This window comes from Schistocerca nitens, chromosome 7 (assembly GCF_023898315.1).
Source record: "Schistocerca nitens isolate TAMUIC-IGC-003100 chromosome 7, iqSchNite1.1, whole genome shotgun sequence".
Classification (NCBI taxonomy): Eukaryota; Metazoa; Arthropoda; class Insecta; order Orthoptera; family Acrididae; genus Schistocerca; species Schistocerca nitens.
This window is the reverse complement of record NC_064620.1, coordinates 43,236,836-43,308,924: the sequence shown is the minus strand read 5'-3', so window position 1 is coordinate 43,308,924 and position 72,089 is coordinate 43,236,836.

Here is a 72,089-nt window from a genome sequence, read left to right as displayed (position 1 = left end):
GTCGTATGAACTGCAATGTCTCACACATTTCGGGGGAGATTGTTTGCTCTAAATGAATATGATTTTTAAACGCAGTCCAGGAATCAAGCAAAATCAAGTTATGCTATTGGCCAAAAGCAGTGCTCACACCATAGTCGTAGTTCTCTTAGGCTCATTTTCCCACTCTTGCTTGCTGTGACGTAAATATTCCCTGCTGTTCTTGCAAGGTTTCGTACATGAGAAAGAATCGTAGGGGGCAGAGAACCTCCAACTTCTCGTAGCACAATAAATAACTTTGCAGCCAATTTACCATCCAGATTAACAGTCGGCATAGTTGTATACGAATGCGTTAAGGCATTGATGTAAGTTGATCTTCATACAACTCCCTTCGTATCTCTGATTTCCAGGGTTACTTTGATATGCTTTTCCTTTTCAAATACGGACTGGTTGGAATTGAAAACAGATTCCTTACTGAACGATGGGATGTGTTTGTTTATCTAATCTACTAAAAATTTTCAGGCCGATTCCGCAGTTTTCTGTGCATTCCCAAGTCCGCTTGTCTGAAATTTCGTTATCTTTCGTCTTCCAAGTCTGTAGCGCTCGTTGAAGTTATACAACCATCCACTGTTTCCCTTAAAATCACTGTAATCTACGTCGGGCGTAATTTTATGTGCATAACGTAGTAGGTCATTGTCATGCACATACTGTCAATTGTATCGAGCATCCTAGAAACGCGCAAACACCAGATTTTGTACTAAGTGTGCCTTTTCCGCCCTTGAATTTCTGTAGTTTTTCTTATGCACTACACGGTCATATTGCCGGCCGCGGTGGCGGAGCGGTTCTAGGCGCTTCAGCCCGGAACCGCGCGGCTGCTACGGTCGCAGGTTCGAATCCTGCCTCGGGCATGGATGTGTGTGATGTCCTTAGGTTAGTTAGGTTTAAGTAGTTCTAAGTTCTAGGGGACTGATGACCTCAGAAGTTAAGTCCCGCAGTGCTCAGAGCCATTTGAACCATACACAGTCATACTGCTGCGGACTTATTCGAAATCTGTCCATAAACAATTTTTTTTACTATGCTGCGGATGATCTTACGTGTACGTAATCATGTTTAGTACCCTCTCGTTGAACAACGATTGTCCTTTTCTACGTTTCCCTGGAGGCGGGACTTGTGTCTCCCTGTACGTTCACGTATGAGTGTTTGAGTTCAGCTACTTATGCAATAAGGGTCATTGCAAATTTTGGTGATAAACATCTTAGTAAATTAGCTTACTACGCCTATTTTCACTCATTGCTTTCATATGACACCATATTTTGGGGTAATTCATCACTGAGGAATAAAGTATTTATTGCACAAAAGCGTGTAATCAGAATAATAGCTGGAGTCCACCCAAGATCATCTTGCAGACATTTATTTAAGGATCTAGGGATATTCACAGCAGCTTCTCAGTATATATACTCTCTTATGAAATTTGTTATTAACAACCAAACCCAATTCAAAAGTAATAGCAGTGTGCATAACTACAATACTAGGAGAAAGGATGATCTCCACTATTCAAGATTAAATCTAACTTTGGCACAGAAAGGGGTGAATTATACTGGCACTAAAGTCTTTGGTCACTTACCAAATAGAATCAAAAGTCTGACAGATAACCAACAAGTAGTCTTTGGTCACTTACCAAATAGAATCAAAAGTCTGACAGATAACCAACAAGTATTTACGAAGAAATTAAAAGAATTTCTGAATGACAACTCCTTCTACTCCATAGAGGAATTTTTAGATATAAATTAAGAAAAAAAGAAAAAAATATTTAAAAAATAAAAAAATAAAAAAAAACACAAAAATAAAAAAGTTGCTATATTAACTTAAGTATGTTGTTAAATTAACTTAATTATGTCATGTATTGGAAAATTTGACTCGTTCCACATCATTACGAAATATCGTATTCATGATCCATGGAACTAGTATTAATCTAATCTAATGTAATCTAATCTGCAGTTGTAATGCACACTGATGCTTGTGTTCGAGCCCTACGTCGCCGTACCCGTGTCGGCGCCAAATTGCGAGTCATGACGCTAACACTACCGACAACACAAATCCAGCAGCGCACTGTGTGAACTTCATTCCACTGAAGTTGCGCATCCGTTCGGCAAATAGTTTTCTGTCTACACTGGCTCCAGTAGCGAAAGTTTAATTACAAACAACCTGTATATGTCAAATTGTGTTTGTTGGTAATTCGCATTTCATGCCAATGCTTGGATAATTAGATTGCAGAATCACAGGTAAACTACAATATCGCAGTGAAATGTACTGCTGAGCATGAAAGTGGACGTGTACGGCTCGACCCTACGACTGCAAATGCGCCACATTTTATTGCAAATTACTTGCATGAGATATTAAGAGTGAGTAGTCAGAGTTGTAATGTTGCTGTATTTGTGTGTGTGTGTGTAGACGGGTAACCTTAAGTCGGCAGGGACGCTAGGAAGCAGGAGAGATTTTGTTTTTGTGGTCACGGGAATGTGGACTACGGACCAGTTGGAGAGGAGTTTCTGAAAGGAACAGAGGTGAGGAGGACAACGCGCCATCACGTGGGAGACGCCTCACGCGAGCCTTTATAAGCGGTGCTGCTGGCGATTCCGTACTGGCTGAGTCTGTCTCAGTTGCTGCCCCGACATGGTATTATAACTCCCCTGCACGTTGTGTGGTTCTTTAGTAGATACAGGAGCCAGGACCAGAAGCTGTTCATGAACAGAGAATTCAGATATTAATTTATTCTATATCTACTATCAAATAATAAAAACAAAACATAACACTATCGCCGTAGTTGCAGCGTCAGTTGCTAACAGTAGCTTTGAATGTTGAAAGATAAGCAGATACAGCAGATCTATAAATAACTGTCTTCAATATAATATACTACTGCCCATTAAAATTGCTACACCAAGAAGAAATGCAGATGATAAACGGGTATTCATTGGAAAAATATATTATACTAGAACTGATATGTCGTTACATTTTCACGCAATTTGGGTGCATAGATCCTGAGAAATCAGTACCCAAAACAACCACCTCTCACCGTAATAACGGCCTTTATACGCCTGGGAATTGAGTCAAACAGAGCTTGGATGGCGTGTACAGGTACAGCTGCCCATGCAACTTCAACAGGATACCACAGTTCATCAAGAGTAGTGACTGGCTTATTGTGACGAGCGAGTTGCTCGGTCACCATTGAACAGACGACGGCAGCAGTCGAACATTTTCTGTATCCAGAAAGGCCCGTACAGGACCTGCAACATGCGGTCGAGCATTATCCTGCTGAAATGTAGGGTTTCGCAGGGATCGAATGAAGGGTAGAGCCACGGGTCGTAACACATCTGAAATGTAACGACCACTGTTCCCAGTGCCGTCAACGCGAACAAGAGGTGACCGAGACGGGTAACCAAATGGAACCCCATACCATCACGCCAGGTGATACGCCAGTATGGCGATGACGAATACACGCTTCCAACGTGCGTTCACCACGATGTCGAAAGACACGGATGCGACCATCATGATGCTGTAAACAGAACCTGGATTCATCCGAAAAAATGACGTCTTCCCATTCGTGCACCCAGGTTCATCGTTGAGTACACCATCGCAGGCGCTCCTGTCAGTGATGCAGCGTCAAGGGTAACCGCAGCCATGGTCTCCGACCTGATAGTCCATGCTGCTGCAAACGTCGTCGAACTGTTCGTGCAAATGGTCGTTGTCTTGCCCATCTGTTGACTCAGGGATTGAGACATGGCTGCACGATCCGTTACAGCCGTGCAGATAAGATGCCTGTCATCTCGACTGCTAGTGATACGAGGCCGTTGGGATCCAGCACGGCGTTCCGAATTACCCTCCAGAACCCACCGATTCCATATTCTGCTAACAGTCATTGGATCTCGACCAACGCGAGCAGGAATTTCGCGATCGGCTACAATCCGACCTTTATCAAAGGCGGAAACTTGATGGTACACATTTCTCCTCCTTACACAAGGCATCACAACAACGTTTCACCAGGAAACGCCGGTCAACTGCTGTTTGTGTATGAGAAATCGGTTGGAAACTTTCCTCATGTCAGGACGTTGTAGGTGTCGCCACCGGCGCCAACGTTGTGTGAATGCTTTGAAAAGCTAATCATTTGCATATCGCAGCATCTTCTTGCTTTCGGTTAAATATCGCGTCTGTAGCTCGTCATCTTCGTGGTGCAGCAATTTTAATGGTCAGTAGTGTAACTATTCCGTAGATCAAAATCAGTGGCCACTATGATAGCTGTAACTGTTCTTCAACTGGCAAACACACAAAATGGGGTCAGTGCATGTATGTTTAGACTTAAGTATACCCGCCGCTGAAGCTCCGGCGAGGGGGTGCTTTCTTCTCATTGCCAGTGGTGTGATCGTTCGTGGCAGCGCCCTCGTGCCGCGGTGGCGGCTGTGGGAAACCGGTAGTGCAACTAGCGGGGTGAGTACTTGCAAGTGCAGCCGACTGGGTAGCGGCCGATACCGAAACCTTCCACGCCCAACTTGGAAGGCATGGGGAGGCCTGTGCCGTGGATAGTGGTGAGGCTGCTTGCTTGCCTGGGGGCAGAGCAGACCAATCCATGTCCCGACATTGTGTATTGCGAGCGCCAGGTAAACTACCCAGGAAAATCGGGCGCAGGACGCATCTGACTTAACAGGTGGGAGCAGTGAGGGCGCTGCAGAGGGTGCAGGCGAGTAGTAGATGGTGACGGCGTCGATATCCATGGAGGAGGCGACCTTTGGTATTGGGGCAAAGCCGTCGCAGGTGGGCAGGCAGAGACTTCCACCGCTGAGACGGCCGCGGGCTGAGGCAGCTGCTTGGTACGCTGCGTAGAAGGTTGTGCAGAGGCGGGCGGATGTGGCAGCTTCATGGCGGCCGGACGTTGTGCAGTGAAGAAATTTGAAACAGTTTTATTTACAGCAGGATCACTGGACTCATGGAGCCGTAGCTGATTATGGTGCCGCTGATGATGCCTCTGTTTCCGCGAGTAGTATACTGTGCTTTGTGAGCACATCGGGAAACAACGCCACATACCCATTGTAAGACGTGTATATTTCTATTGTCTACTGTCAAACCACAATTTATGAAACATATTTATATTTTATTAATAGGATTAAGTAGGAATAATTAATATTTGCCATTTTGGAAATAATTGTGGTAGCAGGGAATTTCTGCACCAAAGTATTGTTGGCGGGAGAGACCGCACATTGACATAATTTTAAAAAGGGCAGGAGAGACAGTGTATGGATACATTTTAAGAAAAGAGCGCGAAAGACCGAGCATTGATACATTTTGTAATGGTAGCAGGGATTATCTGCACCGGAAAGCATTGTTGGCGGGAGAGACCGCACTTTAGCGTTCGTAGGAAGTCAGTAGTAAGTGAGACGTGAAACGAGTTGGTAGCAGGTCTGAAGCGAGAGCTTGAGAGGAGCGGTGTGCCTGCCAGCCACTAGCTATGATTTACAAGAGATTATAAACAGATGTACAGAGACATCAGCTAACTATTATCAAAGGAGGAACTAATATTATTGAATTTTTGTTTTGTTTTGAGAAAGTCAAGACTACTGAAGGTATGTTTGCGCAATGCTAGTTGTAAGATTATTGTAAAAAATAAGTCCCATTTGAATGTTTGTAAAATCATTTCATTACCAACAGTAAATATTTGAAGAATCATTTTCACAATATAATTAATTTTTGCCAGTAGTATTGCATTACTGATTAAAATCCATCCAAAAAACCATCACAGTAAAACTTTGCAAAATTTTATTGTTATCAAGAAAAAGTTTAACTATGAATTACGTAACTTCAGACAAATTAATTAAAGATTAACGTCAGCTTTGCTATTAAAGAATAATGTCAGCTTGGTAATAAATACAGCCACTTATTATGACAGCCCACCAGCAGCTAATAGAGTATAGTAAACCAGAGTAAGTATAATCAAGTTGCAGTTGGATGTAGCAGTCAGATGGCGTTCCAGTAACAGTAAAAAAGGTAAGGAACAGTTATGGGTTATTGCAGGTAACGACTGAGGGCCACGACGTCAACACATTCTATGTTTCGTCGAAATAATCAGCAAACCACTTTTAATAAGCAGCATTTAAATTTGTATGCGAAAATTGCACGTATTATTATTGAGAAAGAGAATTAATTTCACAGGGTAGATTTCATTTGTTATTATTAAGCAAGAGATAGAAATACTAAGGGAAGGTTTCATAGGTTATTGTAGAAGTGAATGTTGGGTAACAAAAGAGATATAGACGAGATGGGAAGGTTTCACCATAAATGTGACTTCTTGTACATTCGATATCTAACTCTGACGTTCGGTGGAAACTTTGTGGTGAAGTCTCAAGGAGGAGCAGAGCGGTAAGGTTGAAGCAAATGTTGCAAGATTCGATGCCATCTCCCATGGAAACGTTCTGCCACTGGAATGTCAGCAGCAGGTAAAGTACGACATGAACTCAGAAACATCATCAATAAGACATCTTCATGTGAATGTGCAGCGCGAAGTTTTGACATTTGCACCTTGAATGCTCGAACGAAACGTTCGGCTTCGCCAGTACACTGTGGCGAGAATCACGCTGTCCTGACATGCTTTATTCCATGGTGTTTGAAAAATTGTGCAAATTCTTTGGAAGAAAAAGGAGGTCTATTGTCAGAAACAATTGTTTGTGGCAAGCATTCGAGAGAAAATACAGAAGAAAGAGCCTTCATAGTGCTGGAGGCATTTGTCGAATGCATTGGGATAACAAAAGAGTGTTTGTTGTAGCCATCGACGATAATCAACCAACGAGTTTGTCAAAAGGAGGCAACAAAGTCCATACGGAGGTGTTGCCATGGAGTATCAGAATGTGGCCAGGAGAAAAATTCCTGGCATGGAGTGGCCTGATTGTCTGCGTAAGCACGACATTGTGCCATCACACTTTCTGTCTGCTTAGCTCAATCAAACCACATACAATGTTGGCGCACCAAATGCTTCGTACGAACTGTTCCCCAATGACCTCTATGTAGAAGACTTAATACCTGCTGTTGCAATGAGGCAAGAATTAACAGTGTTGTCTGTTCGTTAGGCGTGTGGGGCAGAGTCCCATCATTCAGAAGAAATTAACTGTTTAAATGCGCAATGTATCTTCGTGTTAAGGGATCCGAAATACATTTCTGAGAGCACTGCCATCCTTTGCGAATGTAGCTTTTTAGCAAACGTAGTGATTGCTCATGCTCCATGTTTTGTGCGATCTGCCGAAGATCAGTAGGAAAAGAATCCAGTCCTTGCGAACCAGGAGAATCAATATGTAAACAAGAAGCTTCCAATGCTTCTAATGCTGCATCTGTGCCGACAGATAAACGAGACAATGTATCGGCGTTTTCGTTCTGCGTTACAGAACTTCATACTGGTAATTCGACAATAATAATGACCAATGAAGAAGCTTTTGGTCCGTGCGCTCGAGAATTTGGTTCGACGGGTGAAGCAGTGCAGTCAAAGGCTTAGTGTCCGTGACCAGGAAAGATTTTCTGACGTACAGGTAATGAAGAAATTTTATGACCATACGCTATAGGCAGGGTGTCATTTTCATGCTGACCATTATTAACCTGAGCACTGTTCAAAGTTTGGGAAGCAGATGCGAAATTTGCGGGAGAAAACTGCCCTGTCGCCATGAGACGAGGCATGTACAGCAAGCACAAGTGGTTTGAGCGAATCATAGTGCATAAGGCAAGGTTGACGAAGCAATGCATTTTTCAGCCTTTGAAAAGCTTGGTCACAGTCTTTTGTCCAATAGAATCGAACATTTTTACGTCTGAGGTGGTTCAGAGGTCCGGCAATTTTGCCGCATTAAGAATGAACTTTATGAAATAAGTCAATCTTCCGGGAACAGCTTGCAGTTCATGTAAATTCTTAGATAATGGCAAGTTCTGAATTGCCTTCCTTAGTCATGTTTTCGTGTTTTGCAGGTAAGAGGGGCCGCTGAAACGCTGTCGCCGTTATAAACAGTGCAATACAGGCTTGGTGTCTGCAAAGGTTGCTGGCTGATTTTTTCATATGTAGCTAGGTTAAGCAACGTGATAGAAGCTCCGTTATCCAGCTGAAAAGGCACTGACTGGTTAAATTTGCAATGTAATCCACAATGCGGTGATTCTCTGAATACAACTGTCTATTACGTGTTGCGAAAAATTTTTCTCTGTTTCCAACTGCTTACTAGAGTGTTTTCGTGAATTTCGAGATTGGGAGAGTCTGTTTGAAGTGTGTGGTACTCGCATTAAAACGCATGCATTGCGTTTTCTGCAGCTTTGTTTGTCTGACTTTTGAGCAGGAAGAGGAGCAGAATCTGCACGTGAAATGACATTGATTTCCACCCGTTTCTGCTTTGCTTTATTCCCACGTGAGACAGGGGAGAGCTTTCTAGTCTTTTGCAGGCAGACCGGTTTTGTACGTCCCTTGCGATGACAAAAACTGTATTCCGCTTGTCTGAAGAAGCAGTTCGTCCGATCGTGGGTGACATAGCATTGCACATGCGATTTCGCATTGTGCGCAGCGGGGGCAGTGTAATTAGCGTTGCGCGGGCGCTGCATCTGCCTGTAGGTGGATCAAAACAGAATGTCCAGACACTCTGTGACCAAAATGGTACTGAAACAGAGGATGACAGACTAAAGGCCGAAATACTAAATGTCTTTTTCCAAAGCTGTTTCACAGAGGAAGACTGCACTGTAGTTCCTGCTCTAGATTGTCTACAGATGACAAAATCGTAGATATCGAAATAGACGACAGACGGATAGAGAAACAATTAAAATCGCTCAAAAGAGGAAAGGCCGCTGGACCTGATGGGATACCAGTTCGATTTTACACAGAGTACGCGAAGGAACTTGCCCCCCCTTCTTGCAGCGGTGTACCGTAGGTCTCTAGAAGAGCATAGCGTTCCAAATGATTGGAAAAGGGCACAGGTCATCCCCGTTTTCAAGAAAAGACGTCGAACAGATGTGCAGAACTATAGACCTATATCTCTAACGTCGATCAGTTGTAGAATTTTGGAACAAGTATTACGTACGAGTATAATGACTTTTCTGGAGACTAGAAATCTACTCTGTAGGAATCAGCATGGGTTTCGAAAAAGACGGTCGTGTGAAACCCAGCTCGCGCTATTCGTTCAAGAGACTCAGAGGGCCATAGACACGGGTTCCCAGGTAGATGCCGTGTTTCTTGACTTCCGCAAGGCCTTCGATACAGTTCCCCACAGTCGTTTAATGAACAAAGTAAGAGCATATGGACTATCAGTCCAATTGTCTGATTGGATTGAAGAGTTCCTAGATAACAGAACGCAGCATGTCATTCTCAATGGAGAGAAGTCTTCCGAAGTAAGAGTAATTTCAGACGTGCCGCAGGGGAGTGTCGTAGGACCGTTGCTATTCACAATACACATAAATGACCTCGTGGATGACATCGGAAGTTCACTGAGGCTTTTTGCGGATGATGCTGTCGTGTATCGAGAGGTTGTAACAATGGGAAATTGTACTGAAATGCAGGAGGATCTGCAGCGAATTGACGCATGGTGCAGGAAATGGCAATTGAATCGCAATGTAGACAAGTGTAATGTGCTGCGAATACATAGAAAGAAAGATCCCTTATCATTTAGCTACAATATAGCAGGTCAGCAACTGGATGCAGTTAATTCCATAAATTATCTGGGAGTACGCATTAGGAGTGATTTAAAATGGAATGATCATATGAAGTTGATCGTCGGTAAAGCAGATGCCAGACTGAGATTCATTGGAAGAATCCTAAGGAAATGCAATCAGAAAACAAAAGAAGTAGGTTACAGTACGCTTGTTCGCCCACTGCTTGAATAGTGCTCAGTAGTGTGGGATCCGTACCAGATAAGGTTGATAGAAGAGATAGAGAAGATCCAACGGAGAGCAGCGCTCTTCGTTACAGGAACATTTAGTAATTGCGAAAGCGTTACGGAGATGATAGATAGACTCCAGTGGAAGACTTTGCAGGAGAGACGCTCAGTAGCTCGGTACGGGCTTTTGTTGAAGTTTCGAGAACATACCTTCACCGAGGAGTCAAGTAGTATATTGCTCCCTCCCACGTATATCTCGCAAAGAGACCATGAGGAATAAAATCAGAGAGATTAGAGCCCACACAGAGGCATACCGACAATCCTTCCTTCCACGAACAATACGAGACTGGCATAGAAGGGAGAACCCATAGAGGTACTCAAGGTACCCTCCGCCACACACCGTCAGGTGGCTTGCGGAGTGTGGATGTAGATGTAGATGTAGGCAGTGTGTTCGGCCTTGTTTACACGTTGCTGACTTGCGAGTGCTGGGAGGCAGGGCTGTAGCTGGGGCACGGGTAGTTTGTCTCAGGTGAAACGATAACTGTCTGACACAAATCTTGCTCGGCTATATCTTGAAATTCCCGTGCATTGATAACTTTAAATACTTCACTGAGGCTAGGGTGGCAGTGCTTCAGAATTTCTGCCCTCAATCTCTGGTCTCATTGTTTCTGAATAATAGTATCACAAAGCATTTCATACTGATAAACTGCGCCACAGAAAAGAATTGAATTTTGCAGTCTATAGTCATGCCCTGCAATTCCGCAGTCTATTCTTTATAGATCACTACGACATTGCATGTGGAAAAATTTATACGGTGCAACAGCAACGTGTATTTGACTCTCAAAAAATGTGTCTAATCTTGCAATTATGACATCATAGGACTGGGTTTTGGGGCTGACTGACGGGCACCAATTTCACTAGGGGGCGGTGGAATTACACTTCTACACATAGAAAGACAAGAGAACGACGTAATTCACCTGTGATGTTACAAGCGTCGAAATGTTGGTGCAGCTGTGCTATGTATTCTTTCCATGTTTTCTTCATCTGATCGAACTGTCAGAATGGCGAAGACAGCAGCTGAATTCCTTCTTCAGCTTCTGGCGCCTCTTGCTGCCGGGCAGGTTACGCTTGTACGAGATAAGAAAATGTTGACAGCAGTTCTGTTATTTGTTGACTCTGAAACTGAACAAGAGATGTCTAGACGCTGCTCAGCACTTAGATTTTGCTCCCCTCGTTTGCGATGACTCCTTAAACATCTCAAATATTTCAGCTTATATATTTTTACTTAATATACGCAAACACAAAAAAGGATTCAATAGAAGAAAAAAAATTGTCCTGCTCTGGTGTCCAAAGCTTCTTGTTTCACATCCCATCCTCATCGCCAGTCTATTATAACTTCCTTGCATGCTGTGTGGTTCTTTAGTGGTTACAGGAGCGAGGAGCAGATACTATTCATGAACAGAGAATTTATATAACTTTATTGCTGTCGTTGAAGCGTCAGTTGCTAGCAGTAGACTTGAATATATAAATATATACAGATACAAAAGATTTATAAATGTGTCACTCTTCAATACAATGTCTGTTCAGATGTCAAGCCCGGGCCACTATGAAAGTCTGTAAATGATATTCAGCTGACAAACTCACAAAATGGGGGCAGTGCATGAAAGTTCGAACTTAAGTTCACTCACCTCTGTAGCTCTGGGGAGAGGATGCTTGCATCTCATTGGCAGCGGCGTAGTCATTCGTGTCAGCGCCCTCGTGCCGTGTTGGCGGCCGTAGGCAACGTGGCGGCGTAAATGGCGGAGCGCGTATTTGAAACAGCAGCCTACCGGATAGCGGCCGATACCACAAGTGGGACATAATTTCCCGTGGCACTTAGCTGCACAGGATACATGCAGAATTGCTCAATATACAGTTAGTGTGTTAGTGCCCCTTAGTATTCAAGAGCAATTTTCTTTTCTACATCGTTTCCAGTCTCTGTTACCTATCAGAGCTCCTCGTCCTTTCCCTACCGACTTCCTTACCCTGCAAATATGTCCAAGGGGTATTCTAAGGCTTCAAGAGTACAAATTAGACGAGACATTTCACAATTGGAAATAGCATCAGCTCTCAACCTGATCTGCTCGTAGAGCACTAATCACATATACACTTATTTTGGTGCCAGGTTTGGGATCGAATAAAAGGAGGCGCACCTGTTCTCTGGGGTTGGCACAAATTAGGCACCCCTACTGTCAGGGTTCGGCAAGACACAGCCTTACTGTGTCTGTGCACAGTACTGGGTCATGGATTTGAAAAACAAGTGTAGACTATTATAAACGTCTTGTGGTACTTAGTCCAAAGGCAAGGAAACTGAGGTAAGTCGAAAACGTGGAACGACAGCATGCCGATCCAGAGAGAAGGTAGCTCTAGATCTTCTGTTGGGATGGGAACATCGGCTACTGCGCAGGTTTGGCTTCACGGAGGAGAGTTAGCAGCGAGGCACGGTTACGCTGTTCCAGGTGCAGGAGGCGACGTTACTAAACGGGCGGGCGACAGAGAGCCACCAGCTCCGAGCAAGCACGGAACGTAATCGAAGCCACGTGGCTGCAGAGCTGCGATGGCAGTGCAGGCCGTGTGGGTGGAAGGTGACGTTGAAACGTCCCCTTAGAAAAATTATAAATGATTGTGCTGGTAAACCTCTTACATTATTTGATTTTCAAACAGCTGAGCAGAACTGAACGTACTCACACATTTCGCTCTTTACCTATTCTGATCAACACTAAACTGACACACAATATTTTTAGCGCAACGCAATCTGACTTTTAATAATCCCTACAAAAGAATGACCCTGACTAACAATAACCTATACCTTTCATGAATTCTTACCTCACAAAAATCTTCGTTACTTAAACTACTGCAATACAGCGAGCGCCACTACAGCCAGCTAAATAAAAGATTCAAACTACTGAAGGCACTAACTACTGATAGGCATAGTTAGCAAATGAAAGATTTTAATAGAGAACAAACAATGTATTTGCCTTAATAGTGTTCAAAGGTCATTATATATATAGCAGTTCATGACATCAAGTCTTACAAATTTACTGTCTCTGTCCAGATCATCCACTCTCAAAACACCGCCATCTCACTCCCCACATCCACCACTGCTGGCGGCTCACCTCCAACTGCGCAACGCTACGCGCTGTTAACATCCAACTGCCCAACACTACAATAGCGAATATTACAACAATGCCACCCAGGCACAGACTGCACACAGCACAGCCAGTGATTTTCATACAGAGCACTCCGTGGCGTTACCAACATAAAAACCTAAACAGCCTACTTACATAGCCCCAATGCTCCCCACAAAAATTTTACAAATTGTTTTGGGCAGTGGCCAATACAGATTTGAAAAAAATTTTCATAATTACAATAACAAAGAAATCAAATGCACATACTTATTGATACAATGTTGGTCAAAAGCTAAAATTTTCTCTGAGTCCATAAAGACAGTCCTAATCATTCATCACAGTAAAATTGCAGTCTTTTTTTTTTTATCAAAGTCTGAGCAGTAAAAGAGAATGCACACGGAAGTAGTGGATTTCCATGCAGTCTTGAAGAAGTAGTGTTGTCCTTCCAACGGAAAGGAAGTGTTGACTCTTGACATGCAGACAGGTAATGGGCCACAACAGAGCAAACCCACAGCAGAGTCAGTCGAAGTTTTGAAGAATATTGGTAGGTAGGTCATCACAGAGCAGACCCACTGGTAGAGATTATGGTATTGGTGGGCCACCGGAGGTGCAGACCCACTGCAGTCCTAGTAGAGACGGCCAGCAGCCATCTGTTGCGACTGTGCAGGTGCACAATCACCATCGAAGACTCTTGCGGACAATATAACAAGTCTATGAACCACCACTTGTGCACCCACAAAAATTTTTTTTGAAATGTGCTTAGAACCAGCAATGCTGTTAACCAGTCCCTTGCTGAATTATCAACACACGTGCAAATGCTACCAGCCCCCTTTTTTCTCGCTTATACTGCGTGTACTATGACCAACAAAAACGTGTGCAGTGAAATGTAACTTACAAGTTACTTAATTTGATGAACTGGTGTCAATTACAATTTTATAACGTAAGAATACAATAACAAAGGTACAAAATACATCATCAAAGAACATAACAATACACATAACATTTGTAGTAAAACAGGCTTTACAAAAGAATAGAAATAAACATGTACATCAATGTTGCAAGAATTATGACATAAGTAAATATATAAAGTAATGAGAATAGTTTTCGAAACATTAATTTCACACATGATCATTGAAACAGAACAGTATTAATAGCGTCTATACATCTTTATAAAGTAAATAACATATTAATGATGCAAATTATATTTGAGGATAACAGTATTCCTCATCATAGTGAATGTAGCTTAGTATTAAAAAAATTCTACAACATATATCGTATCAGATAAACACATAAAGACAGGAAGAACACAAATACACAAGGGTACACAAACATATAGCGGAATAATACAAAAGGAAAGGACAGGGTTTGTTTTACTGCAGTATTTTGCAAACAAAACTTTCTTTACTTCTTGGAGATCTCCCTTCATTCATCATTATTTCCAAAAAGTCCTATCTATACCTCCTTTCTGTATTCTTTTCGTATAACTTCTCAATCCATTTCTTCCAATTCATCGCAACTCATTCTCTTATAGCCTACCCCCTCTTAAGCTAACTTAAATCTACTGAGCTCAGATGCTAAACTAAGGGACGAAGAAATGCAGCAGCACAAAACAATTAACACAAACCGCAATGACAAAAAAATGCAAATTGGCAAAGCAAGCAGCAATATATATAAATTAGCAAAGAAAATGCGACATTATCACTAATATGAGCCAATGTGTAGTAAAAAGAAAAATAACTCAGTAGTAAAACTGGCTTAATACAATGTAAAATTCAGTAGAACTATGCCTGGCAAACAGCAGCACCCATATATTGCCAAATGGCTGTGTTACAATGTAAGTTTGACCACTAGGAGTGCTGTATAAAAATTTCATCTCTCTAACTTGAGTGGATTTTGAGAAAATGTTCCTTATATTAGAAAAATTCTAATTTACGGGAAATGGCTATCAGAGTTTCTCAATACATTCCTGCACTATAGGATGGATTATCAGGGTCTTCTTCTTCATACTCCAAAAGCTTCCTCTTCTGTCTTCTTTTCTGGCCTGTTGTTCCATCATACTTCATATGCCTTTCTCTTCTTTCTGCTCCTCTTATCCTTTCTCTGTCAATATTTCTTAGTGCTTGCACAGTGTTCACCCCAGCTGTAAATCCTAATGCCTTCAGAACTTCACACTTCACACTGTTCCCTTGGTTGTAGGTTGCTATTGCATCATAAATGCCAAAGTGCAGTGTTTTTATGCTTACAAACACCCTTTTAGGAATCACTTTCCAAATCAAATTGTTTACGCTCTCATTAGGATTCTGCGTCTTTCCGTGTAGACATTTGTGTAACAATTCTGGCTGTGCTAAGTCATGAAAAATTGGTTTTATTGTATTTATCACAGCTGCTGGCAAAGCATGTTTGTGATCATAGTCCTTTTTTGCATTATATTTGCACCAGGAATCTCTTGGGCACAGGCTGTGTTGAGGGTATTCATTGGAAGAGGCAGTATGAAGGAACAATGCCTACACTGCTTTTCGCATGTCACTAACATTACTAGTATTTTGCCTTATAGCATACCCATAGTATCCCTGTAGACGTTCAATCACCTCATCAGTAAGCCTGCCTCTCCCTCCTATTGTATTTCCATCACTGAGCTTACTTGAACCACAAGTTTGTTTGAGCCTTCGAAGTCGTGCACCCATACGCTTTTGCACATGCCCAATGCATTCCAACTTTTCAACTACAAATTCATTTCCATATGGTTTCAGTTCCTCTATAGTCATGAAACCTTTGGAGTCACCATCCCCAAGGTAGTATTTGTACCTAACGTTGTATCTGGGAACTGAACGTTCAAACATTTGTTTCACTCCATCCACTTCCATTGCTCCAGTTGATCCACTCACAGGTTCCACTGTGCTCTCCTTTGATTTTATTTTTGCACCTACAATGTTTTGATAATATTGCAACATCTATCACTTTTGCACTATCACCACAAGTAGCAGTTACAACCCCATTCAGGGATTTATGACCCCTCTTTTGCCAGGAACCATCGAATGCCACTACCAAATCCCTAGAACCACCGTTCATTTCTACAGATTCCTCCACTGCTTCCGTCATGGTTTTCAAAGCCACATCTTCAACAGAGGATCCTACCAGTTCACAGTAGTACCAAATTTGCTTGGAGGTGATGGCAAGTTCATAATACCACAAAACAGTTTACCAGTAGCAGACCCTTTTCCAATGGATCGAAGACCATACACAAGTCGAACATTCACATCAAACACTCTAGATCGTCCATTTTCACCAAAGAGACTAGCATGTGAATTGTAGAAAGTCACTTGATACTTGCAACATGCACAGATTATCTTCATCTCACAAGCTAAACCAAAGTGCTTTGTTATCTCTAGTCCCACTCCTACACTTGCACACATTTTGCACAGAACACTTTCTTTCAGCACAGAAGATAATAATCAAATATTCAGTACTTCGTTAATATCATCACTGTCACTAACATATTCACGAAATCTGTCACTTCCACCAGTTAGCTTCTTGCTAGAAGATGTCACAGGGCTATGGCCGGCCATGTGTTGCTTAGCAGAAGAACGCACTGTTTCAGTAATTGTGGTATCGCAACTTGGTATTAGTGTTAATTTTCTTTTCCCTACGTTCTTCCTCTTCTTATATACACGGTTACTAAAACGTGGCATCGTAACCAGAACAACGCTTTACACAAGAAGTATAATACTACCAACAACAGGCGCAACACTGAACTAATTCGAAATGGTAAACAGCAAAGAGACGATGTTCCGCGTTCTTAGCGCTTCATTTGTCACAGAAAACAATGTAGCCAGCCCTTGCACACTCGCTGTATGCGTGACATAAGGCGCTGTATGCGTAACAGGCCGAGAAAATCCTTAAGCAGTTCGCCAGGAAGTCACGAGAGGGTGTTAGATACATTCAGCGGCCACCCATTTCCTCTGCAGGCGTGGGGGAAAATGGTAATAACTCCACTTCTAGGGCGAGTAGAACAATAATTCAAAGTTTACATTAAAAAGGAATGGTCCAATTAATTTTCGGTATAAAAAACGTAATTTTTTGGATTTGACCACCTCCAGCTCCCCTTAAAGTACGATTCTTGGTTTCCAACATCCTTTTCATAAATCAGAGTCCCTAACCACTACTCCTTATTCCTTACCTTATTACACATATACATATTGATCAACACATCTTCAATATTTCATCATAATAGCTACGTAGCATAATCAGATTCCTCATATAGCATCATCTCATTGATCATGAACATACCTCAACAGCATAATACACATCGTCGTCGTAATAATAACATCGTAACACCTCAGTCAAATCTCAAAAACGTCGTAGCTTTCTGCAAAAATTTCAAAACCTAAATAAATTCTCTGCTCATTTCAATAATGTCACCTACCTCAGATGTACTTTAAGAATCATGATCTCATACCAAATACATCATTCAAAGCTCTCATAGTATCACAATGGTTCCAAAAAAATTATGAACAGTTCACAAAGTACATACAAAATACAATTTCATAAGGGTGAAGTTATCCAACTGTGTAATTACGTAAACATCGGTCACTGATGTAGTAAAATCAATGTTTGTCTCTCTCAGTTAAATGATCAGATAGCTGTGTAATTTATGTGTTAGAGAAATATGGTACCGATGTGTAAAGTTGTATAAGCAAATACCATATTAGCTAGGGCTCCTTGTGCTTGCCAGACACATGGTACATAAAGTAGTCGTGTACCCCCTGATGATTAATGTAATTATACCCTCAAGTGTTACAGATTACAGCAATGGAATGAAATATATCACGGAAAACTTTCTTTGTAATTCAAAAATCCTTAAAAATAAATGTTTAAGTACAAAATTAATCACTCAAATACGTGTACTGCCGCGCTAAATTGTGCGTCTTGTTGTAACATAATCTCTGTCATTACTTAAGGGTAAAAAATGTGCCAAGTGTCGTAATTATCGTCGTTCGTAAGCAAAGTTCTGTGGAAGTCAATGTACTTACCTCGTAATAAACAAAAGCGAAATGCTATGCGTATAGATATCGTAGTTATTACGTACATTACCGTGATCAAGAAAGTACTACACTATAATGTATTATTGTGCTACAAAAAAAAGCTGTCTCATTGTAGCTATACCACAAAAGTTACTATTAAGATATGTTTTACTTTCCAGAAGAATTCAAAAAAACTGTGCAGATATAAAGCAGATACAGCATAAAAGCAACAATGTAAATTGGTCACACATTAGTAGCGTCATGATATAATCGTGTAGCTGTCAAAGAAACCAAATACTAAGCCATCTTTAATCCCACAGAAAGTACTTCAAATAAAGAATGTCTTTTCAAGTAAACCAAAATGTTGCATGAAAATCTCATTAGCAGTGCCGGTATATGTTCTAAGTATGTGAGCCTTATAGTCGTTACGTGATCGTGCAACTAACAAGCAAGAATATACACACACAGTAACACTGTGTCCACTGTTCACTATCACAATGCAGTGGTAATTACTGTCTAAATATGTTCCCTAGGTTCTAGACTGGATAGTTAACTTCAAAAATTGTTGCATGATAACAGTTTCTAAGTGTGACAACGCATACTAGTAGCGTGAAGCGAAAACTTGTATGGCAAAGACTAAGTTAAAAAGCAGATTATCTTTCAATAAACCGTTTTACATGTGAAATGTGGTGTAAACCTTTACTCTTCCTAGTACGCAGAGTTTCAACTTCAACGGAATTATCATGTGGTATATGGTACATCGGTAAAGAATGCTCAAATTTTTCTCAAGGTTAGCGTCTATGTTATTTTTCACTGAGCCAGCCGGCGCACGTGGCTGCCTGCAGTGCAAGTCATTGTCTGTATCTTTGTTGGCGCGCGCCGTTATTGGGATTTGGAGACCTAACTTCTACAAATTCACCTTGTTGAGAGAGCCCTGCCCTATTTGAATCCCGCCAGTTCTGATGAAATTCAGGTCTCTCGTTTTGTCGGTAGTTTACATAGTTTCTTTTTTGTCGGTCAAGTGGTGGAGAATTTCTCTCGGAATCGTAACTGCACGTTGGACCGTTGCATCTGACGTTATTCTGTCTCCCGTGATAATAATTATTTTGGTTCCCATATTGTCTGTTTCTCTCATTGTCTCTGTGATAGTCATTACTGAGGAGAGGTGATCTTTCCATGTAATTATTACTACTCTGCCAACGGTTGTCATACGGGTGGTGTCTGTTTTGGTCACGATTTACGTTGTAAGAATAGCCTTGTTGCGTCTATTTATTATTTCTGTCATCGCGGAATTGTGACGGATGTGACCTGTAATTGTTGTGCTCCTGTTTTCGCGTTCCACGATTGTCAGTGTCAATTTCCAATTCTTGTAACAGTCCCTGTAAAGCTTCAATGTCGTCTTTGCAACGTCCTGCTAAAATAATATGTCGTAAATGTTCAGGCAATTTGATTAAGCAGATGCGGATGAGTTCTGAGGGGCTGCATGGGTTTGACAGGTACTGATTCTTGTGCAACATGTCTTCAAAATATTTCATAAGACTGGAAAATTCAGATTGTTCGAAATGTTTCATCATTATGATGCTATGTTTTACTCGGTCTTGTGTGGCTTGAGACCAATTTGCTGAGAGGAAGGCATGGTAAAATTCTCCTTCACTGTGGCAATCGTGAATGACCGATCGCATTCTTACAGCTGGTTCATTCTCTAAGTAGCCTCACATAAATTCTAATCTGTGCTCTAATGACCGGTTGGGAGGAAAACAATGAGAGAATTGATGGAGCCACGCTTGTGGATGAATGTCGTCGCCAGAATTCTTAAATGTTTTGAATTTACGTGTAGTAATGAACAGCTTATAGTCAAAATCATCGACGAGTCGCATATCGGTCATTGTTACGTCGTGTCGGCGGTTCCATCTCAAAATTCGGTGCAACTTGCCAATTTCTTTCATAATTTCCGAAATGCCCTGTGTTATTATTTTGCGGCTTTTCCGTATTTCTAAGTCCCTCTTCCCGTGTTGGAGCGCGAGTGTCCTCTGAAATATGTAATTCTTGTATTATTTGTGCCAACTGATCTTGTACTTCCCGGATTTCTCTTTTGTACTGTGTATTGATTTGATTTTGTTTGAATTTTATAATTTGTTCATACTCTTCTGTGTCAGTGAAGGCTACAGGTCTTGTGTCATTCAGATCATCATCTACCTTTTTAGACAAGTTAGTGAACTGATCCGACAGTTCGGCTACTTTATCCGATAATGAACTTATTTCCTCAGTGTGTTTTTCTGAAGCAAGTTTGAGAGTGTCCATTTGTGTTTAAATCGTATCTCCTGTGTCCTTTAAGTTTTCCTGGTTTTTGCAAGTTGCATAACCTAATCGGTAGATGCATCTGTGTCAATTTTAGCTTGCAAGGTGTCGTGATTTTCATGAACAATGGTTTGCAGTTCTTTTATGGCTGCTTCGTGATTCCGTAATGCATTTTCATGAGGCGAAAAAATAGCTAGAAAATGCTCACAAATTTGTGTTTTTACGTCATTACAGACTTTTTGACATTTCGATTCGATTTTAAGTAACTCAGCAGTTAAATCTTCACGTGTTTGTTTAAGCGTGGTGTCTAACTTTTGAAGATTTTGTTCCATTGTGTCTAACTTTTGAGGATTTTGTCCCATTTGTTTCTGATTTTGTTCAAGCGTTGTGTCTAACTTTTGTAGTCTTGATCCCATTTGTTGCATTAACTGTAATAACAATGCACTGGTGTCTGAAACATGTTCCTCAGTGCTATTCGGCAGTGCATTTGAACCGGCAATATTCGCATTTTGTATAGCAGAAATTGTGTCTTGACTTATTTGAGAAAACGGTGAGGACGCAAAACCTGAATCTACAGTATTTGCAAGATTGTGTCCTGTCATTTCGGATTCCTGAGGCTAGCTGTTGCCGACCGATCGATCGATTCCCTGGTCACTAATTGTTTCACTGTCTACACCATTATTTGCAGCCCGCTCCATTTCCCTATGCACAATTACCAAATTACTACTTTGAACATTAGTTAATTCATTACTCGGTGGCGCTAACACACTGCTTTCGTCTTCACTGTCATTTCTCAGTTTACTTTGAAGCCTAGTATTACGTTTTTCACACGCCATTATTGTCACAATATTTCACACGACAACACAGAAAAGCACAATTTGAAGAGCAAAATAAGAAAACACATTAACATAGCACTGAAAATAATATCTAATTAATTGCAAGCGCAGCTGCGACATACTTGGTGCAAATCTACATGCATGCCACAACTGTTTTACTGTACAACAATGAAAAACTACAACTACAAAGGAAATTCTCTCTATAAATATGCGCTAGCAATAAACAATAGCTACACTAATTACACAAACTACAAGAAAAAATCTGAAGATTCCAGTGAGGTATCCTCGGCTAAGGGTCGCCGTATGAAACGTCCCCTTAGAAAAATTATAAATGACTGTGCTGGTGAACCTCTTGCATTATTTGATTTTCAAACAGCTGAGCAGAACTGAACGTACTCAGACATTTCGTTCTTTACCTATTCTGATCAACACTAAACTGACACACAATATTTTTAGCGCAACGCTATCTGACCTTCAATAATCCCTACAAAAGAATGACCCTGACTAACAATAACCTATACCTTTCATGAATTCTTACCTCACAAAAATCTTCGTTACTTAAACTACTGCAATACAGCGAGCGCCACTACAGCCAGCTAAATAAAAGATTCAAACTACTGAAGGCACTAACTACTGATAGGCATAGTTAGCAAATGAAAGATTTTAATAGAGAACAAACAATGTATTTGCCTTAATAGTGTTCAAAGGTCATTATATATATATATAGCAGTTCATGACATCAAGTCTTACAAATTTACTGTCTCTGTCCAGATCATCCGCTCTCAAAACTCCGTCATCTCGCTCCCCACATCCACCACTGCTGGTGGCTCACCTCCAACTGCGCAACGCTACGCGCTGTTAACAGCCAACTACCCAACACTACAATAGCGAATATTACAACAATGCCACCCAGCCACAGACTGCACACAGCACAGCCAGTGATTTTCATACAGAGCACTCCGTGGCGTTACCAACATAAAAACCTAAACAGCCTACTTACAACGTCAACTGTGAGGGTGGCACAAGAGCCTCCGCAGACTGCAGGGACACTCCAATAAGATGAGAAGCCTTGTAGTACAGCGTGCTGAGAAACGAGCAGGTAGAACTACAGTAAGTGAAAGTAATGTTGCGCGCTCGTCACCAAGAAGGAAGTATATCAGTTTAAGTGATGTGTTATTGCCACAACTTTTTGTAGCAGCAAAACGAAGTTAAATGGATTTCTGGATAATTGTGACAGTGAATTCGAGTTAGCGGCCTCGATGAGCATAATGTTTTACTTAGGTTTGTTAAGGCATGAATAGTTGGAACTGTGAGGATTAAACTGTCAGAGATTTGACAACTATCTTGTCTGCTGTACATGATATTTTAGTGGAAAGTTATACTTGTAAACGGACGTTGGACTATGCCACTTGCAAAATGTTTTTCGGTAGACTTATGATTTACTGTGGGCTTTAAAAACAGGAAACATTCCCAAAAGATTTCGAGGGAGACATTCTCTTTGAAATGGACTAAAGTAACACTTGTTTGTAAATTGGTCATATTTCTGGGTCATCAGTCGTCTGACTGGTGTTATGTAGCCCGCACGTGTTCCAGTTACAGGCCACGCATCCTGTGGATGCACATTTTGTGGTTTCTGTCGTTTTCTATACCCTCATACCACTGATAACTGCTAATTCTGTAACCTTTTAGGGCAGTTGCCCCCCCTCCCCCCCCCCAGAGGAAGAGGGAGCTCTCAACCTCTATCTGCTCCTCCGCCATTTTCTAGCAGGTAGTTGGCAGAAGGAGAGTCATTCCTAATACTGGACTTCAGCCGCCATTGAAAATAGGTCATACACAATGTTGGACTCAGATTTGTAGTCTCAGTTTATGGTGGAAATAGGCATGTTTCAGGAGCGCAGGGCCTCATGGACTTTTGCTCCTGTTCCCATGTGTAACAATTATTCTTCTTGACAGTAGCGAGTCTTGAACCACCTGCTGTGGATTCCAACCAACTGCATTGCTTAAAGGCCCACCTACAAAAGCCGACTAGTAGGCCAAGCCCCCCCCCCCCCCTGCTGAGTGTGTCTGCCGCGAGCCATTCACATACAGGTGGACGATTTTATAGTAGTAAGGTTCGGGGTGCAGGTGCATTGGTATGCTGGAAGACCTCTACCTGCTTGCCCAGACTCAGTTAAGCAGGCAGACAGGGTCCACCACGCAGTTACAGCGTGCGACTCTCACAGTGTGTGTGTGTGTGTAGGGGGGGGGGGGGGGGGGTTAGGGGTGTTCAGTTGACCAGTTGGTTTGTGAATGGATGGCTACAGAGGTCGAGCAACCACAGTACCTGACACAGAAAATCATCTGTGTAAATCTGCACCACAAAACCTTTTCAGACATAATCTTCACATACGAGGCTCTACCTACCAGACCTGCCTACAGCTCACTTACTTCACAATTAAAATAATCCCTAATAACGACTTGGCTTATGTACACGAAAAACCAAGACACAAACTACACACAGAGTGATCCAGTAAAGCACTAAATTCATTGTTCCATGCCAATAAATAATTTTATTGCAAAAATAATGATTTTAATGTAACACCTTTGAAATGTATAAAATTCAATAAATATATTCTGCTCTATTTCGGAGTTTAAACTGTAATCAGCATATATCTGCAGCTGTATTCTTGCCTGCCTGACCTTGTATATATTTTAATTCACTTCACAGTTTAACTGAGGAGTGTCGCTCACGTAAGTTAATCTATGTATAATTTCTACTTCAAAACTTTCGACTGTCAGGAAAAGAAAAAAATTATCTCTATAGTAATTATCCAATACATCAGTTAAAATAGGCAAAACGTTTGTAAGCAGATTATTTGGAACTGAAAAGCGCAATGAATCACAAAATGCGTGGAAACAGAAAAGAATGAAGGATGTCACAAATTGGAAATGACAATAGCTATGGTTAAACGCAATGGAGAAAAGATTATCAGAATAAAAGGGACGTAGATGTATGTATCAAAACTGACAGAAACTAAACACTAAATTAATACCAGGGATGTTCGATCTCTGGAAGAGTCTTTAGGAGTGCCAGCGTTTTATTCTTAATGATGTCCGCCCCGATAGCTGAGTGGCTGCCGGCACGGTAGCTCAGCATGTTAGCTAAGAGGGTTCGCTGCTCTCTGTAATAAAAAAAAAACTGAGTTAATGATTCACTCATGAACTTGAACTATCGTCATGGGGCGTCCGCCCCGAACAAACAGAACGAATAGTACCGAACAAAATGAGATAAAAAAAAATGTGGTCAGCGTGAGGGATTGCCGTCCTACGGGCCCGGGTGCGATTCCCTGCTCGCTCGGGCATTTTCTCCGCTCAAGGACTGGGTGTTGTGCTATCTTCATCATCATTCCATCCCCATCCGGCGCGCAGGTCGCCCAATGTGGCGTCGAATGTAATAAGGCCTGCACCTAGCTGGTCGGACCTGCCCCGTAAGGAGCCTCCCGGCCAATGACGCCAAACGCTCATTTCATTCTTAATGATGACGATGTTGACAACAGAATTAGTGCGATCTTACGATCGGATGTTGATGATGAGCATTATTTCTGAGGATGTCCGATACCGCGATCAGTTTACAAACATGCACAAGCGGGCATGCGCGTAAATACATTAAACTGCGGAATTTTCGTTTTTTAAAGAAGAGTATGTCGAGGAAAGTATATAGGAATAGAAAAGCAGCTGCCAACATGCACCATATTAAAACTACCAAACTAAAACCCTTACGTTATAGAACTGCAGCCAGACAAAAATACTAAGCGCCTACTTTATCCCTTTTGTCGTCATCCAAACTAGAGGCCATGTTCGTACTGAAATTTATATCTTTAAAGTACCCATTGTGAAAGATTTACGCCCACTTAAACTTAAAGCTATAAAAGACGCTACGTCTAAGATTTACGCCGCAGCTATCACCAACAGGTAGGTAATTCTCTACGAGAATGGTCCAGACGTTTTTCATCCCCTCTGAATGAATAGAATGGGTTTCATTCGCCGACTAGTCTTTGTTGTTGCTCAGTTACTGGTGCTCTCTTTCGCGAATACAACAACAATACCTCAGCTCGCAGCGCTTTGGTTTTCCCGGCGGCTTCCATGATAGTGGCATCAGAATTTTGTGCCCAGAGAGGGGAGTCTTCACACGCTTGTTAGACTGTGCTGTGGCACTCGGCGCCAATGAGAAACTTCTCCCTTAGGTTTCGCCTTATGTGCTCCAAAGTCTTGGGGATATCACATTTGACCAGGGCAAATTTCATCAGTAGCACGGAAACTGCCAGTTGTTGAGACAACTTTTTGACGCTAAGGAAAGGAACAAATTTGGTAGGCTAATGGATGGACTCGGAAAAAAAAATTGTTAAATTCTAGTTTTGTGTAGTGTCAGTGTAGCGCAACTGGTTATGGCGGAGTGGGTGGGGTGGGGGAGGGGGATGAAGCATATAAACGTATCATAGTCACGACATTACGGCTACGGCTGGTCTAGTCCGTTGGTAGACTCTTCGAGGCCTCCTTGGTGCTCTGTGGTAAGTGACGGGCTCTTGCTAGCGTCACCATTGTCTCTGACTACTCCTGTACAGTTTACAACGACGAAAGTTCTGGTGACGGTTCTATTTTGCCGCAGATGATCAGAGTCTGCTTTGCGATGCGAGGTGGTGACTACACCCGTTAGGGTGACTGTTGCCATAAATTATATTCGTACACAAGTAATACACTCTAAGGAAAACAAAGAAAAAGCAAAAAAACAACAACGACGCACCACGAAGTAATTATCCGAGTGGCACAGAAATTGGTCGATGTGATGTACATGTACAGGTAAACAAATGACTGAAACTTCAGAAAAAAATTGAATGACTTATTCAAGAGAAAGAGCTTTACAAATTGAGCAAAACAATAATGCGATGTCCACCTCTGACCTTTATGTAAGACTTCACTGTAGTACCTCCACTAGAATGTTCCACAGATGACAAAATGGTAGGTATCGAAATAGACGACAGAGGGATAGAAAAACAATTAAAATCGCTCAAAAGGGGAAGGGCCTCTGGACCTGATGGAATCCCAGTTCGATTTTACACAGAGTACGCGAAGGAACGTGCCCCCCTTCTTGTAGCGGTGTACCGTAGGTCTCTAGAAGAGCGCAGCGTTCCAAAAGATTGGAAAAGGGCACAGGTCATCCCCGTTTTCAAGAAGGAACGTCGAACAGATGTGCAGAACTATAGACCTATATCTCTAACGTCGATCAGTTGTAGAATTTTGGAACACGTATTATGTTCGAGTATAATGACTTTTCTAGAGATTAGAAATCTACTCTGTAGGAATCAGCATGGATTTCGAAAAAGACGATCGTGTGAAACCCAGCTCGCGCTATTCGTTCACGAGACTCAGAGGGCCATAGACACTGGTTCCCAGGTAGATGCCGTGTTTCTTGACTTCCGCAAGGCGTATGATACAATTCCCCACAGTCGTTTAATGAACAAAGTAAGAGCATATGGACTATCAGACCAATTGTCTGATTGGATTGAAGAGTTCCTAGATAACAGACCGCAGCATGTCATTCTCAATGGAGAGAAGTCTTCCGAAGTAAGAGTGATTTCAGGTGTGCCGCAGGGGAGTGTCGTAGGACCGTTGCTATTCACAATATATATAAATGACCTTGTGGATGACATCGGAAGTTCACTGAGGCTTTTTGCGGATGATGCTGTAGTATATCGAGAGGTTGTAACAATGGAAAATTGTACTGAAATGCAGGAGGATCTGCAACGAATTGACGCATGGTGCAGGGAATGGCAATTGAATCTCAATGTAGACAAGTGTAATGTGCTGCGAATATATAGAAAGAAAGATCCTTTATCATTTAGCTACAATATAGCAGGTCAGCAACTGGAGGCAGTTAATTCCATAAATTATCTGGCAGTAGGCATTAGGAGTGATCTAAGATGGAATGACCATATAAAATTAATTGTCGGTAAAGCAGATGCCAGACTGAGATTCATCGGAAGAATCCTAAGGAAATGCAGTCCGAAAACAAAGGAAGTAGGTTACAGTACACTTGTCGTCCACTGCTTGAATACTGCTCACCGGTGTGGGACCCGTACCAGATAGGGTTGATAGAAGAGAAAGAGAAGATCCAGCGGAGAGCAGCGCACTTCGTTACAGGATCATCTAGTAATCGCGAAAGCGTTACGGAGATGATAGATAAACTCCAGTGGGAGACTCTGCAAGAGAGACGCTCAGTAGCTCGGTACGGGTTTTTGTTGAAGTTTAGAGAACACCTTCACCGAGGAGTCAAGCAGTATATTGCTCCCTCCTACGTATATCTCGTGAAAAGACCATGAGGATAAAATCAGAGAGATTAGAGCCCACACAGAGGCATACCGACAATCTTTCTTTTCACGAACAATACGAGACTGGAATAGAAGGGAGAACCCATAGAGGTACTCAAGATACCCTCCTCCACACACCGTCAGGTGGCTTGCGGAGTATGGATGTAGGTGTAGATGTAGATACGGCTTGATTGACAGAGTTGTTGGATGTCCTCCAGAGGAATATCGCACCAAATTCTGCCCAGGTGGCGTGTTAGATCGTCAAAATTCCAAGCTTGCTCGAGGGCCATGGCCACAACGCTACAAACATTCTCAATTGAGGAGAGACTTGGCGACCTAGCAGGCCAAGGTGAGGTTTTGTTAGCCCGAAAACAAGCAGTAGAAACTCTCGTCCTGTGTGGGCGGGCATTATTCTGCTGTAATATAGATACAGGATAACTTGCCATGAAAGACAATTGAATGGGCGATAGAATATCGACGACGTACGACTGTGCTGTAAAGGTGCAGCCGATGGTAACCAGAGCATTCGTGCTATGAAAAGAAGCGGCACCCCAGACCATCCCTCCTCGCTGTCAGACCGTTTGGTGGGCGACAGTCAGGTTCGGGGCGTCTCCAGACACATCTTCGCTGCTAGTCGAGGTTCAGTTCGAGTTGGCATTCATCACTGAAGACAATTCTACTGCAGTCAATCAGATTCCCGGCCAAAGACGCGTCTGGAGACGCCCCTTTCAGCTACCTGTTGGTTAATAAATTCTTCCATAACCAGATTCAAATACGTAGGCATGCGACACGCCAGTTGTCCATTGTGTTATATGAATCCGTGTGTAACCTCCCCCTCACTTATCGACCTTAATGACAGTGAAAAATTAAACCGCGTGTACCTAATGGAAATTTGGGAAAAGTAATCGTCACCGAGGTTAATTTGTCGGTAAAGAGGGAGGAAAGGGTTACATCTAAATGAAAGGAAAAATGCTAATGAAACTGGTTGAAATTAATTTTGAAATAGGGGTAAAGGTAATAAAGAAAGTAAATGTGCGGCCGTTACGTTAACAATCAACTAGCGGTAATTAGATATTTGAGATTTGGGGGAAATTACGGTCGCCAGTCCTAAGGACAATTACTATAGTAACTGAAAAAGAAAGATTATTACACATATAATTAGCACTAGAAGCGTGGCAACTGAAGGTTGACAAGTGTAGTGTGAAAACTGAAAGTTTGTCAGAAGTAATAAATTTCGCTACACTTAATTTAGCAAAAGAATTAATAAAACCGGAAAATCGAAAGTTAATTTAGTGACTGAAGTTAATAGTGAGCTTTCTTTCTGAAGCACATCGAAATTCAATAAAATACGGTTAGTCTTGGACTACCTCAACAATCATTTCAAAAGCTACTTGAATCTACGGAATTTAGAAATAAGAGATTTAACTTTGAACTTGAATTGAATGATTCTGAAGAATTAACAATAGTAAAATTTAGTGCGTACCAAGCTGAGCTGCAGTCACAGGTAAGCTAAAATATGGTAACAAAACAAGTACTCTTAATTTGTGCTTGTGTAATCTAAGTATTGTAGCCAGCTATGAATACTTTAACTGAACTTTGCAATTAAAGCAGTGAAATGGAATTATGCTGGCGTTTGAATTTCAATGACACTCGGGTTCATTTCGGAAAAGGAAGGGCCCCTGCTTGGTAATGCAATTGGGACAATGAGCAACAAAGGTTCATGCTAAGTAGCTGTAATTTTGTGATGCAACAATTTTAAAAGTTTGAAAAGCTGAGGTCTGCCATACAGTTCTAAAACTTTACGTGCTTCCAGTCTTCCTTGTTGGTTGATTGAAGGTTTGAAGCCGTCGATCGAGGATGTGGCGACAGTCACTCATTGTCGGCCGTCGCTGTTGCAGAAGCTGGATGTTGGCGCGCCTTCTTCTCGACACGGTCACCAGACGAAACGGGCTCTTGATGTGCGCCAGCTAATGCTTTCCGTCCGCGACACCATGTCAGAAACTATCATCGCAAGTCGAGCGCAATTACATGCTGCCAAACCCCGAAAGCGCGGCAACTTGCGGGAGCTTCACACCACACACCTGCTCCACTCGCTACTCCAGCCAGACTCCCCCATGCCCTGCCCCCGCTCCACGCGGCAGGTTTAACACTACCAAAGATCCTAAACACTTTCGTTCTCCACGCGACCTATCGATGTATTCGTTCGATAGTATAGTTTTCCCTAGGCCAGACCCAGCGTATAAATACAAATAATCTTTACACAACAAATCAATTATACATCGACATAAATACAAATAGTAAAACAATTACATCATATAAAGGCACAGAAATGTCATATATTCAGGTAACAAAATAAGGAAAAAATTTACAGTACAATAGATGGAAATAGGAGGATATGCATTTCCGGCGTTACACGTGGTGTCTGTTCTTTCAGACATGTCCGAAAGAAACCACGCATTCATATAACTGACACGCCTAGCTGATCAACGGATCCACCTTCTTCAGCGCGGATGCACAAATATGTCTGACATCCTGCGGGAATCCCAAGAGTAGCGAATGAGAGTAAAGCGGACAGTAACTGCGGGTAGGTGGCGTTCGGTGGGAACGTGCGTCGGCCGTGAGGCATGCCGAGATAATCCGCGCAGTTGTGATGACGCTGTGCTGTGGATGGTGCAGTGATTAACGCACCTGCCTGCTAAGCAGGAGATCCCGGGTTCGAACCCAGGTCTGGTACATATTTTCAATCGTCGCCATTGATTCTGCGTCATGTTCCGCTGTACCTCATAGCAGTGATCCCCTTCAAATTACGTATAGCTCTTCGTTCTGCACTGGCATTAGCTGCTATGTCACGGACGTTACTGGCAGTGGACCCTGTGGAAAAAATAAATCCTCAAATTCGAACAACTGTTCTTCCATCCGATCTCTCTCTTCCAGCTGCTTGTGGATCACACTCCTCATGCACTACTTGTCTTCATCTGGAATGTAATTCTGGTAGGTCTCACACAGTTGTGGATCCGTTCCGTACTATCGCTTGTAGCTGTGGCGCCCTTCTCCTGTGGTTTCAGACCGTGTACTACTCTGGTAACTGCTCTCCATTTTTATGTTGTCTCTTGTTAAAGCCGCCCTGCTTGCCATTAAATGCAATTAGCAAGCACACTTCTTGTATCTCGCATATGGAAACCGGTGCTGTGCCCACCGATGCTGTGCGCTCATTCTGCATCTCTTCCTGAACGATCTTCCTATTTTCTGTAAGCAAATCATCGGTGGCCTCGCACAACTGTTGCTCTACATGTTCTTTAACTTGGTCTACTCGGTCTTCTAACGTTTTTATGTGTCCTTCCACCTCTTTCGTATTCTTGTCCTCTTCCTACTGCTCAATCTCTACTGTATTAGCTTTTTAATAGATTGTGGTAAGTTGCGTAATAGTTGCCTGATCTGTTCGTCAGGTTTCTTCGCCCTCATCTCCTGTTTTTCTCTTATCTTCTCCCACTTGACTGTTTCAACTTCTCTTTTTTTGTCCCCCTCGTTTATATCGTTTCTCAATTTATCTTGGGGTTTTTTACTCACATGTTCTATTTTTGTTGCAATAAAACGCGTGAATTCATGCATCGACGGTTCATTACCCTCATTTGTCTTGTCGGTTCACGTATGTGTAACACTCAATTGAGTCTCTGTTCTTTTGTCTGTCCTCTCCTCCACGTATCAGTTCTTTCTTGCATTTGTAAACACTCGCTGCTACAAAATTACTCTCTTCTTCACTCACATCAACCTCTGGTTAAACAAACCGATTCGCTGCTTCCGTTAGTGCCTCTGTATCCTCTATACTTACTACGTTCGCTGTTTTCCCTGCCACCTGAGACATCCCATTATATATCCCCTTCTCTGCGCCCAACTCTCCCGCTGCATCCATTTTCTCTAATGCATCACCGATATCTGTCCTTTTGAACACACGCTTCAGACTTCTTGTACACATTAGTTGTGTAATTTGCCAGAATCCTTTTATGTTCTTTCAAGGCCGCAGACTAACTACTATGATATTCCCTTCCAATTTTCTTATTTATAACACACATATACACACACCAAAAAAAGTTTTGCATCATCTCGGTTCCGAGAGTTCCGGTTAGAGGGACCCCCCCTTGGGCGAAACGATAAAATACCTGACGGCTTACCAGAGAGAACATCAGCATCGTTGATAAAGAACGTCCGTCCTCAGAGACCAAAAACAGGAAAAGTTAACGTAATATTGGTAAACTGCAGGAGTATCCAGGGCAAGGTTCCTGAATTAGTATCGCTTATTGAAGGAAATAGTGCGCATATAGTATTAGGAACGGAAAGTTGGTTAAAACCGGAAGTGAACAGTAACGAAATCCTAGACACAGAATGGAATATATACCGCAAGGATAGGATAAACGCCAATGGTGGAGGAGTATTTATAGCAGTAAAGAATTCAATAATATCCAGTGAAGTTATTAGCGAATGCGAATGTGAAATAATCTGGGTTAAGTTAAGTATCAAAGGTGGGTCAGATATGATAGTCGGATGCTTCTATAGACCACCTGCATCAGCAACCGTAGTAGTTGAGCGCCTCAGAGAGAACCTGCAGAACGTCGTGAAGAAGTTTCGTGATCATACTATTGTAATAGGGGGAGACTTCAATCTACCAGGTATAGAATGGGATAGTCACACAATCAGAACTGGAGCCAGGGACAGAGACTCTTGTGACATTATCCTGACTGCCTTGTCCGAGAATTACTTCGAGCAGATAGTTAGAGAACCAACTCGTGAAGCTAACGTTTTAGACCTCATAGCAACAAATAGACCGGAACTTTTCGACTCCGTGAATGTAGAAGAGGGTATCAGTGATCATAAGTAAGTGGTTGCATCAATGACTACAAGTGTAATAAGAAATGCCAAGAAAGAAAGGAAAATATATTTGCTTAACAAGAGTGATAGGGCACAAATCGCAGAATATCTGAGTGACCACCATCAAACGTTCATTTCTGAGGAAGAGGATGTGGAACAAAAATGGAAAAAATTCAGAAACATCGTCCAGTACGCCTTAGATAAGTTCGTACCGACTAAGGTCCAAAGCGAGGGGAAAGATCCACCGTGGTATAACAATCATGTACGAAAGGTACTACGGAAACAAAGAAAGCATCATAGGTTTAAGAGTAGTCGAATCATAGCTGATAAGGAAAAGCTGAACGAAGCGAAAAAGAGCGTAAAGAGAGCAATGAGAGAAGCATTCAACGAATTCGAACATAAAACATTGGCAAACAATCTAAACAAGAACCCTAAAAAGTTTTGGTCATATGTAAAATCGGTAAGCGGATCTAAATCCCCTATTCAGTCACTCGTTGACCACGATGGCACCGAAACAGAGGACGACCGAAGAAAGGCAGAAATACTGAATTCAGTGTTCCGAAACTGTTTCACTGCGGAAAATCGTAACACGGTCCCTGACTTCAGTCGTCGCACGGACGCCAAAATGGAAAATATTGAAATAAACGATATCGGAATTGAAAAACAACTGCTATCACTTAGTAGCGGAAAAGCATCCGGACCAGACGAGATACCCGTAAGATTCTACAGTGATTATGCTAAAGAACTTGCCCCCTTTCTATCAGCAATTTATCGTAGATCTCTGGAAGAACGTAAAGTACCTTGCGACTGGAAGAAAGCGCAGGTCGTTCCCATTTTCAAGAAGGGTCATAAATCAGATGCGAATAATTATAGGCCTATTTCGCTTACGTCAATCTGTTGTAGAATAATGGAACATGTTTTATGTTCTCGTATTATGACGTTCTTAGATAATACAAATCTCCTTCATCATAACCAACATGGATTCCGCAAACAGAGATCATGTGAAACTCAGCTCGCCCTATTTGTCCAAGAAATTCACAGTGCCGTAGACACTGGCGAGCAGATTGATGCCGTATTCCTGGACTTCAGGAAGGCATTTGATACGGTTCCGCACTTACGTTTAGTGAAAAAAATACGAGCTTACGGAATATCGGACCAGGTTTGTGATTGGATTCAGGATTTCCTAGAAGGAAGAACACAACATGTCATTCTTAACGGTTCAAAATCTGCAGATGTAGAGGTAATTTCGGGAGTACCGCAAGGAAGCGTGATAGGACCTTTATTGTTTACAATATACATAAATGACTTAGGTGACAACATCGGTAGCTCCGTGAGGCTATTTGCAGATGACACGGTTGTCTACAAGAAAGTAGCAACATCAGAAGACTCGTACGTACTCCAGGATGACCTGCAGAGGATTAATGAATGGTGCGACAGCTGGCAGCTTTCCCTAAACGTAGATAAATGTAATATAATGCGCATACATAGGGGCAGAAATCCATTCCAGTACGATTATGCCATAGGTGGTAAATCATTGGAAGCGGTAACGACCGTAAAATACTTAGGAGTTACTATCCGGAGCGATCTGAAGTGGAATGATCACATAAAACAAATAGTGGGAAAAGCAGGCGCCAGGTTGAGATTCATAGGAAGAATTCTAAGAAAATGTGACTCCTCGACGAAAGAAGTAGCTTACAAAACGCTTGTTCGTCCGATTCTTGAGTATTGCTCATCAGTATGGGACCCTTACCAGGTTGGATTAATAGAAGAGATAGACATGATCCAGCGAAAAGCAGCGCGATTCGTCATGGGGACATTTAGTCAGCGCGAGAGCGTTACGGAGATGCTGAACAAGCTCCAGTGGCGGACACTTCAAGAAAGGCGTTACGCAATACGGAGAGGTTTATTATCGAAATTACGAGAGAGCACATTCCGGGAAGAGATGGGCAACATATTACTACCGCCCACATATATCTCGCGTAATGATCACAACGAAAAGATCCGAGAAATTAGAGCAAATACGGAGACTTACAAGCAGTCGTTCTTCCCACGCACAATTCGTGAATGGAACAGGGAAGGGGGGATCAGATAGTGGTACAATAAGTACCCTCCGCCACACACCGTAAGGTGGCTCGCGGAGTATAGATGTAGATGTAGATGTACAGAAAATTGGAATAGAGAGCAACATAAAAATCATTTCCGCCCTTAAAAAAAAATCAAATGGTTCAAATGGCTCTAAGCACTATGGGACTTAACATCTGAGGTCATCAGTCCCCTAGACTTAGAACCTACTTACACCTAACTAACCTAAGGACATCACACATCCATACCCGAGGCAGGATTCGAACCTGCGACCCTAGCAGCAGCGCGGGTCCGGACTGAAGCGCCTAGAACCGCTCGGCCACATCGGCCGGCCTTTCCACCCTTTTCATTGCTCATGAAAACCACACATTGCATGTTGTACTACCATAAAGCGAGACCTTCAGAGGTGGTGGGTAGATTGCTGTACACACCGGTACCTATAACACCCAGTAGCACGTCCTCTTGCATTGATGCATGCCTGTTTGCCTGTATTCGTTGTGGCATACTGTCCAGAAGTTCATCAAGGCACTGTTGGTCCAGACTGTCCCACTCCTGAACGGCCATTCGGCGTAAATCGCTCAAAGTAGTTGGTGGGTCACGTCGTCCATAAACAGCTCTTTTCAATCTATCCCAGGCATGATTGGTAGGGTTCATGTTTGGAGAATATGCTGACCACTCTAGTCGAGCGATGTCGTTACCCTGAAGGAAGTCATGCACAAGAAGTGCACGATGGGGCCGCGAATTGCCTTCCGTGAAGACGAATGCCTCGCCAATATGTGCCGATATGGTTGCACTGTCGGTCGGAGGATGGCAATCACGTATCGTACAGCCTTTACGGCGCTTTCCATGACCAATAGCGGCGTATGTCGGCCCCACATAATACCACTCCAAAATAGCAGGGAACCTTCACCTTGCTGCACTCGCTGGGCCGTGTGTCTAAGGCGTTCAGCCTGACCGGGTTGCCTCCAAACACGTCTTCGACGACTGTCTGGTTAAAGACATATGCGACACTCATCGTTGAATAGAATGTGATGCCATTCCTGAGCGGTCTATTCCACATGTTGTTGGGTCCATCTGTACCGAGCTGCATGGTGTCGTGGTTGCAACGATGGACGTCGCCATGGACGTCGGGAGTGAAATTGCACATCATGCAGCCTATTGCACACAGTTTGAGTCGTAAGACGACGTCCTGTGGCTGCACGAAAAGCATTATTCAACATGGTGGCGTTGCTGACAGGGTTCCTGCGAGCCATAATCCGTAGGTAGCGGTCATCCACTGCAGTAGTAGGCCTTGGGTGGCCTGAGCGAGGCATGTCATCGACAGTTCATGTCTCTCTGTATCTCCTCCATGTCCGAACAACATCGCTTTGGTTCACTCTAAGGTGCGTGGACCCTTCCGTTGGTGAGAGCCCTTCCTAGCACAAAGTAACAATGCGGACGCGATCAACCCGCGGTATTGACAGTCTAGACATAGCTGAACTACAGACAACACAAGCCGTGTACCTCCTTCCTGGTGGAATGACTGGAACTGATCGGCTGTCGGACGCCCTGCGTGTAATAGGAGCTGCTCATGCATGGTTGTTTACGTCTTTGGGCCGGTGTAGTGCCATCTCTGAACAGTCAAAGGGACTGTGTCTGTGATACAATATACACATTCAGCGCCTATCGTCAGGACTTCTGGGAAACGGGGTAATGCAAAACTTTTTAATGTGTATATTAAAATTCCCTTCCAAAATATAACTATACTTGTCAAAGCTGAAATGAAAATTACTTACTTTTATCTACTTTTTAGGTCTTCTCCATCCTTCAGCTCTCCGTGTTGATCTCGGCCGTCCACACTTCCTCCTACCTGGCGGCGACCACTCCAGGATAGCTTTTGGGCATTGTTCTTGCTCCATTTGCCGTATATGACCATACCATTGAAAGACTCTATTCTCAAGTTTTTGCATGACTTATTGTTCCATGCCCATTATCTCCCTGTATTTTGCCATAACTTATTCAGACAAGTGCCATTTCGTCACACAAACAACCGATGTAGCCTAGTTGGCACGGATTCTATCAATGGCAAAGCACACAGATATTATTACAGAACAGCAAATTCCCCTTTAACACATTTTTTTGTAATTCTTTGGTGGCTACTCACCCAGGCCGTCAGCTGCCTGCTGCTGCTACCAGCTACACAGTTCACTGGTCGTTTAGTTGCAACGTCGCCCCGTTGATACAAGAACAGCCTCCACCGGTTTGGGACAGTGAGTATCCCTTCTCAGCTGCCCTAATAAATTCTTATTCCAACATGCCGATTTCGCGTGAACTCTGAGTACTAGAATTAAAGACGGCCGATATAGCTGGACCGTCACACACTTCAGTGTTACTAGGGGATTAAATAATTCAAAGGCAATATTTGTATTCTAAATAATTTATTTCGAAAACCATTACAAAAACGCCAAAATTTTACTTCTGTCCAAATATGTGCTACCTTTAATGGGAAGTAAAAAAATTGAAAAACTGGTTTAAAGCACAAGTTCATTTGCAATAATCACAAACGTAAACGCCGTGGTCCATCCCTGCACACTCAGGATGCGCCCACATACGGTTTTAGATACAATACTCTCCGTTGGCCCCCGCTGAAATTTGACTGTCACGGAATTTGCACGACACATCTTTCCCAGAAGGCCGGAGTTCGTCAGGAAACTCAAAATCGCTTTCCTCCTCGGCTAGGGGAAGCTATCATCATTCTACGATTAGCCAGACGAGGATACTTTCCTGTTCATTTTCCGTTGATTTTTTATTCTGTTGTCCTTTTTATTTGATATTTCATTCTGCTTCATTTGTGTATCAGAGGAAAAGAGCGCTTTCTTCTACATCAATGATGTTTCCAATAAACGCGCGATGTCTTTTTTGTACGGGGATCCTGTAATCAAGCAAACGTTTGCAGTTTTTCGACCTCTTTTGGATGTTTACTTTCCAACTGCAGGTGGTGAGGAAATGTCAAAGGGGCTAACAGTAACCAACGTTCTTGGATGCGCCTTTGCAAGTGTACAGTGTACATTACAGTATAGAAAATACGCCGAGAACTTTTGCAACGAACACTATAGCTTGAATTTGAAAATGTTAGTATTATCAATATACATTCACAAAAGTAATAATGGTGGAAGGTACTGAAGTACAGCCAGCAGGCTACTTCCACCGACGAGCAGTATGGGTAGCATTTCGGTAGTTTTCATATGAGATAATTATCTATGGGACATTCTTAATAAGAGTCGGTACAGTTCGTTGGAAGTATGAAGATTTCGTGTTACAGTTGAGTGTTATTCGCTGTGTCGCCTTAATGTATGCTTAGGAGTATTAAGCACGTTAACACTGCTTGAAAGGGTGGAATTATGTGTTCGGGGCTGTAAAATTATCGTACATATCAAAAAACTAGAGTGCATAAACTAAAATCAGTCCAGCTCCGTAGATGAGCGGTCAGCATAGATGGCTGCCATGCGGAGGACCCAATCCGATGTCGGATTAAAGGAAAGAAAGGGTGCCTGTCGAGGGACAGAAGCGTGTGTTAAGAAACAAAGAGAGAACTTTGGGTTGGGTTTGGTAAGCGTATTCTTAACATTCCTCGCACTTTGGGGCTTAATGAATCCACTGTCTGAACTGTTCGTGACAACACAGAATCATTTCGAAAACTTGCTCACTATTCAACTGGCCTAAGTGTAGCTAGAGTAACCAAATCTCTATCGGAGGCCATAGAAAGAATGAAAAAAAAATACCAAGCCATTCGACTGAGCACTAGAACCAACAGGGCATGCCTCTCTGGAGCTGCTGTTCAAGCTAAAGCCAAGAGTTTGTAAGTCGATTTAACTAAATAAAAGTACGACCCAGTAGCTTACTCGGTCAACTCAGGTTGGTCTGATCACTTCGAGTATCGTTTCCACTTTCACAAGATTAAGATGACAGGAGAGGCAGCTGTGGCAGACGAAGGTGGAGCCGAGGAATATAAAAAAGTGAGATTCTGAGAGAAAAAGACTACAATGCGAAGTAGGTTTTCAGGCTTGATGAAACAGACTTGTTCTGGAACAAATCCCTAGCCGCACATTCACCTCTATTGGAGAAAAAGAAGCACCTGGATGCAAGGCCGTCATGTGCCGATGCACCATTCTTTTTGGAGAAAATTCTGCAAGTGATTGCAAATTAAAACCCCTTATAATCCAACACTCTCAAAATCCTAGGGCTATAAGGGGTTTTGATAAGAGCAGGCCGGGGTTTCAGTGCAGATGGAATGATGATTGTAGTGTGTTATCGTGTGTTTCAGTGTTTTTTTAAGTCTATAAATTTTGCGATTAAAATGCGATTCACTATGATAGTGAAGACTATTTTTGGTAAAAATACCGAAAAACTCTGCTAATTTAAACTTAATATGTGAGTAAACTAGAACCTAACCTCATATTTTTCATATAATCTCTCTCGATGTACGTGAATTCCATATGGGCGGCGGTTAGCCGGAACATAGCAATTGCCTATTACAGATTTGCCTGTATACGCACAATAAGTAAAATTCCATTTTCGCTATCCTTCCAAATATTTTAATTTTAACAGACAGCCGTGTAGATGGTAGACTACCCACCTCATCATCGCACGTAGAGCCTCTCGCCACTGACGTGCTAAGATGTATTACTTTTCCACTGACTTTATGTACAACACTGAAATGTATCACTGATTTAGTACTGTTGATTATAAAGTAGCACACCCCTTTCAATCTCTAGATGAAGGGACCATTATGTTTGATTAGGTGTAAAGAGAAATGTAGTGCTATGGTACCCAGGGAGTCTTCATTACACCGCAGCAGCACTTAACTCAGACCACTAAACAAAATTTATTGCCGTAATACGTTCCCTTCCCATGAATAATAGCTGCGATTACAGAATTTAAGTTTTGAAAGATATACGAGATAAACATCTTACCGTTAGATTTTACCAGTACTGAAATCATAATTTATTACGCCTCACTTCATATTTTATGTTCTTTTCATCCTGAGAAGTGAGATTAATGTAATTTCCGATATGGATCTTACCGGCCACGTCACCTATGCAAGTGTAGGCTAACTAAGGTATTCCACAAATGCTTTCAAGAGAAGATGAAACTGAAGAATGGACAAACATAAAAAATAGTATAATACAGATCGTTAAAGAAGTACTAGGTTAAGAATCCAAAACGAATCGAAAAAGGGGACTTAGTAATTGGAACGAAGAGACACAAGAAGCCATAAAAAAGAAAAATAAAGCACATAGGGAGTTCTTACAGAAACACAGCGAGAAAGTTAGAGGAAAATATAATGAAATCAAAAGTGGAACAAAAAATAGTAAGACAGGCACACAGATCTCTGTGGGATACATTTATACGCAGAGTTGAGCGTGATATACATGCCAGACAGGAAATACCATATAAACTGATCAGAAAACTAAAAATAACAGAAAAATATAGTGCAAATATAAATATCATTCATTCAGAAGACTGGATAAATCACCACACGAAATTATGGTATAATCCGGGTGCAGAAGGACCCGCAGAAGAGAAAGCAGAAGAACGGGCAGATGTAATAGCTTTGACAGAATTAAAACAGGCAATCAAGAAAAAAAACTGAAAAGCACTTGGGTTAGATGGAATTAACTCAGAACTGATAATATATGGTGGAACATTTCTAGAATTCAGAATGCTCCATCTATATAACATGTGTTGACATATAGGTAAATACCAGAAGAATGGATAGGTGCTAAAGTTATTTCAGTGATTAAAAATAAGTAACACAAGTAATTAAAGGGGAATCACTCTTCTGAATGATTCGTACAAAATCCCGTAAAGGAAGATTATGGACCGACGATGTTTTCACTTTGAAACAATTTTTTTATGAAAAAGACGAGAAATCTATTTGGAGACACACCTAGCATTTATCGACTTCGAGAAGGCATTTGACCGCATCCACAGAGAGAAAGCTCTGATCAGTGATGGAGAAAAGGGGTTTCCTCAGACACCTGATAAGACTACGCCAAGGATTATACAAAGCACCAGAATAAGAACAGATTCCGGCAAAGGACTGACACCAGAAGTAGAGACAAACTTGGGAGTAAGTCAACGCTGCAATACGTCACCTACACTCATCACCATCTACGTCGAAGACTTGGTCAGGGAACGGATGAAGAGACAATACCAGAAGGTATAAGAACTGGACCAGGCAAATTTCTAAATACTGTTCTTTTTGCCGGCGACCAGGCAATCATACGGGACAGTGAAGACAAACTACATATTACTGTATATATAATCGTAGATAGTAATCGAAAGATATCAATTAAAAAAACAAAAACAATGTCTTTTTAGGAAAATACCCTTTAAGGACTAAGATAATCATCAACAATATAAAAATAGGTGTCCCAATTCCAGTATCTACGTTGTGATATATCTTTCTAAGGAGAGAAAGATATAAATAAGGAAATTAAGACCTATCAAATGAAATTTTTTAAAGTCATGGCACTATCCACAGTACTATATGGGGCAGAAAGTTGGAGATTAAGATCAAAAGACCTAAGACAACGTGAAATATCCGAAATGAAGTTCCTTAGATCAACGAGAGAAGTCAGAATTTAATGGAAGAAATAAAGGAAGAACTGCGGGTACAGCAATTAGCTAGAAGCGTAATCGAAAGAAAAACCGATTGGATAGAGCATGTATTGCGTATATCATGTCGCCTCAGAGTATTCCTCGACAAACAACGAAATACAATCCTATTGGAAGAAGGATGTGGGAAGGCCGAGGAAGGGACGGTGAGGCCGGAACAGGTCATAAGACAAATGACGATTAAGGTCACTTGTCCATGTCCTCGTTCTTTACTACAGGACTGGGACAGATATATTATTTCAAAGTGTATAAAAGTATAAGAATGCATACAAAATGCAGTATTTGTCTGAGTTTCGCGGCACAAGATTGAGCTATCTGCTGCAGTAGTCGAGTCACTGTATTCGTATTTGCGATAAAACCGGTGAATTCCCTCTCACCCATCTTGACTTATAAATTCCGAGGTTTCCTGGCCAAAAGGAATCTACTGATATCAAACATCGGCAATAATTTGACGAATAAATTTCGAAGGATGTGCGTTTGCAGTGCAGCACTGTATGAAAGTGGAAATGCCGGAAATGAATAAAATCGAAGAGTTGGAAATGTGGTGTTACAGAAGAATGTTGAAAATGCGTGGACTGATAAGATAAGGAATGAGCATGTTCTCCGCTGAACCAGCGACGAGATGAACCTGTGCAAATACTTTGAGAAGAACAGAGGACATGTGTTAAGATTCCAGGAAATAACTTCCATAGTACTAAACGGAGCTGCAGAGAGAAAAGAGAACTGTAGGGGAAGACAAAGATTGGACTATATCCAATAAATCATTGAGATTATTCGGTGAATGGTACTCCAAAATGAAGAGGATGGTACAGGAGAAGTAGTTGTGGCAAGCCGCATCGAACCAACCAGAATACTGAAGACTCGAAAAGAAAAAAGAGAATGTTTGTCTCAATCAGCACAAACGGATTATGGATTGAACGCTTCAACAACACCACGGCCAATTCCAGCGACGTGATACTCTTACTTCCTTCTGCTGTCGAACATTTTTCACGTCACTTTACTAGCTGTGATTCGAGAATTATACGTAATGGTGAAGGGGCGTCAAACAGTCCTTCGTAGCCTTTGTACACTCCTTCGACTTTTTCAGACATCGAGTGATGCTATACACTGAGGTGAAAAAAGTCCTGGGATACTCCCTAATATCGTGTCGGACCTCCTTTGTCCGGCGTAGTGCAGCAACGTCGTGTGCCATGGACTCAACAAGTCGTCGGAAGTCCCCTGCAGAAATATTGAACCATGATGCCTCTGTATCCGTCCATAATTGCGAAATTGTTGCCGGTAAAGGATTTTGTGCACGAACTGACCTCTAGATTACATCCCATAAACGTATGACGCGATTCATGTCGGGCTATTTGCGTGGCCCAATTATTCACTCGAATTGTCCAGAATGTTCACCAAACCAATCGCCAATAATTTTGGCCCGATGACATGGTGCATTGTCATCCTTAAAAATTCCATCGCTGTTCAGGAACATGAAGTCCATGAAAGACTCCAAATGGTCTCCATGTAGCTGAGAATAACAATTGCCAGTCAATGATTCGTTCACTTGGACCAAAGCACCCCGTCCATTTCGTGTAAACATAGCCCACACCATTATCGAGCGATTACCATCTTGCGCAGTGCCTTGTTGAAAATATCTGTGGGCCGACCTTTGTGGCCGAACGGTACTAGGCGCTTCAATCTGGAACCGCGCGACCGCTACGGTCGCAGGTTCGAATCCTGTCTCTGGCATGGATGTGTGTGATGTCCTTAGGCTAGTTAGGTTTAAGTAGTTCTAAGTTCTAGGGACTGATGATCTCAGATGTTAAGTGCCATAGTGCTGCGAGCCATTTGAACCATTTTTGAACTATTTCTGTCCATGGCTACGTGGGGTCTGCGCCACACTCGAACCCTACCACCAGCGCTTACTAGCTGAAATCGGGACTGATCTGACCAGGCCACAGTTTTCCAGTCGTCTAGGATCCAACCGATCACGAGCGTAGGAGAGTGCTGCATGTGATGTGCTGTTAGCAAAGGCACCCGCGTCGCTCGTCTTCTGCCACGGCCTATTGACGCCAAATTTCGCCGCACTTAACCTTACGGATACATTCGTCGTACGCCCCATATTGATTTCTGCGGTTATTTCACGCAGTGTTGCTTGTCTGTTAGCACTGACAACTCTACGCAAACTCCGCTGCTCTCGTTCGTTAAGTGATGGCCGTCGGCCACTGCTTTGTTCATGGTGAGAGGTAATGCCTGATATTGGTATTCTCGGCACACTTTTGACAATGTGAATATCGGAATATTGAATTCCCTAACGATTTCCGAAATGGAAAGTCCCATAGGTTGAAAGGTGGCTACACTGACTCACAGCGCCAGAGATTGCGCCAAAGAGTTTTATTCCGCCGCCTCCACTGGCAGTGCTTGTTCAGAAGTTCCCGTGGGCAGTGATTGCTGAGAGGATGTTGATAGCTGTACTATTTGAGACCATGTCGAGTTCAGTTGTTTTGATGGGCTAGACAGCAGATGTTGTTCGAATGGGGATGTTGTAATGATCAGAGTGTATTTTTCGTCGATATATGAAGGTAAAAAACTTTTTTTTATTTTTTTTTTAAATTTCCCAACTAACAATGTCTCTTGGTCACAGGTTCAGTCAACAAAGCGTCTGGCTTGTGTTCATGTATTAGAGTGTAATTCTGGTTTCTATGTGCAATCATAGTATTTCTGTTTTTTTTAATTACTTCATTGTAAATGGCGTTTAAAGCATCTTGTCGTATTGAGGAAGAACCGTGCCAGATGTGTACGCTGAATCACACTTCCACACACAGAACAGCTACACTTGTGCCTTGTTGTTTCGTAGCTTTCATAGTTGCTGGGGACTTAATTAATTAATTGTGTTAACGGAAATTTCGTTTCATTCTTTGTTGTTATTCTATGCAGTCAGATTGCGTACTAATACTAGTCAGGGCCAACCGTTTACGAGACTTCGTAATCGAACATGCAGCTACTAAAATTAAAAATATTTGCATTATATATAATTAAGCCCCCATGCAAGGTCTAGCACAAAGTACCACACCACCCACCTCCAGAGTCTTTTAATTCCCGTCGTGCGGCCATAATCACGTCGGAAACCTTCTCACTTGAATCATCCGAGTACAAACTGACAGCTCCGCCAATGTACTGCCCTTTTATACCTTGTGTACGCGATACTATGACCAGATGGAGCTTTATATGTGCATATCGCTATCCCATGACTTTTGTCACTTCAGTGTGTATCTCATTTTATTCCTCACATTAGATATCAACGTATTCTACTTCAAATGGTTCATATGGGTCTAAGCACTATGGGACTTAACATCTGAGGTCATCAGTCCCCTAGATTTAGAACTACTTAAACCTAACTAACTTAACGACATCACAGACATCCATGCCCGAGGCAAGATTCGAACCTGCGACCGTAGCAGCAGCGCGGTTCCGGACTGAAGCGCTTGGAACCACTCGGTCACAGCGGCCGGCCGTATTCTACTGACAATGCTTATACAGAAAACAGAATAAAGTAACTTAAAAGTAATTCCATCTATGTTATATTGCTATTTTCAAGCGTGTGACATTTCGGGTTTCCTACTATTTCCGTCACTCTCCCTCAAAGAGGTCAGGTCTCCTGATGCCATTAGATCTAATATATTTCTATCATAAAGGATCTTCTGAATTATATGTTTTAGGTAGTTTTCAAAGAATGCATTTAGTAACGCTTCGTAGGATGTATATTGATGTACAACAGTTGGCTCGGCTCTGAACATATGGGACTTAACATCTATGGTCATCAGTCCCCTAGAACTTAGAACTACTTAAACATAACTAACCTAAGGACATCACACAACACCCAGTCATCACGAGGCAGAGAAAATCCCTGACCCCGCCGGGAATCGAACCCGGGAACCCGGGCGCGGGAAGCGAGAACGCTACCGCACGACCACGAGCTGCGGGCCATGTACAACAGTTACAAGAGTGCAATTATTCCAGTCAGTTGTTGAGTGATTGAAGTCTCATTCACTGATGATTAAGGAACATACAGGGGATAGGCAAAATAATGTGAACAGTGGTAGTAATGGGATGGTCGTGTTTGACGGTCAACAACGCAGGTAAGGCACGTGTCGCGCTGGACTGTGCTTGTTCGGTACGGACTAGGCATCAGTGCAGATTATTTACGAGTAGTGCACACTTCGTATTTGCATTCAGAGGCCGAGGTCGACGTGCAGTGAAAGACCTAACAGAGTTCCAAAGAGGGCAGATTGTGGGGGCCCGATTAGCTGGAGCATAAGTAACAAAGACAGCCCACTTATTGAATGTTTCAGGAACAACTGTTTCAATAGTGATGACGGCCTACACAAAACATGGAAAGAAATCATCGTGTAAACGTAATAGTGGGGGGCAAATCAAAACTAAATGACAGATATCGTCGTACGTTAGCACGAATTGTGTCGAAACAACACAAAACTACGGCGCCTAAAGTGACTGCTGAGGTCAGCTCAATAGCCATCTTCGAGACCCCGTATCTATCGACACTGTCCAGATAACTCCAAAAAAGAATAATCATGGACGAGCTGCTATACCGAAACCATTGGTGACGACAACCACCGCAAAGAAGCATAAAAGATGGTGTCAGGAACGTAATTCCTGGACGGCTCATCAGTGAAAACACGTCATATGGTCCGACGAGTCAACGGTTTGGTTATTTCCAATATCGGGCTGGGTTTACTTCTAGAGAACGCCAAAGGAAGCCTACAAACCTGATTGCTTGATTCCATCGATTAAGCATGGAGGTGGAAATGTGATGGTGTAGACAGCTGTATCATGGTACTCTGCTGGTCCCATCATTACTCTCAAAGCCCGTGTTACAGCCAACGATTATGTGAACATTTTAGGTGATCAGATGCATCTGATGATTCAAATCTTGATCCCCAACAATGATGCCATATTTCAGGACGATAATGCACCCATTCACACAGACAGGAAAGTACATTCATGGTATGAGGAGCATGCAACTGAACAGCAGCGTCTTCCCTGGCCAGCACAGTTCCCGGGCTCGAGCATAATCGAACCCTTGTGGACGGTATTGGAGCGCAGACCCCTGAGCAGATTTCCGCCTCCCTCGTCCCTACAGGAGTTAGAAGAGGTTCTGATCGAATAGTAGCATAACATTCCACTGGAGACTATACAATCATTATATGCCAGTATTCTAAGAAGAATCGCAGGTATATTACGGGCAAATGGGGGTTCAACCCATTATTAATAAACCATTCCCAAGTAAGTACAGATGTTAACATTATGTACTGTATGTACTAGTGGCTGAGTTTTAGATTATGTTTGGGAGGTGAGTCTGACAGCCGATAGAAGGAGGCGATTACAAGTTTCTGCCCACGCTTGATACTGAGACTTGGGCTAACACTCTTGCATGCAGCTTCAGTTTTTTATCTTGGTGGATTTGAGTTTCTTGTCTTCTGTGATGGAACACATCCATTTCCTATAAGTCTATCATTTCGATATTCCGATATTCACTTAGATTTATCGCGGAAATTTCACTACTGTGAATTTAGGGTTTTAGATTTCTGTTCCCAGTAGTCGTGAGCTGGGAACTGCAAATGCTTCGGCAGTTGATCACTAGGATTTTAATCATCTCTTCCATGGGGACATTTTGGATCAGCATTTCCTATCGCTAACATTATCTGGAATAGATGAAGAATTGCGTAATCTAGAAAGGTTCGACTGTACCCAAAATACAGTCAGCTACGTGGTTATCAGCATCTGATACGTAGTGCACCCCTGACTGATTTAGGAGGCCATACAGTTCTCAACCCTATGGTACAGGTCTGTAGCTTGCCACAGAACCTTCGTCTTACAGTACGCTTAGAAGAGAAAACGAACAATTGTATTCTGAGATCCCAGTATAAAGGCACATTTGCATGCCGTGCGTGAGTTTCCTCGGAAACGCGAAATCTTAATTAAATAATTAATCTCTGACAAATAAATAAAGCCTATGGCACAGAACTGCAGCGCTATGTCGCTGATAAAACAAAATACAATTAGGACACTCTTATGTTTGATTAAGAAGGGGGAGGTCTTGCAGAACAACGGGTGCGGGAAGCACGTATATTTTATTAACTGGCACACCGCCATATTAGAAGTTATATAAGAACACTGCCAGTTGCAATCTTACTAGGCACTCGATTCTGTAAAGAATTTATATACTCCTGGAAATGGAAAAAAGAACACATTGACACCGGTGTGTCAGACCCACCATACTTGCTCCGGACACTGCGAGAGGGCTGTACAAGCAATGATCACACGCACGGCACAGCGGACACACCAGGAACCGCGGTGTTGGCCGTCGAATGGCGCTAGCTGCGCAGCATTTGTGCACCGCCGCCGTCAGTGTCAGCCAGTTTGCCGTGGCATACGGAGCTCCATCGCAGTCTTTAACACTGGTAGCATGCCGCGACAGCGTGGACGTGAACCGTATGTGCAGTTGACGGACTTTGAGCGAGGGCGTATAGTGGGCATGCGGGAGGCCGGGTGGACGTACCGCCGAATTGCTCAACACGTGGGGCGTGAGGTCTCCACAGTACATTGATGTTGTCGCCAGTGGTCGGCGGAAGGTGCACGTGCCCGTCGACCTGGGACCGGACCGCAGCGACGCACGGATGCACGCCAAGACCGTAGGATCCTACGCAGTGCCGTAGGGGACCGCACCGCCACTTCCCAGCAAATTAGGGACACTGTTGCTCCTGGGGTATCGGCGAGGACCATTCGCAACCGTCTCCATGAAGCTGGGCTACGGTCCCGCACACCGTTAGGCCGTCTTCCGCTCACGCCCCAACATCGTGCAGCCCGCCTCCAGTGGTGTCGCGACAGGCGTGAATGGAGGGACGAATGGAGACGTGTCGTCTTCAGCGATGAGAGTCGCTTCTGCCTTGGTGCCAATGATGGTCATATGCGTGTTTGGCGCCGTGCAGGTGAGCGCCACAATCAGGACTGCATACGACCGAGGCACACAGGGCCAACACCCGGCATCATGGTGTGGGGAGCGATCTCCTACACTGGCCGTACACCACTGGTGATCGTCGAGGGGACACTGAATAGTGCACGGTACATCCAAACCGTCATCGAACCCATCGTTCTACCATTCCTAGACCGGCAAGGGAACTTGCTGTTCCAACAGGACAATGCACGTTCGCATGTATCCCGTGCCACCCAACGTGCTCTAGAAGGTGTAAGTCAACTACCCTGGCCAGCAAGATCTCCGGATCTGTCCCCCATTGAGCATGTTTGGGACTGGATGAAGCGTCGTCTCACGCGGTCTGCACGTCCAGCACGAACGCTGGTCCAACTGAGGCGCCAGCTGGAAATGGCATGGCAAGCCGTTCCACAGGACTACATCCAGCATCTCTACGATCGTCTCCATGGGAGAATAGCAGCCTGCATTGCTGCGAAAGGTGGATATACACTGTACTAGTGCCGACATTGTGCATGCTCTGTTGCCTGTGTCTATGTGCCTGTGGTTCTGTCAGTGTGATCATGTGATGTATCTGACCCCAGGAATGTGTCAATAAAGTTTCCCCTTCCTGGGACAATGAATTCACGGTGTTCTTATTTCAATTTCCAGGAGTGTAGGTGCGATATTCGTTGATGGAATGGTGACTGCCGAATGGTACATGAAGGTTTCAGAAGATGATTTCATTCCCGTTATCCAAAGTAACCATGATTTCGACAATATGTGGTTTATTCAAGGCGGAGCTCGATCCCATCAAAGGAGGAGACTGTTTGATGTCCTGGAGGAGCACTTTGGAGACCGCATTCTGGCTCTGTTGTACCTAGAGGCCAATGCCATGGGCATCGATTGTCCTCCATATTTCAGCATCTGAACACATGCGACTCCTTTTTGTGGGGCTATACTAAAGCCAAGGGGTGCAGCAATAGCCCAAAAACCATTGCTCAGCTGAAAAATGCCGTTCAGGAGTCATCGACAGCATCGATGTTCAGACACTTCACCGCGTCATGCAGAATTTCGCTATTCTTCTGCGCCAGTGATGAAAGCCATATCGAACATGTCGTAACATAAATCTGAAAATCTGTAGTGATGTTTACATGGAGTAGTATGCTAATGACGTGTAGAATTGGACAACTGCACTCTCCTGCTTACTAGGCAATTGCGTTAACCACTGTGCCACCAGGACACAGTGTTAATCACAATCGTTCAGACTACCTTGGTACAGCTCTCGGCCAACGCAAATTCCCACCTAGCGCCTCCATGTTTGCTCCTTTGAGATTCCCACAGGAGGTTGGACGTAACTGCGCATCTGCGCTAAAAGTGGTGAATTCATTGCCCATCAAGGTGAGTCAACTATATGAATGAGTGGTGTCTCTTCTGTCACACATGTCGGAAAGAACAGACACCATGGGGAATCCACAGCTGTCATTCATATTGTGTAATTTGAAGGTGGAGGGGGGAGAAAGGAAAGGGAAGGGACTACTGATGCCAGGCGCATGAGGACTTTACGCAGAATTAGTGGTGATGAATGAAAATGTGTTCCATACCGGGACAGCAGATAGATGGCGCTAGTTTGAAATGTGGGTCGGCTGAGAGGCATGCCGAGATAGTCTGTGCAGAGTGCAACAAACATTATGTCTGGGTGGTGCGATGGTTAACGTAACTGCCTAGTAAGGGGCAGAGCCTGGGTTCTAATACCAGTCTGGTACACATTTTCACTCATTGCCGCTGTCCTCGACAAGTGGGATAAGAAAAGGAGGAAGAAACAGACAACTAGGAAAAGAAAAGAAAAAACTGGGAGAAGATGAGGTTGAAGAAACTGGAAGTGCAAATCAGGATACTGTTAAGGCAACTTCCCATAATCAGTGAGAAAGTTAATATGTAGAGAAGAAGAAGAAGGAATAGCAGAAGAAGAAGAGGTGGAACGGCATATAAAAATAGTAGAAGACCAAGTAGGCCAAGTTGGAGATCATATACAACAATAGCTGAATAAGGCCACAGATAATATAAATGTCGAAAATAAGACGACAGTTCACGAAGAGATACAGAATGAGCATGCAGCATCAATGGGCGCAGCGGTCGTCCGAATAGGTGAGCCACAAGAAGTGCAGTTGGTATTAACATTTAAAGGGAAGCAGAGGGTATTAACAAGAAGGAACAGAAAAAAGGAGAACAGTCCTCAGACCAGCATAATGGTCTGCAAGCACAGGAAGTGTCGCCGCAGCTACAAGCAATATGGCTCCACAACTGTGTACTGCCCATAAGAATTATAGATCATGAATTTTGGATGAAGATAAGTAGTGCACAAGACGCGTCAGCCACAAGGAGCCGTGCGTCACCGTTAAGACTGCATTAGTAGGAAATTGGAGCATCTAAAGGAAGTAGACAGACATAGGACGGAAGAATTGTTGTTCAAATTTGAGGATTTATTTTTTCTATAGGATCCATTGTAGGCAATGCCTGTGACTTAACATCAGTTGTCTGAAAGCACAAGAGATGAGCGCCACAGTTACAAGTGAAATTATGGAACAGACCTATAACTGTGTCCTGCTTACAAGAATTACCGATTATGAAGACATTCTGAATGAAGGTGAGGGGTGCACAAGGAGTGTGAGCCGCAAGCAGCTGTCAGCCACGATAAGGGCTGCATAATGTAGGAGATTGGAGTGTCAAAAGGAAGTAGAGAGAGAGAGAGCGGATGGAATAATTGTTGTTTGAAGTTGAGGTTTTTTTCCCAGTGGGTTCCATAACGAGCAATGCCCATGACTCAATACTGATTAGCAACAGGCAATGAAGCATCAGTATATCAGAAACCATATCACATGCCTAAATACTGGCAGCTAAGTATAGAAGACTTTATTAATTATCAGTTAACAGATGGGATACAATAACAAAGTAGTAGTCGATGAGGTGGAGGAATTATAGTTTCACCAAAAAAGTCTATAGATGGTTCTGGACAATACAGGTTCTGCTGTGATTAGTCACCTGAACAGCTAGTCTGTAACATGTGGATACCCCATCCCTAACATTACTGAGACTTGGAACAATGTCAGTTGTTTTTGACCATGGATTTGAGGAGTAGTCACGATCAGCTGGAGGTTGCTCCAAAAGACCGGCGTTTTCAGTACAGTGGGACACTATCAGTTCCAGAGAATCTTATTTGGATTGAAAAATGTACTTGGAATATTTCATAGGTTATTAAATGGTGTTTTGAGAGGTTTGAAACTGCATTAGTGTCTAGTTTACTAAGATGATATAGTATTCTCAATCGACAGAGAGCAACATAGACAACATCTGAAGGATGTCACCTGAACAACTAGTCTGTAACATATGGATACCCCATCCCTGACATTACTGAGACTTGGAACAATGTCAGTTCTTTTTGACCATGGATTTGAGGAGTAGTCACGATCAGCTGGAGGTTGCTCCCAAAGACCGGCGTTTTCAGTACAGTGGGGCACTATCAGTTCAAGAGAATCTTATTTGAATTGAAAAATGCACGTGGAATATTTCATAGGTTATTAAATGGTGTTTTGAGGGGTTTGAAACTGCATTAGTGTCTAGTTTACTAAGATGATATCATACTATTCTCAATAGACAGAGAGCAGCATAGACAACATCTGAAGGAAGTTTTTAAGAGATTGAGTGCTGTGCATCTGTCACTGACCACATAAAAATGCCATTTTGCGTTAGAATAGGCAGGGAATTTAGGCCATGTAATGAGCAAAGATGGAGAAAGAATTGACTTGTGGCTAGTAAAAGCTGTATGAGAGTTCCCAGTGCCTAAGCGATTGAGGATCTGCAATATTTTTTGAGGCTGTCATATTACCACAGAATATTCATGAAAGGGTTTGCTACAACAGCATGACCACGGTTGTTGAGGGAAGGTGCGAAATTCATACAGACAGGATGTATTTGAGGAACTGAAGAGAGTTTTGACATCCAGCTCTGTTCTAGCATTTCCAGACTTTCAGAAGAAGTGTATCGTTTTGTGTGACACATCTAATCATGCCTTGGGATGTGTTTTAAACCACAACATTAATGGTGAAGAGCATCCTGTCACACACACATTGATACAGCTGAATGCAGGGAGAAGAACTGCTCAGTGAGAGAGAAAGAGATTTAGGACACACTTTTTGGTGTCACATATTTTAGATGTTATCTGTACAGGAAAAATTTTCGGGTAGTGACCGACCACACTACTTTGAAGTGGTTGTTGGCACTTAAGAAAACATCTAGCGGGGTGACTAGATGAGCCCTAGCGGGCTGACTAGATGAACCTTAGACTTAGCGAATTTGGATACGAAGTAGTACACAAGCCAGGGGGGAAGCATGGGAATGCAAATGCATTAAGAAGGAAGATAGGAGTGCTGAAAGTGGTGAGTCACGGCCTTGTGGAGTGGCGGGCTGCGCAGTGTGCTGACAATGACTGTAAGCAGGACAGGACGCAACTGTAGTTTAGCGCATGTGGCAGTAAGCTGTGCACGGAAACGAAAGTAGGGCTGCAGGTAATAGTACCAGTGAAGTTTCTGGAGGAGATTTTAAAGGAAGCACATGATCTCTTGTTGTCTGGTACTGGATGGTGCACAGCAGCAAATAAGAGATTGGTAGAGAGGTACTGGTGGAAAGGAAGGAAAGGAGATGTAGACCAATACATGAGGAACTGTGTACAGTGAGCTGACTTGAATCGTAAGTGAGTGCCATTTGAGAGGTTACCGGAAGCATCAGAACCATCTGAAATGCCTGGCCATTAAAATTGCTACACCAGGAAGAAATGCAGATGATAAACGGGTATTCATTGGACAAATACAGGATGTCCCAGCCATCTTGTCCACCCAAAATATCTCTGGAACAATAACAGCTATTGGAAAACGACTTTCACCGGTATCAATGTAGGGCTGGGGCCCATGAATGTACATATTGGGAAACATTCTAAAAAAAAAAATGTGTTTTTTAACACAAACTTATGTTTTTTTAAATGGACCTCCTATATTTTTTCTTCAGCAATCCATAGCATGACAAAGCACATACACTATGGCGTTGATTGCATCGCAATATTCCCATTGCATCCCGAGATATTGAGACGCGAAGTTGACGCTTGAAACACCTGACATGCGCTGCTAGCGCACGTCCTGAGGCTCAGGCGTGAACCCCATGCTGCCCGTAATCGCGATGTGACCGACATGTGTAATCACACCTCCATATTTATCAAGAGGTCCGAAACGAATAATACGGTACGCTGCCATCAACTCTCATAAGCACATAATGGTTTCCCCTCTTGCACGTTTTACGTATCTACGTACACAATATGAACCAGTACCGATCGGTGTGCACCCGTCTGGTTGTCTTATTTATCCTGCACACCCAAAATAAGGTTTATCTAATGCGTTATATGACCCATTGTGCCTGTCGCGCAGTGCCTGGCTCTACCTAGTCAAGTGTCCAACGTAGTTCCCACTACTGCCACAGTTACTACTTCGCCTTGTTTATGATTTGCGACCCATGCAAACTCCTGTACTCCACCACCCTCCGAGCATCCAATTTGTTGTTGCTTTGGCGTGCAGTACACCGCTTGCCAGTGTAGTCGTGCATCAGAGTAAACTAGTGACGGCACGGAGGTAGTACACATTGTGAATAAACGTTGTGTTGTGGAACTTATACTGTACAGTATAATGTACACACATGAAGATATGGTAGAAATGCTGCTGATCTATGGAGAATGTACGTTGACGGGAAATACGTTATGAGATTGCTTGTTTGTTGATAGTACTGTTAGCGAACATTATGATTATTAAGTTAATATGTCTGTTTTCTACCCTGCTCTACATACCTGTACTGTACCCTGTTGTAAGTGGACGAAATGCTGTTCAGGCAGAACGACTGTACAGAAGACGATTCCCTGACAAGCCATCGCCTTCGCGCCGGATGTTTGGTCGTCTCACATCTCGTCTACGTGAAACGGGAAGCTTAAATCCAAGACCTCGACATCGTCCTAGAACACGCACAGATGAACGTGCTGAAGTTGCTGTGCTCGCTACCATAGCTGTGAATCCTCAAATCAGCACACGTCAAATTGAACGTGAAGTTGGTGTGTCGAAATCAAGTGCACAGCGTATTCTTAAACGTCATAAATTTCATCCTTACCATGTTCATTTACACCAGGATCTTCATGGAAATGACTTCCGCGATAGGGTAACATTTTGTCGGTGGGCTCAGCAAAAATTTCTGACTAATCCAAATTTTTTTGCAGATGTTCTCTTTACCGACGAGGCATCATTCTCCAACAAAGGAATTTTCAATATGAGGAATATGCATTATTGGTCCGCAGACAATCCAAAATGGCTCCGTCAGGTAGAGCATCAACGTCCGTGGAAAGTTAATGTTTGGTGTGGGATTACTGGAGATACCATTATCGGACCTTTCTTTATAAATGGCATCCAAAATGGCAGACAATACTCCAGATTTATACGACACAATCTTCCTGTTCTCTTGGACACCGTACCTCTGAATCGGAGAATGGTCATGTGGTATCAGCATGACGGATGCCCTGCACATAACGCCTAACGAGCACGACGACTTCTGAACCCTAAGTTCCCTGGTAGGTGGATTTGACAAGGTGGCCCAGTTAGGTGGCCTGTCCGATCTCCGGACCTTACACCGCTGGATTATTTTCTTTGGGGAGCAGTGAAGGATGCTGTTTACCAACATGAACCAACAACACCAGAGGACATGAAGCAACACATTATTGATGCTTGTACAGTCATCAAAGAGGAAACAGTAGCACGAAGTAGGGCATCCTTCATCCGCAGAGTGACCCTATGTATGCAAGCCAATGGGCATCACTTTGGCATGAGATGTGAACGCTATGTTTAGTATGTAGTGCTGGTATCACAGTGGAAGTTTCTACAAAGGGCCATTTTACCCAGTGATGTTAAGAAACATTTGTTTGCAACCATTTGTCATTTAACGCATTAGATAAACATAACATTGATAATTATGTGATAATAAAACTAATTGGTTACACATGTTTACATTCATCTTCTATGTCCTACCTGAACTTCCCAAATCAAAACATTTTTACCTAAACAACGGTAAAACTTTTAGTCCACTTGCTCGTTTCACTAATACCATCAACATGAGTTTTACTATTACGAGTGAATGATTAACTGTCACTTGCGCTAGATCTACAGTAAAGTAAAGTTTTAACGTTGAACGGCATTACCTTTTTAGTAACGGATTAACGATAAGCGAAGTTAACTTTGTGACTAACGTTGCGGTACACAGATATGTTACAGAACCGCATCACCCCTAGCCTATGGGATAAATACCTGCTGGAATGTACGACGTTAATACAGGATGGCAGCAGACCGTATTATACGTTTCTGACCTCTTGATAAGTATGCAAGTGTGATTACGCATGTCAATCACATCGCGATTACGGGCAGCATGGGGTTCACGCCTGAGCCTCAGGACGTGCGCTAGCAGCGCATGTTGGGTGTTTCAAGCGTCAACTTCGCGTCTTAATATCTCGGGATGTAATGGGAATATTGCGATGCAATCAACGCCATTGTGTATGTGCTTTGTCATGCTATGGATTGCTGAAAAAAATATAGGAGGTCCATTTAAAAAAAAACATAAGTTTGTGTTAAAAAACATATATGATTTCGTTTTAGAATGTTTCCAAATATGTACATTCATGGGCCCCAGCCATACATCGATACCGGTGAAAGTCGTTTTCGAATAGCTGTTATTGTTCCAGAGATATTTTGGGTGGACGAGATAGCTGGGACACCCTGTATATTAGACTAGAACTGACATGTGATTACATTTTCACGCAATCTGAGTGCATAGATCCTGAGAAATCAGTACCCAGAGCAATCACCTCTGGCCGTAATAACGGCCTCGATACGCCTGGGCATTGAGTCAAACAGAGCTTGGATAGCGTGTACAGGTACAGCTGCCCATGCAGATTCAACACGATACCACAGTTCATCAAGAGTAGTGACTGGCGTATTGTGACGAGCCAGTTGCTCGGCCACCATTGACCAGACGTTTTCAATTGGTGAGAGATCTGGAGAACGTGCTGGCCAGGGCAGCAATCGAACATTTTCTGTATCCAGAAAGGCCCGCGCAGGACCTGCAACATGCGGTCGTGCATTATCCTGCTGAAATGTAGCGTTTCGCAGAGATCGAATGAAGGGTAGAGCCACGGGCCGTAACACATCTGAAATGTAACGTCCACTGTTCAAAGTGCCGTCAATGTGAACAAGAGGTGACCGAGACGTGTAACTAATGGCACCCCATATCATCACGCCGGGTGATAGGCCAGTATGGCGATGACGAATACACGCTTTCAATGTGCGTTCGCCGCGATGTCGCCAAACACGGATGCGACCATTATGATGCTCTAAACAGAGCGTGGATTCGTCCGAAAAAATGACGTTTTGCCATTTGTGCACCCAGGTTCGTCGTTGAGTACACCATCGAAGGCGCTCCTGTCTGTGATGCAGCGCCGGCCGGAGTGGCCGAGCGGTTCTAGGCGCTACAGTCTGGAACTGTGCGACTGCTACGGTCGCAGGTTCGAATCCTGCCTCGGGCATGGGTGTGTGTGATGGCCTTTGGTTAGTTAGATTTAAGTAGTTGTAAGTTCTAGGCGACTGATGACCTCAGAAGTTAAGTCTCATAGTGCTCAGAGTCATTTGAAACATTTTTTTGTGATGCAGCGTCAAGGGTAACCGCAGCCATGGTCTCCGAGCTGATAGTCCATGCTGCTGCTAACGTCGTCGAACTGTTGGTGCAGATGGTTGTTGTCTTGCAAACATCCCCACCTGTTGACCCAGGGATCAAGACGTGGCTGCACGATCCGTTTCAACCACGCAGATAAAATGCCTGTCATCTGGACTGCTAGTGATAGGAGGACATTGGGATCCAGCATGGCCTTCCGTATTACCCTCCTGAACCCACCGATTCCATATTCTGCCAACAGTCATTGGATTTCGGCCAACGCGAGCAGCAATGTCGCGATACGATAAACCGCAATCGCGATAGGCTACAATCCGACCTTTATCAAAGTAGGAAAATTGATGGAACGCATTTCTCCTCCTTACACGAGGCATCACAACAACGTTTCACCAGGCAACGCCAGTGAACTGCTGTTTTTGTATGAGAAATCGGTTGGAAACTTTCCTCATGTCAGCACGTTGTAGATGTCGCCACTGGCGCCAACCGTGTGTGAATGCTCTGAAAAGCTAATCATTTGCATATCACAGCATCTTCTTCCTGTCGGCTAAATTTCGCGTCTGTAGCACGTCATCTTCGTGGTGTAGCAATTTTAATGGCCAATAGTGTATAAGGGTCGCCTTATCGAATACCAGCAGGAAACTGATTCATATTAACAATAACAGATAATTATTCGTGGTACATTGATATGGTTACTGTGCCAAACCAGAAGGCAGTGACAGTTGCACAAGCAGTGGTTTACAACTAGATGTTAATGCTTGGAGTGCCAGGTACAATAATTACTCGCCAGAGTAACAATTTCATATTGGAGTGATTGAAGGAACTCTGTCTGTTACTGCATGTGAAGATGTTAAGAACTAGTCCTCTTGAACAACAGGCCAATGGTGGGATGGATCGAGTACATGGAACAAGTGGGAAAATGTTAATTACTATGTGAACACACACCATGTGGACTGGAATATGTACCTAAGGTATGTAGTGGTAGCATATAATTCAGAAGTACACACGAATACTGCGTTGTCCCCATATGAGGTGGTGTATGGCCGTCATTCGAGCTGATAAAGACAAAGACGCAGGACTCATCAGTGAAGACAATTCTACTCTAGTCAACGAGATTCCAGGCTGAAGACGCGTCTGGAGATGCCCCCGACAAGCTCCGCACTGTGGTGGGGTACCAACCTGACTGACAGCCGGCATTTGGCCTGACAACAAGGAGTGGTGATCTGGGAGCATTTCTTTTGATAGCAGGACCCCTCTCGCTGTCATTCTTATCACCCTTACAGCACAGCAGTCTGTTTACGATATTCTACGTCCTGTTTTGTTGACCTTCATGGCAAGCTCTCTTAGGCTTATATTTCAGTAAGATAATTCCCGAGAGACTTTCTACCGCTTATGTTCATGCTTGCAAAACCCTAACTTGGCCAGCTAGGTCGCTGGGTCTCCCCCAACTGAGAACGTTTGGAGCGTTATGGTCAGGGACCTGTAATATCTCTGGATTTTGACTATTTAAGGCGCCAATTGGACAAAATTTGGCTTTGTATCCCAAAGGAGGACATCCAACAACTCTATCAATCAATGACAAGCCGAATAAGTGCTTGCATAAGGACCAAAGGTGGATCAACACGTTGTTGACTTGCTCAATTCGTGAAGATCTCTGCAACCGCAATCATTTGTTTGTTCATGTACATCACATCAACCGATTTCTGTTCCATTCGGGTAATTCCTTCGTGGTGCGTCATGTCTTATAATGTATTATTGCAAGTACTGATTTGTTCCTGAATTAATTGTTTTGTCTTGTCGTTGGATTTATTAATTTCTTCTTCGATCTTTTTATCCAATTCTATCATATTTTCGTCTTGTATGTCACCTGTTAACTGACGTTATAATTTCTTGAAATGACCTCAATGTTTCTTGAACTGCTCTTCAATCTGTTTGATGCACACGTCGTTTTCTCCTCGCGCTGTTTATTAGTTAGCGCGAGAGCCGCAAAAAATCGCCTCTGTCGTTTTGAAATTTTATTGCAGTCTTCCGACTTTTATATCGCTCATTCGCATTTTTCTATAGCTCTTCTGTGTTCGTATCTGTCGTGCTGATTCTTGTTTTCTAATGCCATCTCAGTCAAGAAGCACTGTAGATCAGAAAGTGGCGGTGAAACAAGAGCTGATACGCGATCGGTAACACACTGTCTCAGAGCCGCTTGTCCAGCGGCTATGGAGTCTTCCGTTGCCTGTGACATTGTCACAGTCTCTTCACACATCAAATCAGCCTCTGATTGTTTCTTGTTAACCTAAAGTTGTTTAATTCACTACCCGTCGCTAATGAGCCTTTCAAGTTACTCTGACGACTTTCTCTAACCTCAGTCCTCTGTGAACTGCCCCTCGCGACTTGCACATTGAGTTCACGGTTTACGCTTTCAGATTGACTCGCTTCTTCCCTATCAGCTGAGATCAACTTCTCTAAACTACGCGCACGAGCACGAGTTAACCTTGGCGTAACCAAGCACTGTAATTACTCACTGCCTAATAACCGAATTTCTAATGTAGGCACATCATGAAACACAACCAAATCCTACCAAAAACAAAAACACATTTAAATATACCCCCCAAAAGTGTAATGGTTGAAAAACAGGACAGGTAAGATATCTGCTCATCATCCTTTGCTGTAAGAGAAGAAAAAATTAACACATCAAAAGTGTTTATACGGGTATCAATTAGGTCACGTGCTGGCCTGCCTGCACATGAACGCTTGCCATTTGGAACACTTGTTTGCATTCTCGGGGACTCTGTTATAAAGTGTCACGTATTTACTCACAACGGGTCGTATCGGGAAACACTAGCATTGTTGTTGTTGTTGTTGTGGTCTTCAGTCCTGAGACTGGTTTGATGCAGCTCTCCACGCTACTCTATCCTGTGCAAGCTTCTTCATCTCCCAGTACCTACTGCAACCTACATCCTTCTGAATCTGCTTAGTGTATTGATCTCTTGGTCTCCCTCTACGATTTTTACCCTCCACGCTGCCCTCCAATGCTAAATTTGTGATCCCTTGATGCCTCAAAACATGTCCTACCAACCGATCCCTTCTTCTAGTCAAGTTGTGCCACAAACTTCTCTTCTCCCCAATCCTATTCAATACCTCCTCATTAGTTACGTGATCTACCCACCTTATCTTCAGCATTCTTCTGTAGCACCACATTTCGGAAGCTTCTATTCTCTTCTTGTCCAAACTGGTTATCGTCCATGTTTCACTTCCATACATGGCTACACTCCATACAAATACTTTCAGAAACGACTTCCTGACACTTAAATCTATACTCGATGTTAACAAATTTCTCTTCTTCAGAAACGATTTCCTTGCCATTGCCAGTCTACATTTTATATCCTCTCTACTTCGACCATCATCAGTTATTTTACTCCCTAAATAGCAAAACTCCTTTACTACTTTAAGTGTCTCATTTCCTAATCCAATCCCCTCAGCATCACCCGATTTAATTTGACTACATTCCATTATCCTCGTTTTGCTTTTAGCATTACGAACCTATATTTAGTACGATTATTTGATTCAGTGTCCTCTTCTCGCCCCTTTCGTTTGTGGTCAATCGCTTTATACATATGCAAAGATTTTGGACTAAAGATGAACCACGCCGAGAATTTTGCTCGACATTTTCTGACTGTACTAGCAATCTACATTGCATTAACATTTTGGAATTGAGAATTAAGATATTTTATTCAAAACTGTACATATTTTTCCTCTACAAAGTATTTCATTGTCACACATTATTCAGCAGTGAGGAGATTCTTCTAGACAAATTGGCAGAGAAATATTATACGGTAGAACTTGGCATTTGACTCTGATGAAGCTAGGAATTCCGAAAGATGCTGACTTCAAATGTGTTATTAAACGTTAAGCTAGAGACCGGTTTCGATGGAGCATCGAGAACTGGCAAACTGACAGCAAAAGTACGCAGGACACGTTATGACACATCAAGCCTGCCTTAAGACTGTGTTTCTTGCATCATGCAGTGATTTGCGACCTGATATTCCTTAAAACTTTCTATCGCGAGTCTTCCAGGAAGTATATACTACCTATTAGAAGGCAGAATGAAAAAAAAAAAAAAAAACGCTGATCCTAGCTGTTAATGCATAACTGACACTGTTTTAGGTGTAAAACAAATGCATGTATAAGCAGTCTGAGTTACTCAGTGTGATGGAGATATAAGAAGGTAACAAACACGTTCATGTAATGATCTATGTGCAAGTTATTAACTCTTATAAAATAGTGGCAGTGACAAGTAGACGAAACAAAAGCTCCAAGTGTTACTATTTCATTTACATTATTTCTAATCAAAGTTTGCATGGTTACAGTATATGCTCGAATTGTCAATTGTCGGCGAAGCGCTGCTGGTGCATTACTCATCGACACGGTATTTGTCTGCTTTAGTTTCTTGTTACACCGCTCCACGACACACTCAGCGAAGAAATATCCGCTGGCTAAACCACCGACGCAATCTTAACTGGCAGGAAACCTCACAACGGCGTGTCAACTTCAACTCTTACAACGCCGCAAACGATAAATAAAACTGGGATTTCGCTCGTAGTAATTTTGAAAAAAAAAAAAAAAAAGGTTCCAATGGCTCTGAGCACTATGGGACTTAACATCTGAGGTCATCAGTCCCCTAGAACTTAGAACTACTTAAACCTAACTAACCTAAGCACATCACACACATCCATGCCCGAGGCAGGATTCGAACCTGCGACCGTAGCAGTCACGCGGTTCCGGACTGAAGCGCCTAGAACCACACGGCCACGAGGCCGGCAGTAATTTTGCAAATTTCTCTTGTTTTAGGTTAGCGACATTAAGTGGGATATAATTTCAGCCACACGGTATTTATTATTAGTTCTCATGACATGCATGACTGAAGCGTGCGCTGCCTATCTTTCAGAAAACGACGTTTTCGGTTTTCACTAAGCAATTTGATTTAGGTTAAAGTTGTTAATGGGTTTGAAAAACACTTGCTACTTAGGCGACTTTCTAATTACGTTTTCCCTGCTGCTTCCTAAGATGCTGTGTACACCTGTTTCAAGTAAGAAAGATCTAAACAATTTCTGGGAGGTGTAATCTGTGAAGTTTCTATTCTGCATAACACCATGTTGTGTGATGAAGACTCTTCTGCACGTTTGTCTGTAGGACAATTTTCGTTGCTTTATCACAAGAGGTTTGCTGTTCATGGATCAATAATGTATTTCACCTACCACGATACGATCATCACGTCACGGTGGGGTGGCTTGTTGCCTCACTGGTTTTAACAACTGATTATTTCTTCAGTTGAAATTTCCGGGCTGAGATGCCGTGTGTAGGGAAGCAGCCTACTCACGCCGTAGTAAATTCACATCAGTCTTTCCATTGTGTGCCAGCCAGTCCGCTGAATGCCCATTTAAATTGAGAGCTTCATCGGCCATCAGCAAAAGAAGCTATGATTTATTCCGTAACTTAAAGTGGTGCATTACCAGCCCAGCGGCTAGTCGGGAGAGCCGATTTGCTCAGGCGTTCCCTTAGGCGTCCGCACTGCGGCTTTATATGTAAGAACGCTGCACGGGGAAGGAAGGCCCCAGTTCTCTCCAGACGCTGAATAGCACACCATCTGTGTCGGGAGTCGCGTCGCGTCGGTATCATTGCTATAAACAGCCTTGGATGCCGTATTAAGTTACTCGGGATACGCGTAACCATGAAATCATTTTCGAGTGAAGTGTTAATTCTGTGATAACTTTAATTATCTATCTTCAGTTTGCGTATGTCGTATTTTCACGTGCCGTCGCGGGACAAACATTCTACCATTATTTAGCGTGGCGTTTGATGAACATTATCATCAAATTATGGCGAGCATTCACTTCAACATTTAATTTGGACAGTTATAGTTGCATCAGCGCATTAGACTCTGAACTGCTCTGTTAGTCAGATTGTGTGGATTCTTTGTTTTTCATCTGTAACTTTCAGAATATAGTGAACGTTTTTTCACGATCGTTTTTGAATATGAATCCCAGACAATTTCCTAATTCCTCAGAGCTTTAAGCTGTAGCTATAAGTGTATTTCTCAGATGAAGTGGGGACTAGGAATTCTAATTACAGGCTTCACGTTTTGCTAATCACTTTCTGGTTGCCAATATTGTAATCGCTGGGCTAGTAATGCACCACATTAAGTTACTGAATAAATCATTGCTTCCTTTGCTGATGGCCGATGAAGCTCTCAATTTAAATATTCATTCAGCACACAGGTAAGTAATCATAATAAAAGTTTGACGTGGCTAAGTTAAATATTTTGGGCGAGAGAATTAATTTAATTACACTGCACGCAGTAGACGAGCTCTGAACTTGCCCTTTGGAGATACGCTATCGCTATAGTTTTATAGTTATTCAGTTGAAAATTCTCACATCTTTATGGTTATAGCGTATCTCCATTCTACTTAAATATAAACATCCTAGCCTTATTTATTAGCCTACTTAATCTATCTTGCTTCCTTAATTTTTAAGACAAAAACCAGAAAATCATGAATTTCAACTAAAATCTTAATTTGTGAGATCCAAAGTACTGTTTCTATTAAATTATTATGAAAAAGGAATCTAAATATAAATTTTTAAGTCTCTAGCTCTTTTCTGTTGCGCCAATGATTTTTACAGAGAAATGTCCAAATTTCGAAAATGGTTAAAGTTATTGAACTGACATTCAACACATGTTGATTTAGTATTACTCCTGACATGCTAGAAACGTTTCAGGTTATTTGCTTGATTTTTAAAGTATTGCGCAACATTTATGACGTCAGAGCTAGTTACAGCGGACTGGCTGGCACACAATGGAAAGACTGATGTGAATTTACTACGGCGTGAGAAGGCTGGTTCCCTACACGTGGCCGATGTATAAAATTTCTACCTGACGTTTCGTCTCCATCGACCACGGCCTCTCAGCCCAGAAGTTTCAACTGAAGACAACACCGGGCGTGAAAGCCTACATTGTATGACTGATTATTTTTCCGTCAGTCGGTTTTTTTCAACCGAATGAAACAACCAAATGAAACTAGTTTTTGCGGCCATGTTACCTATGTGACTCCTTTTCGCGCACTCTCCGGGTTCGAGTGCTTTCACTCACAAGGGTAAACACGGCATTCGATTTTTTTGTAATTTTTTATATTTATGGTATGTGAAGTTCAGAGCTCAAATATTGATCCCCAATCTGGTTGCTGTGTGGTAGAATACTCGCCTGCCACGTAATTGGCGCGCATAAAAAAAAAATAAAACCATTCATGTCAAAATTTTACATTAAGGTGCGCCTTCAATGAACACTTCCCTGAACGGTAAAATATATAAGGATGAAAAAGAGTTTAATTTTTCTTTAGTTTAAACATTCGTTTAGAAAAATCAGTAATTAAGTATTTGTATTTGAAACGAAAATTTATGTGTGATATGTAATTAGAAATAAGATGACGTGTATGTTTCGTAAAAATAGCAATTAAATATCCTTTATGTAGCACGTGTTTGATGAATTTTATATTTAAATGACGTAGTTATTCGAAATTGACGGAAATAATGAAAAAAAAACAATAAGCGAAACGAGTGTCAGACCACCGATTATCACTCTCGAAAGATAGTGATTTTTTTCAATCTTTATGTATTTTAAACTTCACGGAATTACTAGTAGAACATGCACTTGTGTTTAAAACATGCATCAGCCGGGACACGAACGTATAATTCCCACATGGGAGGCGAGCGTTCTACCACACAGTTACGCGGCCTGGTGAGAAAATCGACCTCGTTGTAGCATACTAACGACGACCGAAGAATTTCGAAGTCGATTTTCTCGAGAATTTTTGAAAGGTGCACACAAATATCTTGCTCGATTAATGTTTAAGTTCTAAACTTCACGAACAGTAAATATAAAAAAATTACAAAAAGACCCGATTGTATGAGACAACCGGTTGAAGCAAATTCCTGGCAATTATGTCAGTCACATGAATACTTCCACCCAGAGTCCACAGGTATGGGTTATTTCGCGTGTATACTTTTTCAGCCTTTTGAGCTACACGTGAACCATGACTAGCACGGTATCATAAGTGAAATCACATCGGAGAGGCGTCTGAGGAGAATTCAGACTATCATATGCTGCCTGAAGAAGGACAGCAGTCTTTTCGGTAGCTACAGGGGCATTAGTCTAGCGACTGATTAATCTGTCCTTGTGACTAACATGGCCTTTAATACTGGTACCGCAAACACCTAAAAGCAAGGGGAAACTACATCCGCTGTATTACGCAAGGGCATACTGCTCTAAGGTATGGTTTAATGGTGTTACATACCAGACATAAAAGAGCCCCCATTCGTATCTTCGCTTGAGGACTACTCACAAGGTGGCTGTCATTAAAAAATATAAAATAAAAAATTGAACTGGGATTCTACGGGTCGGAGAGTGGTATGTTAGATTCTTTATTCACGTAGACAGCTCAGAGAACTTGTAAACAGAAATGAATAGATTGAACGAGAACATGTTTTCTGGTCAGGCCTGTTCTAAGTCTAGAAACGAACAAGAAAATAGATACACGAAAGCTACTCTGAATAGCATAGTGAACGCATTATCATAGCCAAGATAGACACAGAGTCACGAGCTGCCACCAACAAAAGCAATCGATGTATACACGAGTACTAGCTTCGCAGACGAAGAGACTGTAGACAGTAAAAGTATGTTTACTGATGCGAAAATTAAATTACGATGGAGCACTGGAATCCGATGGCAAGAAATGGAAGTGAAAGAAAAAGAATAGAACGATGACTTGGGGAAAGGAACGAAAAGGAAAGCCGGCTGGTAGAATTTTGAACTGAGCACAATTTAAACACGTTGTATGCGTGAAAGAGACCGAAAGGTTTCAGAAAGCGAATATGGATTCTGACCGTAATTTATTAGCTATGAAGTAGAGACGAATTTTGAAAATATCATCACATTACGCTGAAAGTCGCACTTAGGTGGATTTATTATTTCAGAGAAATCTGCATGGGACGTCAGTTTGGAAATTAACGAATTAATTCTGGTGGACGGTCGAACGCCTAACATGCGTAATGATGAGTGGCAGTTTTAGTCGAACCACTGGCCCTGCCGCCTAGCAATCGACAATTGGCAGTCATAGCTGTCCGCGAGCGAATTTCAGTAACGTTGTGCACACATTCGTCTCTCACGCTGCATCATGACACATGCTAACGATTACATTTGAAAATTTATTACATGCTTACCTAGTAATTATTAGAGCAGTGGTACTCAACCGCTGTGAGGACATTACCAGTGAACGAATTCACCTCGGTAGGCGGCGCCGTTAACGCACTACCGTGCGGTGCCACTCGACTCCAGAGTACTTCTGCATCTACGTGATTACTCTGCAGTTCACAATCAAATGCCTGGCAGAGGGTTCATCAAAGCACTTTCCAGCTATTTATCTACCTTTCCGCTCTCGAACAGCGTGCAGGGAAAACGTACACTTAAGTTTTTTCGTGCGAGCTTTGATTACTCTTATTTTATAGTTGCTGTTGTGGTCTTCAGTCCTGAGACTGCTTTGATGCAGCTCTCCATGCTACTCTATCCTGTGCAAGCTTCTTCATCTCCCAGTACTTACTGCATCCGACATCCTTCGGAATCTGCTTAGTGTCTTAATCTCCTGGTTTCCCTCTACGATTTTTACCCTCCACGCTGCCCTCCAATGCTAAATTTGTGATCCTCTGATGCCTCAGAACATCTCCTACCAACCGGTCTCTTCTTCTTGTCAACTTGTGCCACAAACTCCTCTTCTCCCCAATTCTATTCAATACCTCCTCATTTCTTATGTGATCTACCCATCTAATCTTCAGCATTCTTCTGTAGCACCACATCTCTTCTTGTCCAAACTATTTGTCGCCCATGTTTCACTTCCATACTACACTCCATATAAATACTTTCAGAAACGACTTCCTGAAACTTAAATCTATACTTGATGTTAACCAATTTCTCTTCTTCAGAAACGCTTTCCTTGCCATTGACAGTCTACATTTTATATCCTCTCTACTTCGACCATCATCAGTTATTTTGCTCCCCAAATAGCAAAACTCATTTACTACTTTGAGTGTCTCATTTCCTAATCTAATTCCCTCTGCATCACCCGACTTAATTCGACTACATTCCATTATCCTCGTTCTGCTTTTGTTGATGTTCATCTTATATCCTCCTTTCAAGACACTGTCCATTCCGTTAAACTGCTCTTCCAAGTCCTTTACTGTCTCTGACAGAATTACAATGTCATCGACGGACCTCAAAGTTTTTATTTCTTCTCCACGGATTTTAATTCCTACTCCAAATTTTTCTTTTGTTTCCTTTACCGCTTGCTCAATATACAGATTGAATAACATCGGCGAGATGCTACAACCCTGTCTCACTCCCTTCCCAACCACTGCTCCCCTTTCATGCCCGTCGATTCTTATAACTGCCATCTGGTTTCTGTACAAACTGTAAATAGCCTTTCGCTCCCTGTATTTTACCCCTGCCACCTTCAGAATTTGGAAGAGAGTATTCCAGTCAACATTGTCAAAAGCTTTCTCTAAGTCTACAAATGCTAGTAACGTCGGTTTGCCTGTCCTTAATCTTTCTTCTAAGATAAGTAGTAAGGTCAGTATTGCCTCACGTGTTCCAACATTTGTACGGAATCCAAACTGATCTTCCCCAAGGTTGGCTTCTGCCAGTTTTTCCATTCGTCTGTAAAGACGTCGCGTTAGTATTTTGCAACTGTGACTTATTAAACTGATAGTTGGTAATTTTCACATCTGTCAACACCTGCTTTCTTTGGTACTGGAATTATTATATTCTTCTTGAAGTGTGAGGGTATTTCGCCTGTCTCATACATTTTATTTTATTACGATGATCATTTCAATCTAGATAGTTGAACGCCAACAAAATATTTTCACACTCTGTCGAGGTAGTTGGTGACTGAAATTTTATCCGATGACACTGCCGCAACGAAAAACACTCTTGTTTCAATTATTGGCATCCCATTTCGCGTACCATATACGTGTCATCCTCTCCCCTGTTTCGCATAATACAAAATGAGCTGCCCTTCTTTGGAATTTTTCTATGTACGATGTCAGTCCACTCTGATGCGGATACTCCAGAAGAGGGCGGAAAAGCGTAATGTAACCAGTCTCTTTGCATTTTTTAAGTGTTCTGCCAGTAATCGCAGTCTTTGGTTTGCTTCTGCACAACATTATCTTTATGTTCGTTCTAGTTTAAGTTACCGGTAATTGTAATACCTAAGAATTTCATTGAATTGACAGCTTTTAGTTTTGTGTCATTTATCGTGTAATCGAAATTTAGCGGGTTCCTTTTGGTACTCGTGTGGACGACTCCACGCTTTTCATTATTTAAAGTCAACTGCCACTGATATCTGCCACCGGTCCTGCCGCAGTAGTTGTAAGTAGGCTATTTAGGTTTTCTTATTGGTAACGTTACGTAGCGCTCTGTATGAAAATCACTGGCTGTGCTGTGTGCAGTCTGTGGCTAGTTTGCATTGTTGTCTGCCATTGTAGTGTTGGCCAGCTGGATGCGAACAGCGCGTAGCGTTGTGCAGTTGGAGGTGAGCCGCCAGCAGTGGTGGATGTGGGGAGAGAGATGGCGGAGTTTTGAAATTTGTAAGACTGGATGTCATGAACTGCTATATATATTATGACTATTAAGGTAAATACATTGTTTGTTCTCTATTAAAATCTTTCATTTGCTAACTATGCCTATCAGTAGTTAGTGCCTTCCGTAGTTTGACTCTTTTATTTAGCTGGCAGTAGTGGCACTCGCTGTATTGCAGTAGTTCGAGTAACGAAGATTTTTGTGAGGTAAGTGATTTGTGAAACGTATAGGTTAATGTTAGTCAGGGCCATTCTTTTGTAGGGATTTTTGAAAGTCAGATTGCGTTGCGCTAAAAAATATTGTCTGTCAGTTTAAGCACAGTCATGTATAATTTTTCAAAGGGGACGTTTCATATGTCGACCCTTAGCCGAGGATACCTCACTGGAATCTTCTGATTTTTTTTCTTGTAGTTTGTGTAATTAGCGTAGGTATTGTTTATTGCTAGCGCGTAATTGTAGAGAGAATCTCCTTTGTAGTTGCAGTCTTTCATTGTTGTTGTGGCATGCATGTAGATTTGCACCAAGTATTTTTCAGCTGCGCTTGAAATTAACTAGATGTTATTTTCAATGCTATGTAAATGTGTTTTGTTATTTTTCTCTTCAAAGTGTGCTTTTCTGTGTTGTCGTGTGAAATATTGTGACAATAATGGCGTGTGAAAAACGTAATACTAGGCTCCAAAGTAAACTGAGAAATGACAGTGAAGACGAAAGCAGTGTGTTAGCGCCACCGAGTAATGAATTAACTAATGTTCAAAGTAGTAATTTGGTAATTGTGCATAGGGAAATGGAGCGGGCGGGAAATAATGGTGTAGACAGCGAAACAATTACTGAACAGGGAAGCATTATCGATCGATCGGTCGGCCTCAGGAATCCGAAATGACAGGACACAATCTTGCAAATACTGCAGATTCAGGTTTTGGGTCCTCACCGTTTTCTCAAATAAGTCAAGATACATTTTCTGCTTGTCAAAATGTGAATATTGCCGGTGCAACTTCACTGCCGAAAAGCACTGAGGAACATGTTTCAGACACCAGTGCATTGTTATTACAGTTAATGCAACAAATGGGACAAAGGTTACAAAAGTTAGACACAACGCTTGAACAAAATCAGAAACAAATGGGACAAAATCTTCAAAAGTTAGACTCATTGGAACAAACTTTTGAACAAACACGTGAAGATTTAACTACTGAGTTACATAATATTGAATCGAAATGTCAAAAAGCCTGTAATGGCGTAAAAACACAAATTTGTGAGCATTTTCAACCTATTTTTTCGCGGCATGAAAATGCATTACAGAATCACGAAGCAGCCATAAAAGAACTGCAAACTATTGTTCATGAAAATCACGACACCTTGCAAGCTAAAATTGACTCAGTTGCATCTACGATTCGGTTACGCAACTTGCAAAAACTCAGGAAAACTTAAAGGACACAGTAGATACGATTTCAACACAAATGGACACTCTGAAACTTGGTTCAGAAAAACACACAGAGGAATTTATTTGGCTCTGAGCACTACGGGACTCAACTGCTGTGGTCATCAGTCCCCTAGAACTTAGAACTACTTAAACCTAACTAACCTAAGGACATCACACACATCCATGCCCGAGGCAGGATTCGAACCTGTGACCATAGCAGTCGCACGGTTCCGGACTGCGCGCCTAGAACCGCGGAATTTATTTCACTATCGTATAAAGTAGCCGAACTTTCAGATCAGTTCACTAACTTATCTACGAAGATAGATGATAATCTGAATGACACAAAACCGGTAGTCTTTAATGACACAGAAGAGTGCGAACAAATTAGGAAATTCAAACAAAATCAGAATCAAATTAATACGCAACACCAAAGAGAAATCCGGGAAGTACAAGTTCAGCTGACACAGGTAATACAAGAATTACGTATTTCAGAGGACACTCGCGCCCCAATACGGGAAGAGGGACATAGAAATACGGAACAGCCACAAAATAATAACACAGCGCATTTCGGAAATTATGAAAGAAATTGGCAAGGTGCACCGAATTTTGAAATGGAACCGCCGAAACGACGTAACAATGACCGATATGCGACTCGCCGACGTGATGATTTTGACTATAAGCTGTTCATTACTACACTTAAATTTAAAACATTTAAGAATTCTGGCAACGACATTCATCCACAAGCGTGGCTCCATCAATTCTCTCATTGTTTTCCTCCAAACTGGTCATTAGAGCACAGATTAGAATTTATGTGTGGCTATTTAGAGAATGAACCAGCTGTAAGAATGCGATCGGTCATTCACGATTGTCACAGTGAAGGGGAATTTTACCATGCCTTCCTCTCAGCATATTGGTCTCAAGCTACACAAGACCGAGTAAAACATAGCATCATAATGATGAAACATTTCGAACAATCTGAATTTTCCAGTCTTGTGAAATATTTTGAAGACATGTTGCACAAGAATCAGTACCTGTCAAACCCATACAGCCCCTCAGAACTCATCCGCATTTGCTTAATCAAATTACCTGAACGTTTACGACATATCATTTTGGCAGGACGTTGCAAAGACGACATTGAAGCTTTTCAGGGACTCTTACAAGAATTAGAAATTGACACTGACAGCCACGGGACGCGAAAACAGGAACACAACAATTACAGGCCACATCCGTCGCAATTCCACAATGAAAGAAATAATAACTCGACACGACAAGGCTATTCTCACAACACAAATCGTGACCAAAACAGACACCACCCGTATGACAACCGTTGGCAGAGTAGTAATAATTACAGGGAAAGATCACCCCTCCACGGTAGTGACTATCACAGAGACAATCAGGGAAACAGACAATTTGGGAACCAAAATAGTTATTATCAAGGGCGACACAATAACTTTAAACGCAACGGTCCAGCGCGCAGTTACGATTCAGGGAGAAATTCTCCACCAAGTGACCGACGAGAAAGAAACTATGGAATCTACCGACATGACGACAGACGATTTGATCGTAACGACAGACCTGAATTGCATCAGAACTGACGGGATTCAAACAGAGCAGGGCCCTCTCGACAAGGTGAATTTGTAGAAGTTAGGTCTCCAAATCCCAATAACTACGCGCGCCAACAAAGACACAATAGTCAATGACTCATACCGCTGGCAGCCACAAAACGTACTTATGAAACTGACGACGCAGCTGCCGTAGCTAGTAATTACGTAAAAATGGAAGACATTAGGGACATCTTACTCCAGGAGCACGACGTAAAACATAACAACATTGCATATCCTGTGATTCACATTACAGTAAATGACGTAAAATTTACGGCAGTACTTGACTCTGGCAGTCCCATTTCAGTAATTAGTGAAACAGCCTTTAGCAAATGCAACAAATCGAACGATTGTCCCAAACTTCCGTTACGTAAGATTAAATTACAAGGTGCAATCTTTGGAAAAAGTGTAGATGTACGCCAACAAACCAACTAAGAATTCTTTTGTCAAAGCCACAGCTTCTCTATGAACTTTCTTATTGTTCCATTATTGTCGACGGAAATTATATTGGGAGTA